At 29.2% G+C, this 60948-nt stretch overlaps 1 protein-coding gene across 2 annotated transcripts; it reads right to left on the bottom strand.

Moving 5' to 3' along the window:
* Positions 1 to 351: 351 nt before the first annotated feature.
* Positions 352 to 55237, bottom strand: LOC136978748 (kinesin-like protein KIF28). Of its 2 annotated transcripts, XM_067274554.1 has the most exons (25): positions 54984 to 55237; positions 39256 to 39465; positions 38572 to 38704; positions 38423 to 38502; positions 36790 to 36904; positions 35649 to 35760; positions 35470 to 35574; positions 29817 to 29947; positions 28827 to 28897; positions 28663 to 28723; positions 28424 to 28579; positions 26471 to 26601; positions 26207 to 26370; positions 23524 to 23658; positions 23294 to 23448; positions 23034 to 23182; positions 22329 to 22466; positions 22174 to 22257; positions 22009 to 22071; positions 20064 to 20210; positions 19738 to 19863; positions 19495 to 19665; positions 19115 to 19195; positions 18844 to 18973; positions 352 to 484 (listed from the first exon to the last, which is right to left on the bottom strand). In XM_067274554.1, the coding sequence occupies exons 1-25, from the start codon at positions 55029 to 55031 to the stop codon at positions 438 to 440; spliced, it is 2943 nt and encodes a 980-aa protein (XP_067130655.1). In that variant the 5' UTR covers positions 55032 to 55237; the 3' UTR covers positions 352 to 437. The 2 variants fall into 2 exon arrangements, with proteins under 2 accessions (XP_067130655.1, XP_067130664.1); XM_067274563.1 differs by lacking the exons at positions 352 to 484; positions 18844 to 18973 and having other exon boundaries at positions 19106 to 19191.
* Between the last annotated feature and the right edge of the window lie 5711 nt (positions 55238 to 60948).

The raw sequence follows: 60948 nt of genomic DNA, 5'->3' as shown, positions 1-60948 counted from the left end.
ATATACAATTTATATACATGTTTCATACTAATTCTTTTATATACTTTGTTTTATATTATAATAAAGTATTTTGTTCGTGAGGTTGAAAAATTTTATAAAAGAATAACAATAAAACTTTTAAATAAATACAACATTGCTAAGAATCACATTATAATAAAAATTAAAATTTTAAATTATTTTTATTAAGTAAATCTATGAAATGGCAATTACTATGAAATCCTTATAAAATTCTCATACATAAAATTTAATAATAATGTTGATTATATTAAAGATTTTCTTCTAATAGTAAAGATTTATAATTCAATGAAACTATACATATATATAAGAAGTTTTCAATTGGAAGTAACTATAGTACAAAATGCAATATAAGACACTTGTACCAGTTTATCATTATTATTATTATTATGGACAGATTTAATTGAGAATATAATTATATTCTACAGCAGTTTACACATTGAAGATCCTTCAACTTTGTTAAATTCATCTGTAAGAAAAAATTTATTTAGTTAGGTTATTTATTTATTTAGTTGCATGATGAGAGGTACAGTATATAAAATATTTAGGCTATATAAATAAAATATTAAAATGATTAGTTATTCTATATGTCATAAGTAAATTCAACATTGCACAATGTTTAACAGTAAAAATGTACCTAAAAGACAGTAATGATTTTCAATGCTATTAATTATAAACCATGATATTTGGATCCTTCAAAGAATCTAAAATTGTTTAGATAAAAACTTTCAGAACATTTCATCTTCAGTGAGATAAATTTATATTTATTCCATATTCCAAAGAACACATTATTGCTGTAGTAACATAGAAATGAAATATTGCAATCAAATTTCTAAAAAAATTATTACAGCTTCAGTTTGTTCAGTTTGTTCTGTAGAGATAAAAGAGAAAAACTGAACAATTCAAACAATTTTAAACTCCTCCACGAAGGTTTGACTTATTATCTGAAGTTTTAAAGAAATATAAAGAAAAAAAAGACATCTGATAAAACAGTTCTGAATCAAATATATAATTCAAAAATAAATAAATCAAAATGTCAATATAATGACATTTTATGTACAACGAAGGGTTAATAAAATAAATAAATCTGATAACACTTTTTAAAATTATATACTGCATTTAATAATATATTGATATTTTTACAGCTAGTTAATTAAATAAGCCAACTTTCTTGCAACATCTGTGCATGACATATTCGTGTTAAGTGAAAGTGCTATTTGCAATACTTCTATCGGAGTTAATATTTCAAGTTGCCATAGAGGTGCTCGAATCGCTTTGCTGCAAAAGGTTGATTTATCCATTCTGTTAGTAAGTAGTTTTACCGTTTTCAAGCATTTTTGTAACTTTTTCTGCTAGAAAAAGAAACAAGAGAATGCCGAATAAGTGTTTTGTGACGGATATAAGTCTGGCTACTGTAAATCTGGTGAGAAGTGGCATATTTATACAACTTTCGAACCAGTTAGATAAGTGGAAACATATAATTCCTGGTAAAGATCTATAACTCACAAGAAAATCGCAAATTGATTCTTGATGCATTTTGATGAAAGATTTCTTATAAAGAATTGTGCGTATAATTGAGGGTACAAGAGTTGAGATCCTTCGTGAAAAATGGCAACTAACACGGGCTGCTTATCCTTCGAATTTTTCCAATTGCCCGTTATATTTGTCAGTTAAAATTACAGAAAATTGAATTAAATTTGTTTGCAGAATACTAGCTTATCGACTATTATCATCAACCACTTTTCAGATGTGGATAAATTAAATTAAAATTAAAACTTTTTAATATAATATCGCAATAATTTTTAATATTTTTTTCGTTTTTATTTAGTTTTAAATTGAGATCAGTTTTTAAATATCTCAATTTAAAACTGTCATATTGCTACGTATTGTGTATTTAAGTTTTGTACATACTTTTCTCTTTCTGTATACAGTAAATCTGTTTAATTAATAAATAGGTGTATTTGCATTTTACTATATTGTATTTCATTGCATATCTGTGACAATAGAATTTGAAAAACTATAGCTTATCCTCTAATGCATTTAAGCAGCCACAGAAATTTAACACACATAGGCAAACTTTATTTTGTTAATGTTACTTTAGGTTAGGTCTAACCTAACCTAACCTATTCTAATAATTTGGTTGCTAATAATTATGGTAATTTATTAGAATAGGTTAGGTTAGGTTAGAACGTGCGTCCCACTGTTTCCTTGCTGGAATCAGAGACGAGCCGCCATCTTGGCACCTATGGTAGCATTAACCCTTTATTTTTTCTAATAATTTATTAATTTTAAAAATGTGTATTTTATGTATTATTATTTAATTCAATAATGATAAACAGTATTTGGGATGTCGCACACTTCGTATTTTTGACACATGAAATTGCAGTTCTTATGACATTCACATTGTGTCTACATATTTTAGTAGTTTATATATTCTGACCATTAAAAGTAGAATATGAATGCAGATTTATATATGTCCTGCTTATCCAGCGCGTGGACTGTACAAGGGCACACACTGATGTTTAGTCGATAGTTTTTTAAAACTATCGACTAAACATCAGTGGGTGCCCTTACATTGAGGGAAGTGCTTCCCCCTTTTCGTCTCAGTTGTCGTTTTCCTAATCCCCAAGGGGTCAAAACCACAGATCATAGAGTTCAAAGTTCCTTGCGTAATATACGATGTCCTTTTTGTACCCCCTTTTCATAGTCTGCGGGCGCCGCTGCTAAACATCAATGCCAACATTGGCGCATTGAAAATAAACTTTCCTTGTTTTATTTGAAAGATTGAAAAACCATACTTTAAAGGAATCCAACTCTGGAGAATAATACGATTTTGAAAATAATTTTTAATATAAAATTAATTATACAGTTAAATCTCGGGTTTTGAACGCCTCGCTTTTCGAACAATTCGGTTTACGAACAAAATTGGTTAAGTGTTGAGTTTGGTTTCGGTTGGCGGTAATGGAACATATTGCTTTTAATATACAATATATATAGAACAGATATAGATACAGATAATATTATATTACAGTAGAGAGTCGAAAATCGGCATCAATTGGGGACGGGTTGTTCAGATTAGGGATTTGTTCCGATTACGGTCTATGTACGAAAAAATATATTAACCTGTCCGATGTTCAAATTTTTCTTCGTTGCGTGTCGCTTCCTGTTGAATTTTTCTCCGTTGCGTGTCGCTTCGCGTTGAATTTTCGTCGATTTTAAGCCTAACGAAAATTTTTATAATAATAATCGAGGCTATCGTTCGTTAAAAATTATTTCTGCATTTTGTACAAACAAAATAAATATATTGAAGAATATAAAAACATGAAAATTATACTTTAGAAGTAAATTTAGTATCAAAAACGTTCGATTCAGCACGACACAGTCCGACTGAAAATCGTGCCGATTATCGGGCGATTCCGATTACCAGGGTGCCGATTTTCGACTCTCTACTGTACTAGCAGATAGGCCCGGCGTTGCTCGGGCAAAAGTAACGATAGCGAAGATTAAGATTATTACGTTATAGTCACAGAAGAAAAAGAGTAATTTCATCAACAAACTAAATATTTCTAAAGAAAAGTCGAATTTGAAAATCGAATATTCTAGTATTGTTCGATCTTCACGACGTGTTCTGATTATATCGTTCGATTTTCATCGAATGTTCTAAAGAAGAAAAGTCGAGAAAAACCGAACTAATCTGTTTAAATTTGAAAATCGAATATGTTCTAACATATTACTCTTTTTCTTTTTTTTCCTCCAGCGCCCTAAATCTTGCACGTCGCACAAGAGAAAGCGACGTGCAAGATTTACGGGCGTGTTAAGCCTTCCATCAACAATGGAAGTGTTAAGCCTTAATCCTGTCCCTCTCCCTGTGGGGAGGAATTTCGAAAAATCCCCTCTTAGTGAACGTTTTTGTGACGTACCGTAACTATGTACCAAATTTCAACTTTCAACTCCTGACCGTTTGGACACGTCTCGATAATGTATATAGAAGCTTTAATCCCGTCCCTCCCTCCCGTGGAGAGGAATTTCGAAAAATCCCTTCTTAGTGTGCGTTCTCGTGACGTACCCTGTGTACCAAATTTCAATCCCTTACCGTTTGGGCTCTGCACTGATTATTATTATTATTATTGTTGGGATAAGTGAGATATACTCGGTTAACACCGGTGGCTATGTACTATGCCGGACCAAAGTCAAGGCATAGTAACCAAAACAGAAATTAAAGAAGTGTATCTGTGTGTGTGTGTCTGTATTCAGGAATTTTCTCACAATATGACATGTGCTCAATATAGTGGCCTTCTGTAGTGTGATGTATGTGTTTCTATTCAATTGTAATGTGCCCAGGCTTTTGTGCAGTGTGTGTGGTATGACACCTGTAGAGGAGAGAACAACAGGTACAATAAGCACCCTATCCATCCTCCACAGATGCCTTATTTCCTGGGCAAGTTCTGTGTACTTACTAATTTTTTCAGTGAATGCGTTTTGTATATTGTGAGTGTTTGGAATAGATATGTCTATAATGTATGTGATTTTATTGTGTTTGTCAATGAGTGTGATGTCTGGTCTGTTGTGGTAAATTGTTTTATCTGTGATTATGGCTCTGTCGTAGTACAATTTGTGCGTGTTGTTTTCCAATACTGTCTGTGGAATGTATTTGTAGTATGGTTTGTGGATGTCTACTAATTTGTGTTTCTTTGCAAGCTCTTGGTGTATTATATTTGCTACTTGATTATGTCTGTGTAGATAATCTGTCTGTGCCAAGAGCTTGCAACCAGAGGTGATGTGTTGTATAGTTTCTGGTGTGATGTGACATTTTCTGCATGTGTCATTTGTGAGTGTTGCATCTTTGAGTATGTGTTTTCTGTAGTTTTTAGTATTTATGACCTGATCCTGTATGGCGATCATGAATCCTTCCGTCTCCCCAAAGAGGCATCCCCGAGCTAACCAGCTGTTTGACGCAGTTTTGTCAACAAAATCATGGGCCAGATCATAAGGATGCCTGCCATGGAGTGCCTTTCGAGCCCACGATTGCTTAATGGTGTCTATGCTTTTTATATGTTGTGTTGTGTCCATATGATGTGAGTGTAAGTTTAATGGTGTGTTATTTGAGTCTGCTAGAGTTACTGCTTTATGTAATTGTGATGTTTCTTGTTTCTTGTAGAAAAACTCTCGCAGTGACTGTATTCGTTTGTAGTGAAGGTTAACTATGTCAATCAGGCCACGTCCGCCGTCTTTACGTGGAAGGGTTAATCTTTCTGTGGCGGATTTAGGATGATGTTTGTAAAGATCCGCTTTTAGCGTCCTAAGTCGAAAAGCCACGCGACAGAGATAATTAGTCCTACCTGGGGTTTGGGGCTATAAACGGCCGGGAACAACAAAGGGAGTAGCGTCTCCGTTTATCGTACACGTCAATGTGTTTGCCACGTGTTGGCCGACTTGTAAAATGTAAACAAGGGACGGACGCGTTTGTAAGCTACGTCGTCGGGCGTAGGGCGGCCGTCTTTGGAAGCTCCCAAGGGAAAAGAAGGACCATATTGGTCGCAAGTGGTCGCCGTAGAATCCCTTAAAAGGTAAGGGTGGCGAGAGAAACGGGGAGAAGGGCGAGAGACCGAGTACGTGGTAGTCTCTGACACTAGTAAGCCTTGAGGTGTAGAGAGAGCGTTCTCCTCTTAGAAAATCCTCTGAGAAGGGTTAGTGCAGAGATAGGACGACCACGCGGTTGAGCCAGCTCCGAAAGCGACTTGAGTTCCCCGAAGTCTAACAGTCCCCAATAGACAAGCCGACGTGAGATACCACATCCTTGTTGCATAGTATATGTAATGTTGTCGACCTTGTACATCCTGTAAATATTTGTTGTGTAAATAAACTGTAAATATTCACTTGCTGAGTGTGGAGGTGTAGCTTTCCTCGAACCATCTTACGGACATTCTCGAGTCATAAAACCCAACTCGAGACGGATCATCGTAAAGATCGTAACGGATTACGTAAGGATCTTCACTATGTTGTTTATGCTTAGTAAGTGTAGTTCTTGTTTTCCTTTGGAGTTGCTCAAGATCTGTGTGAGTCCAATGTATAACTCCAAAAGAATATGCGAGTACTGGGATGACATATGTGTTTATTGCTTTAACTGTGTGTTTTGCATTTCACTCTGTTCTGAGAATAGCATTTATCCTACTTTGGTATTCTTTAATTAATCTTTGCTTTATTTGTGTATGTTCTGTTAGTTTGGCCTATTGGAATTTTAAATACTTGTAGAACTCGCCCTCTTCCATGGATTCAATAATGTCTCCATTTCCAAGTGCAAAATCTTTTTTGAGGATTCCTTTTTCTATGTGAAGTGTTTTGCATTTATCTAGGCCAAATTCCATTTGTATGTCCTTGGTGTATGAATGTGTGATTTGTAGGAGTTGATGAAGTTGTTTTTGTGTGGATGCATAAAGTTTTATGTCATCCATGTACGTGAGATGTGACAGTGTAAACTGTGTTGTTTTTTCATGTCTGTATTGTAACCATATTGCGTGTTGTTTAACATGTTGGATAATGGATTCAGGGCTAGGCAGAACCAGAGAGGACTCAAGGAATCTCCTTGAAAAATTCCTCGCCTAATAAAAATTTGGTTTGTTTGTATGGAAGTGTTATGAACCCTGAGATGTAGTGTTGTTCTCCAGTGCTGCATAGTGTTTTGAAAGAATGCAATGAGTGATGGATGTATTTTGTACGTGTAGAATATGTAGCAGCCAACTGTGTGGAACACTGTCAAATGCTTTTCTGTAGTCTATATATGCCATGTGTATGTTTCTGTGTTGTTTGTGTGCTTGCCGTAGAATCACTGAATCTATGAGTAACTGTTCTTTGCATCCCCTGTGATTTCTACGGCAACCTTTTTGTTGTTCCGTAACAATGTCGTGTTCTTCAACATGTTTGTATATTTTGTTTGCGATACAGGATGTCAATAATTTGTAGAGTGTTGGAAGACATGTAATTGGTCTGTATTGTGTGGGGTCTGTGGTATTGTTGTTTTTAGGTTTCATGTAGGTGATGCCCTGAGTAAGAAAATTTGGCATGTTTCGTGGATTGATGATGATGTGTGTTAGGTGTTTAGCTAGTTCCTGGTGCAGTGATGTAAACTTTTTGTACCAGAAATTGTGAATGTTGTCTACACCAGGTGTCTTCCAGTTGTGTGTTCTGTTAACAGTGTATTGGAAATCATGTATGTTTATTTCAACACAGAGCATAGTTGGTATGTTGTGCAAGTTTCTGTTCTCCTCCTCGATCCAGCCTGCTTCAGCATTGTGCGTGACAGCACTGGACCAAAGAGAAGACCAGTATGTTGTGAGTTCTTCTTCTGTTGGTGTGCCACTGTGCTGTGTATCAGTGTTGGCTTTGTTATTAATTTGTCTGTAAAAGAGTTTTTCATTGTTTGTAAATAATTTATTTTGTTGTTTTCGTAGTGTACATGTTTTGTAACGTTTGAGTCTACGTGCTTTGGCAGCAAGTTTTTGTTTTAGTGTATCAATGTATTCTGTAATGTGTGTGTTGTGATGTTCATGTTTTGTGTGTGTTTTTATTTTCTTGAAAATGTTTTTGAGCTGTTTCCTTAATTTGGGTGTTATGTTGCTTTTAGCATATTGTGTCAGCCTGCCTAATTGCTGTCTAATGTCATTTATTTGTATTTGTATTCTTCTCTGCCAGGCAGGCTTGTGATAGAATTTTGTTTTCTGTGTGTTTGTCTGTGATTGTACTTTCAGTCCATGGCGTGTCACTACTGTGACTGCCCCAGCGTAAACTAATGTATGAATGTCTGCGAGTGTAGAAATTGAATGAATGTAGTGTGGTAGTAAGTGAGTGTTTACATAATTTAGTGTTTTTCCTACTTCTTTTGACGTGTTGATTTTTGGAATTCGTGGTCGTTGTGTGGGATCTGTGCCTGTATATTTAGTGAGTGTTTCCTGAAATATAAGTGAGAGCATATTAACTAAATCCATGTCTATGTTATCAGTGATGGATGAGGAAGTGTCTGTAGTATCATTAGTGGTACTTGTTGTATGTGTGTTATTATCAATGCTTGTTGCTGGATTATGCTGACAGGTTACGTGATCTTCATTAATGTTAGATGTTTCTGTCTGTTGATGTATTTGATCAGCAACCTGTTGTTTGATAAGTTCAAGTGTTGTTTGTGGAATAAGGTTGTTGTGTATAATTGTTCTTTTTTGATCAACAACCCGTTGTTTGGTGACAGTGAGGTGAGGATACTGTTGTGTGAATCTATGGTGTAGTTGTCGTCTGTATGCTGTCATGTTTGTTTCAAGTTTTGTGATCGTGTAGTAAGTACGGATGATAAACTCATTCATTTCTACAGTCCATTTCATCCGTTGGCGTGGTTTTCCAGCCTTTGTGGTCTGTGGATGCATTGCCACAGAAACACGAAGGCTGGGTTGGTTCCTCACATCTGTTGAGGGCATTGCAGTAGCCATGCTTGGGCTGGTGCTGCTTTCGCCACCAGTAACCAAGGGAGACTGTGACCTATTTTTCGAACGTGAGCCTCTGCCTAACCCACGAACGCGGACTTTGTTAACCCGGGCGACGTCCGAGCCGGTATCACACTTTGATCTAGTTATTACCATAATAATAATAATAATATTATTATTATTATCAACTCGTCTCGATCATATATATAGATATGTAATATTACATTGCATTTGTAAGCATTTTTATGCATGAAATACAGCTAAAAATGTAAAAAATGTTTGTTTTGTGGGAGTAGAACGGATTAATCCATTTTATATTATTTCTCATGGGAAAATTTGTTTCGGTTTGAGAACAACTTTTAGGAACGAATTAAAATCATAAGGTCGTAAAAAAGTTGCAAATTGGGAGAAGAAGAAAATTAGTAATAATGGAACCGCTACAGTTCGAATCAAAGGCATATTGGAATTAATATGCCTTCGATTCAATGGTGCATACTTTGCGTTATGCTGACTGCATGCTGATTGATAATCCATTTTTCTAATATTGGAGGCGATGAAATCAAAATGACCATTTTAGATAATTGCAATGCCACTTCACTATAAACTAAATCGGCTAGTGTTATAAAAGGAAAAGACAAATAATACGGTACGACTTCCTTGAAAATCGTTGCATTCTTTGTACAACGAGAAAAATATTGTATTCTATTTTGAATCAAAGCTGACGAAAATCGGAGGCGATTCAAAATTGACCAATCACAATCAGTATATTCTATACAGGTACGTAATAAAATGTCTGCGCCCATATTTTAGTAAGAGCAAGTCGGCGCCAGAGAAATGACAAACAAACACCAATTTGGGATTTTTCCTCAGTCACGACTCTAACCGAGTATTATAGAGGTTAGTTTATACTACTAATAAAAATTCGTGTTGACTTTAAACATAAACATATATGAAGATTATCTCGATGTCAATAATGTAGTAATGCTCAATAGGACATGTTTACTTAGTAAATGTTTGCAAACAATTACGGGAGACTGCTAAATTAAAACAAAATAGGTCTTAAGTAAAATTAGAGCTCACAATTAGTATTGACAGATAAAGATCGTAGTAATAATTTACTCGTATGTAAATTACAATTATTTTATATTAATATTAATTTTAAAAATTCCTTATATTTTCAATACGTTTTTACATTTAAACTGATTAGTTTGGAACATAATAATTTATAAATAATCTTTTATTTTTAACAAAATTTCACCTTTCTGTCTGTTATGAAGTAATCCAAATATAAGCATTTGATATTGATATTGATTTGCAGAAGTGCAATCACTTTCAGACAAGTAAAAACATTTGATTAAAGAACCAAATTTCTTTTTCATATTTAAATTCTAAAAAATAAAAGATTTCAATTATTATTGAATTTTATATATTTATTTATATTACTATAAACAACAGTTTAATCGATTTTATCGTTTGCACCTTTAATATCAAGTTTAAAAGATGTATTTGAAAAAATATATTACCGTACAGAATGAGTCCCTTGCAACCTTCCAAAAGTACTGAAGATACATTCATTTTGTTAATGTAATTGCATAGAAAAGTAATTTTTTGTTGACCTTGAAACCATTCTCAAGGTTACTCAAGTTGCAACTTTTTAATAAACAGAAGTAACGTAAAAGTTCCAGAAACAAAGTTAAAGACCACCATTTAATTAATCCAAAACCATTTTATGAATTCAAATAAATACATTTGGGGCTACATAATTTACAACTTTATGAGGAGTAAGTGGTTTTGTTTTACGTGACTTTTCAAGGTCAATAGAAAAAAGTCTCATCCGATTCTCCATACATGACTTCCTATGTAACTGCATTAACAAAACTAAATATATCTTCAGTACTTTGAAATGAAAAGGGCGCAAGGTACTTTTGACCCACCCTGTATACACATATATATATCTTGTATTTTAAAATTATATATATATATATATATGTAATTTTAAAATACAAGATATAATTGATTTTTATTCTCTTTCATTTTTGCACTTTTAGTTTATAAAAATTAAATTTATTCTGGTACAGTTCTGTATTAAGTTGATATGTAACTAAAAATCCTGACTGGTTGGGATACTTTTGATTAGACAAAGAATCAATATATAACAAAAATAGCTGTAAAAAATTAAAAATTTAAATCATTTTTACTTTTTTTTTGTTTATGATTTACATTCCGATTTTGGTGATGTTGGTGCATAATGTTTGTTGCTTTGTTCATAATCTATCAAGGAAACATGTAAACTAATTAAAGACTCTCTTAACCCATTATTAGTACACTTAACATTAGAATATTTCTATTTTCATGAACATTTTTTGATACAAAAAACTCAATTTTCGATTAAATGACTCATTTATCATTACGAGAGTTACTTGGAAGTGATGTAATAAATCCATTAGCAGACAAAAATCAAATAATCTATATGTATATAACCGAGACGAGTTAATAATAATAATAATAAACACTCTACAAATTATTGAAATTATTGACATCCTGTATTGCAAACAAAATATACAAACATGTTGAAGAACACGACATTCTTACAGAACAACATAAAGGTTGTCGTAGAAACCACAGGGGATGCAAAGAACAGTTACTCATAGATTCACTCATTCTACGGCAAGCACACAAACAACACAGAAACATACACATGGCATATATAGACTACAGAAAAGCATTCGACAGTGTTCCACACAGTTGGCTGCTACATATTCTACACATGTACAAAATACATCCATCACTCATTGCATTCTTTCAAAACACTATGCAGCACTGGAGAACAACACTACATCTCAGGGTTCATAACACTTCCATACAAACAAACCAAATTTTTATTAGGCGAGGAATTTTTCAAGGAGATTCCTTGAGTCCTCTCTGGTTCTGCCTAGCCCTGAATCCATTATCCAACATGTTAAACAACACGCAATACGGTTACAATATCAGACACGAAAAAACAACACAGTTTACACTGTCACATCTCATGTATATGGATGACATAAAACTTTATGCATCCACACAAAAACAACTTCATCAACTCCTACAAATCACACATTCCTACACCAAGGACATACAAATGAAATTCGGCCTACATAAATGCAAAACACTTCACATAGAAAAAGGAATCCTGAAGAAAGATTTTGCGCTCGGAAATGGAGACGTTATTGAATCCATGGAAGAGGGCGAGTTCTACAAGTATTTAAAATTCCAATAGGCCAAACTAACAGAACATGCACAAATAAAGCAAAGATTAATTAAAGAATACCAAAGTAGGTTAAATGCTATTCTCAGAACAGAGTGAAATGCAAAACACACAGTTAAAGCAATAAACACATATGTCATCCCAGTACTCGCATATTCTTTTGAAGTTATACATTGGACTCACACAGATCTTGAGCAACTCCAAAGGAAAACAAGAACAACACTTACTAAGCATAAACAACATCATCCTAAATCCGCCACAGAAAGATTAACCCTTCCACGTAAAGATGGCGGACGTGGCCTGATTGACATAGTTAACCTTCACTACAAACAAATACAGTCACTGCGAGAGTTTTTCTACAAAAACAAGAAACATCACAATTACATAAAGCAGTAACTCTAGCAGACTCAAATAACACACCATTAAACTTACACTCACATCATATGGACACAACACAACATATAAAAAGCATAGACATCATGAAGCAATCGTGGGCTCAAAAGGCACTCCATGGCAGGCATCCTTATGATCTGGCCCAGGATTTTGTTGACAAAACTGCGTCAAACAGCTGGTTAGCTCGGGAATGCCTCTTTGGGGAGACGGAAGGATTCATGATTGCCATACAGGATCAGGTCATAAATACTAAAAACTACAGAAAACACATACTCAAAGATACAACACTCACAAATGACACATGCAGAAAATGTCACGTCATGCCAGAAACTATACAACACATCACTTCTGGTTGCAAGCTCTTGGCACAGACAGATTATCTACACAGACATAATCAAGTAGCAAATATAATACACCAAGAGCTTGCAAAGAAGCACAAATTAGTAGACATCCACGAGCCATACTACAAGTACATTCCACAGACAGTATTGGAAAACAACACGCACAAAATGTACTACGACAGAGCCATAATCACAGATAAAACAATTTACCACAACAGACCAGACATCACACTCATTGACAAACACAATAAAATCACATACATTATAGACATATCCATTCCAAACACTCACAACATACAAAACACATGCACTGAAAAAATTAGCAAGTACACAGAACTCGCCCAGGAAATAAGGCATCTGTGGAGGATGGATAGGGTGCTTATTGTACCTGTTGTTCTCTCCTCTACAGGTGTCATACCACACACACTGCACAAAAGCCTGGACACATTAGAATTGAATAGAAACACATACATCACACTACAGAAGGCCACTATATTGAATACATGTCATATTGTGAGAAAATTCTTGAATACAGACACACACACTGATACACTTCTTTAATTTCTGTTTTGGTTACTATGCCTTGATTTAGGTCCGGCATAGTACACAGCCACCGGTGTTAACCAAGTAAATCTCACTTAACCCGACATAATAATAATAACTCTCCCGTGGTCACTACCTGGTCATGGTGGGAGAGCCCAGTAATTTTACTGATCCATAGGGCAATGCAGGCTGGAGCACAAGCTCCTGGTAGGGACACCCATGCCAGTAAGGTCTATGGGGAGAAATGAAGCTAAGAGTGACCACACCCACATTCTGTGGTGATATTTATTATGGTAATAACTAGATCAAAGTGTGATACCGGCTCGGACGTCGCCCGGGTTAACAAGGTCCGCATTCGTGGGTTAGGCAGAGGCTCACGTTCGAAAAATAGGCCACAGTCTCCCTTGGTTACCGGGCGAAAGCAGCACTAGCCCAAGCATGGCTACTGCAATACCCTCAACAGATGTGAGGAACCAACCCAGCCTTCGTGTTTCTGTGGCAATGCATCCACAGACCACAAAGGCTGGAAAACCACGCCAACGGATGAAATGGACAGTAGAAATGAACGAGTTTATCATCCGTACTTACTACACGATCACAAAACTCGAAACAAACATGACAGCATACAGACAACCACTACACCATAGATTCAGACAACAGTATCCTCATCTCACTGTCACCGAACAAAGGGTTGTTGATCAAAAAAGAACAATTATACACAACAACCTTATTCCACAAACAACACTTGAACTTATCAAACAACAGGTTGCTGATCAAATACATCAACAGACAGAAACATCTACCATTAATGAAGATCATGTAACCTGTCAGGATAATCCAGCAACAAGCATTGATAATAACACACATACAACAATTACCACTAATGATACTACAGACACTTCCTCATCCATCACTGATAACATAGACATGGATTTAGTTAATATGCTCTCACTTATATTTCAGGAAACACTCACTAAATATACAGGCACAGATCCCACACAACGACCACGAATTCCAAAAATCAACACGTCAAAAGAAGTAGGAAAAACACTAAATTATGTAAACACTCACTTACTACCACACTACATTCATTCAATTTCTACACTCGCAGACATTCATACATTAGTTTACGCTGGGGCAGTCACAGTAGTGACACACCATGGACTGAAAGTACAATCACAGACAAACACACAGAAAACAAAATTCTATCACAAGCCTGCCTGGCAGAGAAGAATAGAAATACAAATAAATGACATTAGACAGCAATTAGGCAGGCTGACACAATACGCTAAAAGCAACATAACACCCAAATTAAGGAAACAGCTCAAAAACATTTTCAAGAAAATAAAAACACACACAAAACATGAACATCACAACACACACATTACAGAATACATTGATACACTAAAACAAAAACTTGCTGCCAAAGCACGTAGACTCAAACGATACAAAACATGTACACTACGAAAACAACAAAATAAATTATTTACAAACAATGAAAAACTCTTTTACAGACAAATTAATAACAAAGCAAACACTGATACACAGCACAGTGGCACACCAACAGAAGAAGAACTCACAACATACTGGTCTTCTCTTTGGTCCAGTGCTGTCACGCACAATGCTGAAGCAGGCTGGATCGAGGAGGAGAACAGAAACTTGCACAACATACCAACTATGCCCTGTGTTGAAATAAACATACATGATTTCCAATACACTGTTAACAGAACACACAACTGGAAGACACCTGGTGTAGACAACATTCACAATTTCTGGTACAAAAAGTTTACATCACTGCACCAGGAACTAGCTAAACATCTAACACACATCATCATCAATCCACAAGACATGCCAAATTTTCTTACTCAGGGCATCACCTACATGAAACCTAAAAACAACAATACCACAGACACCACACAATACAGACCAATTACATGTCTCCCAACACTCTACAAATTATTGACATCCTGTATCGCAAACAAAATATACAAACATATTGAAGAACACGACATTCTAACAGAACAACAAAAAGGTTGCCGTAGAAATCACAAGGGATGCAAAGAACAGTTACTCATAGATTCAGTCATTCTACGGCAAGCACACAAACAACACAGAAACATACACATGGCTTATATAGACTACAGAAAAGCATTCGACAGCGTTCCACACAGTTGGCTGCTACATATCCTACACATGTACAAAATATATCCATCACTCATTGCATTCTTTCAAAACACTATGCAGCACTGGAGAACAACACTACATCTCAGCGTTAGTAATACTTCCATACAAACAAACCAAATTTTTATTAGGCGAGGAATTTTTCAAGGAGATTCCTTGAGTTCTCTCTGGTTCTGCCTAGCCTTGAATCCATTATCCAACATGTTAAACAACACGCAATATGGTTACAATATCAGACACGAAAAAACAACACAGTTTACACTGTCACATCTCATGTACATGGATGACATAAAACTTTATGCATCCACACAAAAACAACTTCATCAACTCCTACAAATCACACATTCATACACCAAGGACATACAAATGAAATTTGGCCTAGATAAATGCAAAACACTTCACATAGAAAAAGGAATCCTGAAGAAAGATTTTGCGCTCGGAAATGGAGACGTTATTGAATCCATGGAAGAGGGCGAGTTCTACAAGTATTTAAAATTCCAATAGGCCAAACTAACAGAACATACACAAATAAAGCAAAGATTAATTAAAGAATACCAAAGTAGGTTAAATGCTATTCTCAGAACAGAGTTAAATGCAAAACACACAGTTAAAGCAATAAACACATATGTCATTCCAGTACTCACATATTCTTTTGAAATTATACATTGGACTCACACAGATCTTGAGCAACTCCAAAGGAAAACAAGAACAACACTTACTAAGCATAAACAACATCCTCCTAAATCTGCCAGAGAAAGATTAACCCTTTCACGTAAAGAAGGCGGACGTGGCCTGATTGACATAGTTAACCTTCACTACAAACAAATACAGTCACTGCGAGAGTTTTTCTACAAAAAACAAGAAACATCACAATTACATAAAGCAGTAACTCTAGCAGACTCAAATAACACACCATTAAACTTACACTCACATCATATGGACACAACACAACATATAAAAAGCATAGACACCATTAAGCAATCGTGGGCTCGAAAGGCACTCCATGGCAGGCATCCTTACGACCTGGCCCAGGATTTTGTTGACAAAACTGCGTCAAACAGCTGGTTAGCTCGGGGATGCCTCTTTGGGGAGACGGAAGGATTCATGATTGCCATACAGGATCAGGTCATAAATACTAAAAACTACAGAAAACACATACTCAAAGATGCAACACTCACAAATGACACATGCAGAAAATGTCGCATCATGCCAGAAACTATACAACACATCACTTCTGGTTGCAAGCTCTTGGCACAGACAGGTTATTTACACAGACATAATCAAGTAGCAAATATAATACACCAAGAGCTTGCAAAGAAACACAAATTAGTAGACATCTACGAACCATACTACAAATACATTCCACAGACAGTATTGGAAAACAACACGCACAAAATGTACTACGACAGAGCCATAATCACAAATAAAACAATTTACCACAACAGACCAGACATCACACTCATTGAAAAACACAAAATCACATACATTATAGACATATCTATTCCAAACACTCACAATATACAAAACGCATGCCCTGAAAAAATTAGCAAGTACACAGAACTTGCCCAGGAAATAAGGCATCTGTGGAGGATGGATAGGGTGCTTATTGTACCTGTTGTTCTCTCCTCTACAGGTGTCATACCACACACACTACACAAAAGCCTGGACACATTACAATTGAATAGAAACACATACATCACACTACAGAAGGCCACTATATTGAATACATGTCATATTGTGAGAAAATTCCTGAATACAGACACACACACTGATATACTTCTTTAATTTCTGGTTTGGTTACTATGGCTTGACTTTGGTCCGGCATAGTACACAGCCACCGGTGTTAACCGAGTATCTCTCACTTAACCCAACACAATAATAATAATAATCAGCGCAGAGCCCAAACGTTAAAAGTTGAAAGTTGAAATTTGGTACACAGTTAGGGTACGTCACAAGAACGCACACTAAGAAGGGATTTTTCGAAATTCCTCCCCACGGGGGAGAGGGACAGGATTAAGGCTTAACACTTCCATCAACAATGGAAGTGTTAAGTAACAATGGAAGTGTTAAGAGAAAGCGACGTGCAAGACGCAAGCGCAGTTTTTTTCGTATTTGCGGGAAATCGAACATATTTTTAGACCAATCTAAAAATTCTCTAATTAGTCTGGAAACAGGGGGACCCAATTTTTGCATTCTGTGAAAACAGGTAAGGTTGATTATAACGTAATAATCTTAATCTTCGCTATCGTTACTTTTGCCCGAGCAACGCGGGGCCTACCTGCTAGTTTATATCATAATCATTGCATTTTCGTTTTGTCATGTGATATTGTTTTTTCTATCACCCGATCATCCGATATGCGTTGTCCATAAATTACATAACGCAGATATGGGTGAGTGAGTACGCGGTTAATCGTTACGATGCGTTACAAGGGGGTGGGAATGTTTACACAAAGATTAAGTAATGCTTAACCTTTGGATAACAGAATGATTTTTGTTTCTGAAGTGGTGCACAGATAATCGCACTGTTTATGTCAATGCTCTGTACGTTACATGTGTAATTAATAAAATAATGTAACGTTGGGTACTCTACGCTTTCTGTTATTCTTTAGTACGATTAAGGGGTTGATCGAGGATATACTTTAAACGTAATTTTGGGAGTGGTTATATGCGAAAGCGTTACACAGGGGAGTGGAATGGTAGCTGAAAAGTATAACAATTTACGGGCGTTACGTAATTTACGAGTATGAAAGTTATCCGATTTAACGAATTTAACTTAAATGAGTGATAAATATTTTATTTAGAAAGAGAATTATTTCTTAATTATCAGACATTTTTGTATTGTTTTTATAAAATTTAAATATAATCAATTTTACGTAATTAACTCTGTTGTCGTATATTTAAGTAAGCATGGTTTTCTTGAAATTCTATTCAAAATAACGACAGTTCTGGATCAAAATTCAGAATATTAATGTTAAACTACGAATCCTCTATAATAAAAATTACTCTATAATATATTCCACTATCCTAGTGGAATATATTATAGAGCAATTTTTTTCTGTAGATATTTATCTAAATATTATATATAATTAACCACGATTAGATCTTTCTCTTTAAAAGTTCAAAACGAAAAAAAACTGCTATAAACGTCATCGCTGTACGAAGAGACTTCGTGAATTTTTTTTATCTGTTACAGATAATTTAATTGGCCATCTTCCAATGCGATTATTAATGACGAGCAAAGCTGAAACACTAAAATAATGGATACTTTATTTATCAGTGTGAAAATGAATTTAACTGGATAATGTACCATTGGGAGTAAATGCAAAGATAAATAGTCACCATTTTTGTCATGTACGGTCATTAATATAACCGCTTTTTTCCTTTTTTTCCCTTAGAAACATTTAACAACCGTTAATCTGCAGGAAAACGTTTTGTTAAGTTTTTAACTGTAAAGATTTTGTAATGTTTTATCTAAATTATAGCTACAATTTATCCTTGATAGTTCTTAACCATTTAGTTTTAACAGCTCTAGCTATTTTTAGAATCGAGAGTAGGCTACACGTTTATAAAAGAATTAATTTCATTAAAAGAAGATGAATTTGTGAAAAGAGTTTGAGGATTTAACGAATTACAAATATTCACTTTAATATTACCTTACCTGGAATATTGGCTAAAAGTTCTTCAGCGATTTCTGGAGTAGCTGTATATAAAAGCTCTTTAACTAATCCTACTGATACATATCTTCGTTTATATTTCTCAGATTCTTCTACTAATCTTCGTATATTTGCCTACAAATTCGTTTAAAATTAAATAAATATTATTTTATATGGAATAACGTTTAATTTCTTTTACTTGAAATAATACTTTGAAAATCCAAATGATCCTATTTACGAAATATATAAATTAGGGAGATTAAAATGGATTTATACCAATCGTTGATGAAGTCTGGATTGTTGTTTCTTCATCAATAATAATTCAACTATTATGCTTTGTTTATTTGGATCGACTGTCTGAAAATAAGCGATATTTTAGCAAAATTTTACTCAAAATTAGGTTAATGTTACCCTTGGTGCCAATATGGCGGATCGTCTCTGATTCCAGCAAGGAAACAGTGGGACGCACGTTCTAACCTAACCTAACCTATTCTAATAAATTACCATAATTATTAGCAACCAAATTATTAGAATAGGTTAGGTTAGGTTAGAACGTGTGTCCCACTGTTTCCTTGCTGGAATTAGAGACGAGCCATCTTGGTACCTAGGGTAACATTAACCAAAAATTAATACAAAAATTTGGGTGTATTACGTACCCTTCCATTTATCCTAAATCCGTTCATTAGATTGTTAGCTTGGTTCATTAAATCAGCTTGAAACATTTGCTTTGTACTTTTTCCTTTTGCCTTAGCTATGGCCGATTTTCTTGGTTTCTGTTTACCCCAAACCTGTACCGTAATGTATCCATCTTGAATATAATCTATCATCTGCAAATAAAGAAAAAATAATAGATAAAATATATGAGATTTTATATCAGAAATTTTAAATTGATATCGTACTTGAGGCGTGACTGGATGAAAGGAAAATAATTTTTTATGATTAAAATCCGGGTTGGAAGTATCGCTGATGACTTCGGTGACTGTATCTTCTTTATCTAAATATACTCTATATCGGCAGTGTATATCCTAAATTAGAAAATTAATAAGCTTGAAAAATGTTTAATTAGTTGCCTAATTAGTTATTAAAAAAATATAATAATTTTTATTTTGTCAATTAGTCTCAATTCACTACTATTAAAATCATTAATTAAGAAAAAATTAGCGTATTTTAGTAAATAAAATTATCAAATTATTAAAAGTGATTTTAAAAAAAGTGTGAATCTTACTGTGAATCTCGTTGGCAAACCTCTACATCCGTGAATTTTAAAAATAAAATGTAAATCTCTTTCGATTAATTCCAATGGATTATCTATGAACATATCGTCGTTTTCCGTATATTCTAGTCCTTCTGGGGAACAAGGTACTATTTCGACCTGTAAATGTATTATTACACATATTTTATTATCCATTATATGCCGAAAAAAGTCTTAAAATCACCGATTAAAATTTTCACACCATATCAGGTATCATATATTTTAATTTCCCTTTTTTTTTTTTTTTCATCTGACATCCATGTCACTCGATTGTGTTTCAGGACAAATCTGCAATAACGGCATTTAGAATACTTTGTTGCTTTTTCTAATTTTCTTCTCATAATTGCCAGCCATAACCAAATTCTGATTTTGTTACATGAAGCTCTTCATATCCGCCAAGTATTAATACTTATATTTATTGAAATTATGTTCGGATATTTTAGTGGAAAAATAATGAACTGTGAAAAATTTCAGTTAGATTTTTGAAAAAGTTGCAATAATTTTGTTCGCTGTAGGAATTAGAGAAGAACTAGCTAGACAGCAAAGGATAATAAAGAGGTAACTTTGTACAAGGACTTTAATGGCATGGCTGAAAGTTGCTAAAATGATAATCATAGTTGCCAAAATTAGAGCTAATTCTTACTTTGCCTAATAAGCGATCGTAACAAAGGCTAAAAGTAGTTTTCTGTGGTAATTTCTAATCCTAAATAATATGAATTGATTAACATTGGCAAAGTGGTTCCACGGATAATCAAAATATTGATAATGTTACTGTTACTTAAGCTACAATGCAAAGCAGAAACTTTTAGACTAGTCTTGAATATGGTTCTTTAAATTATTATTTTAAAGTATTTTAGCTGCAATTTGAAAAAAATTATAGACCTATACATTCTCAATGTCTGTCTTTCCTTAATCTCGAGAATAGCGTTAGATAAATTAAATTCGAGACCAGATATGGAAATCTTAAAAGCGAGAGGCTCCGATTAACTATATATAAAGTTCCGGTATAAACTGAAAGTCACGTTATTTCAGTTTGAAGTTTTTTCCCTGAAAAGAGTTAGATAGATGATCGGCACGACTCTATTGCTAAAGGAAAAGTATGATGTACAGGGGCAAAGCATTACTAATTTGGGGTGGAGAGCATATAACTTACAATAAATAAATTAAAAATATGGTTAAAAATTGTAGCCCGGCATTATGACAATTTCACAATAAATAATTGCTCGTTTATAATTATTTATGTATCAAAACGGATTAATTCTTTAGTTGGATAAATATACGTTACTTCATTCTTCACATTTAGTGCTTCCTTCAATATAAAAATGATTTTTAACAAAAAAAATTGCAAGAATATATTTTATAATACCATTTACTGTAGTTATACAGAAACAAAAATTTCACATTTTGAAATTAAGCATTTTAAATGCTTAATTTGAATGGTTTGTAGCTATAGAAGTATCAAAAGGATGCGCTAAAGCTAAACATTTTTAAAACAGAATAATTGCTTTAGAACTAGAGTCTCAAACTCAAACGCAGCAAAGGGCCAGTCAAATAAATGTATATCATATGCGTATTCAATATTATTCGGTAAACCAAATCCTACTGTAAACTAAAAAAATGGCTTTAACAAAGACCCTTTTTTTGCCAGGCCTTTACGACTTATTTAAACAGTTATAAGTTTGCATTTTTTCTGGTTTAATCTCCGAAATATATTACAAACATTGATTTTTAGAAAAGAAATCAAGGCCACGGGCCGGATAAGAAACCTTAACGGGCCACCAGTTTGCAACCCCTGCTTTAGAACAAAACACTATCAAAATTTACATAATGGTACAAGCAAAGTAATGAAGTTCGATTACAGAATATACGTAATTTGTCTCATAGACAGATTAATATTATTTTCAGGGCTATAACTTACATTCATCATTCCAACTTCAGATCCTTTATAATCTATTATCTCTAATTGTTCTTTTAATTCTACCTGTAATATTAAGAAATGCATAATTTTAATAAAAATAAATTTAAATGCGCTTAATATAATTTAATAAATAAGATAGTATGTAATGTAATGTACAGTACAAACCAAATAGGCTAAAGGTTGTAGATAAACTTGTACATTGCCAATGCGTACATCAGTTTCTGGATCTTCTAGAAATGGATCACGTTCCTAAAGCAGAATATAGATTATTAATAAAAGTGATAGAACTATTTTTCAAAACATTTTATTTTACAGCTTACGGGAGGTAAATCCCATTCTTCTTCACCCATTTCGTAATTCTGATACATTTCTTTCATCACATAGAGACGATTCAAGAATTTTTCTTTTGGCCATTCGAATTCTTGCGAAGTCTCTAAATTTCGCATTTTTACATATACCTTTAAGAGTTAAAACCAATATTAATCGAATTATTACGAAATTTACCTAAAGACAAAGCACAGTAAACAAAGAAAAAAAACATGGTTTCTTCTAATCTGAGAATATATTTGTTATGACTGTTAATCAATTAACACGAAAAATGACAGCTATTGTAAGCTATATGGTCATATCTCGTTGTAGGTCAGGTCCACCGTAATGAGCACAATTTCGTCCATTATGGGCGTACCTGACCTGTAACGGCATCGATTAATGTAGGTGACGGATGGAGAATAATGTCTAATTTGTGCTGACCGTTATAAATTATAAGGTCTAGAGTGGATTCGGATCCGCAGTGATAGTTAACGTCGTTATATGCGACCTTCTGGCCGACGAATATTTCTTATTGATAATAATAATGGCAATTTTCAACGTAAAAATTCATTAAAATCATAGAAACGATTTTCTTACTGCTTGAGATTCTGTTTATTAATTTTACGCTCGCTTTTATTTCATGCATAAACTTCAATTATGCCTATATATTGACATGTAATTTATGTTTAAATTTTAAACCTATAAGAGAAACTAACCTCCGTTCTTCCCGTTAGTTTACCAAGTAGTTGAGGAGCTATTAGCAAAATTTCAAATTTAACTCTTTTGTCTAATTCTTCACTTATGGCATTAGCTTCTTCGACACCAGGAAGCACTTCTAACAAATCTTTGTTTAGCAGGGCAGTTTCTGTAAAGAAAATAAGTCGAAGCCATTTTATTATTCAAAAATTAATTGTATACAAGAATATATTAAAAAAAAAAAAAATGGTAAATCGAGACATTGAAAACAATAACAGACCACGAGAATTATCTTCCGAAGCCATATTGATTCCGGCTTTGATGGCGATTTCTTCTTGCGCCATTTCGTAAGTTATTTCGGGATATTTTTTATTTGATTTGTTTCTTTCTTCCGGGTTTATAAATATGTACAACTGGGTAGTGCCAAACATTATCCTAATAAAAAGGACATTTTTAAAAATTCTAATTCGATAAAAACAAACAATAAAAATCGGTATAAAAGTGTAATACCTATCATTATGTTGTAAAGAAATTTTGTTAGAAACGGAATCGCCATTTATTAACACCCTAGCATCATTGGTACACTTTTCTAAAGTTACACCCCCATACGTTTGTACTCTTATTAGTGCGTGCTCTGGCTGAATGCTGAAAAAAAAAACAAATTAAAAAAAATTAATATTTATAAACTTCAGTCAATATACAAACGAAGAATATACAAATCTAAATAAAGAAGTTATAAAACTTCTTTATTTAGATTTTATTTTAATTAGTTTTATTACTTTTTAACGCCTTTTATAAATAATAATAATAGCTTATAAGATAAGAATAAACTCATATAGCTTTCAGTAAAGCCTTTGTTTATATTTTATAGCATATGTAATAAAGAGAATAAATAATTTCTGCTCACAAGAAATCATTTCAGATAACGATACTCAGTTTACAAAGTAAATTATTAAGCAAATATTACTATGATATGTTGTTAAAGTAAAATAAATTTATGTTACTAAAGTGAAATGACGCTATATGATATAATGTATAACCCTTTCTTTTAAAAAATATTTCTAATTAATCTGTTGATAAGTCAAAATACATTACGAAAGTAAATAACGAGTATTATTTCAAACAGGAAAATTTAAATATATTTTAAAATAGAATTTAATGTTATAAAATGTCTTTTAAAAAGGTATCGTATGACAAAAACAGAATGAATTATTTTAAAAGTCGTGTGATATTGTTTCATGCATAAGATCTGAAATGGGAATAAACTGAATATTATTTAATTTAGAACAAATAAAACCAAATTGAAATTTTCCAGATATTTATCCTTTAATATATTTTTTTCAATAGATAGAGGATATATTTGGTATTAGAAAGGAGTTTCATTCGAACGAAAATAATCAATCAGATTATCGAAATTATTCGAAATTTTTGGAATGATTAATTCGTATTTTGGCTTTAAATACCATGAAAACGTTGTCAAAAAAGTTACAAAGTCTTAGATTACAATCGAAATTTTGCAACAGAAAATTATTTTAAACCACAAGGGTATGATTTTACTCCATTGAGAAGCACTACACACCCAGTATGACAGTTGTATATCAAGTATCGTAAAACCAGTAATAAATTAAATGAGTTATTTTAATTATGTACTTTGATATGTTCTTATTTGATGGACAATTAAAATAGTTTCAGTTTTTAAGAATATGTTACTTATTTAAAATAGAAACACTTTAAAAAAGTATGAAGTAATATTTAAGTATAATTAAAATAACTTTATTAATAACTCAATTTTAAAATATAGCAATAGTTTTTATGCATAATGTACAAAATATGAAGTGATTATAACGTCCTTTGAACGCTAAATATTTGAAAAATTGCAGGAATTGAGACAAAAGAAGGAATTTTACAATCTGGATGATCATTCGATTATAAAAATCATTCAAACGAATGCATTACTATTAGCATTTAATCGCGAGTCTAGATAAATAATGAAGTAGAAAGTATGAATTGGTAGTGATATTTGAGAAGAGAAGAATTACATGTACGAGTATAAAGTAATTATAACAAGTAAGGACCGAGGAATATAAATTTTTAATATGTTAAAACGATTATAAGTTTATCTAAAATTATTATTACTCGAGTGATACTTTAAAGCGATATGTCAGATTAAAGAGAAATTTTAGAGTAGAGTTATTACAGTACTTTTTCAAGAGAGGAGTGAAATTAATCCGAAATGCACATTATTTGTCAATGATGTAACAAATAAAAACACAAAAGTCATAAAATAATTGCTGCATTAGTTTCATGTCTGTGATTGGCTTAAGTTAGATAAAAGAATGATTTACTCATTATTAAGAAACAAAAATATATAGAAGCCTGCGTACATTAAATAAACGTAAAAAAAGTCATTATTCGAAACAGAGTTTTTGGGCTGCAATTTGAAAAAATGTAGACTTATAAATTCCCACTGTCGTCTGTCTATCTGTCCATCCTTAATCTCGAGAACGGATTTAGATACACAAAAGACGAGACCGTATATGGAAACCTTATATGCGAACTTCCAATGCAAATCAGAAGTCATGTTATTTCAATTCAAAAATTTCCCTGAAAGGCGTTAGATAGATGATCGGCACGACTTTATTGTTAAAGGAAAAGTATGATGTAGCAGGGGCAAGACCTACTACTAATTTGAGGTGGAGAGCATATATTTTAAATGAAATAAATTAAAAATATGATTAAAAATTGCAGCCTGGCATTGTGACGATATCACAATGAAATAATTGCTCGTGTTGTTGAAAGAATTGATTTCATAAATTTATATTTTAAGAAACTGATAGGCCTACTGCAATAAATTGCTTACAGTTCATTCAGATTTAGTTCAACCTATGCCAAACAATAAACAAAAGAGAACTACGATAAAAAATTATTTTAAAAGAATAATTTCCTTTTTCAATTATATTTTTTCATATATTTATCAAATAATTTAGATTTTAAGAAAATAAATCCGTGAAATAATTTTCGATATATGAATGCTTGATAATGGTTATTTTTAAAGCGATTTAATGATTTTATGGAGAGATTGTCTAATCTTTCAGACAGGTTATGTAAAACTAACCAAATTTGAAATCAGTGTTATACTTATTTCTAGATTAATATAGACATTTAATTAAAAAGGAGAGAACATAATAACAACCTGGGTCCAAGTAAAACGATATCCACATCTCCTTTTCCAACCACATTATCTCCGAATTTTAATATGTGAACAATTTTACCCGAAAGTTGAGGATCAAAATTAAGATTAGCGAGATGAGGATATTTCTTCTTTTCTTCTTCCAACTTCAGCTTTTCTTCTTCTTGCTGCAAAAAATATAAGCATAAGTCATTTAGCTGTTTTCAAATATATATATATATATATATATATATATATATATATTTTATATGAAAAGAAGAAACTTACTACTTCTTGATGTCGTTTAGCAGCATCTAACTTTTCACCGTAACTCTGTTTAATTTCTTTGATTTCTCGATTATTTTCGGCCATAGCTGCCTTCATCTCTTCTTCCCATTTCTTTTTTAATCTCTCGATTTCTATTATAAAAAGTACAGAGTTTCAAAATAAGTGTTTTTCATACATTACTAAGTAAGACCCTTACTGCATACTAAAGTATCGATTATCAGTTAAAGATACCGATATTCTAGAAGTCAATTAAAGTATCGAATGGTCACGAAACAGATTAAAAAAGTTATCGCACGTCGCAGTTTTACTTTTCCGATTTGATATTCTTTTTTAAAGTTTTGATTTATGAGATTTATAGATAATCTATATTATTGAAACAACTCAATTAAAAACTATGGGCACTTAATATTTATAAATTAATACTACTAAGAATATAAACTGATTTTCATTATTAAAAATATTTTATAATGTATACAAGACTTTTTATAATATATCAATTTTGGATGAGATGAGTTTCTTCTTGCCCTAATTTTTAAAAAATTTTTCCGCCCTGTGGGCACTACGAGGACCTTGTAATCAAGTCCATTATGGATTCGGCCAGGCCCACAATGGGATTATCGTGTGATGTGGGACGGGATCCGACATATACGGGACAGTAGGATAGGATCATCCATGAAATATTCCTGAGGGTTTTCGACCGTTCGAATTCGATCTCAGGTCCCCAGAGCAGTAGCTGAGGCCTTAATCTCCTCTCTCATTCGGTCTTCCTAAAATCCTCTTAGCTTGAGTGAAATGCACTTCAAAATTCGAAATATAGCCAATTAATGGTTTAAATTAAATAGTAATAGTCTCGAATGGCTTAGCATTTTCGTCGAATACAGAATGAAGTTAATTACACACAAAGCAATTCTTGTTTTTTAAATTCAAAAAAAAAAAACAAAAAAAGGTGCAAGAAATGACAATATATTTTATTCGAGAATGTATTTAATTGTTATATTATAAATTTAGAAAATGAACGTCATGTAAATGAAGTAGAGACAATGAAAATTTTATCACAAATACACGTTTCTATCTACAATAGTGAAAGATCTCAAAGATAAACTGTGAGTTGAAGTGTGGATTTTTTAACAGCGCACTTTAAACACTCAATAATGTTTAATAACAAAACAATTCAATAATGTAAGATCCTGCAATTTAATTAGATGAATTGCAGGATCTTACATTAAATAATGAAATTTAAATTTGACAAAAAATAGTATAGCCAATGATGAGAAAATAAACTTATAAACATTCGTAATAAGTAATTCATTCCTTTTCATCATTTCATTATAATTTTTTAATATAGATTTATTTGACACTGATATAAAATATTTTTATAATTATAATTTTAATAGATTTTTAAGTTAAAAATAATTTTCGCAATGTATATATATTTTGTAGTGGCCTCTATTTTAATTTTAATTGTATATCTGTGTAAAATTATTTTTATATTGATACAAAATTTAATTCAAAGACTTGCATATATAAAATTTAATTTAGTGGCATTACTTATTAACGGAAAACAATTTTATATATCTATCTTCGAGCGAACGATTTTCAATTTTAAGAAAAATAATTAATTGTTTATATATGTACTATATATACCTATATAAAATAATAAATATGCTGTCATTCTGTACAATTTGTGTGTTTAATTTTGTAGAATTTTTTCAAGAATTAAAGAACGATGATACAAAAATAAGAATGTAATAAAATAACAAACTTAGACTAGTTTTTTTTATCCTTTCTTCTCATTGAGAAACAACAAGATGTCTGTTTATCGTTATCGATGTTTCTATACGTAATATTAAAGTAACTTATATAAGGTAATGGTTTGTGTTATTCGCGTATATTTATTTATTTATATATAAAAAATTAATTACGATCATATTACTTTTGACGAAAATTCTTTACCTTCTTTTGTCATTCCTGGACCAACCGGTATATCTACAGCTCCTTTCTCTAACATCCTTTTCAACTTCTCATTTTCCTCTCGAAGTTCTCTTATGAGTTTTTCTGTAGGATCTTCGTTAATAATGGCAACCGTTTTAATTTGTTTGGCACGATCGGCTAAATAATCATTTTAAATAATTGTTATACTGTATATATATATATATATATATAAACACAATAAAAAGTAAGAAAGAATTTACCGTATCGAAGAGTAGAAAAGGTTTCTTCGTAGTTAATATCGGCTGGACTGATGGCGGCTATCTAAAATAATTATTTGGTTCATTATGTTTATTGGCGATAAATAGAAAGTTTTCAAATTAAAAAAAAAATATATATATATATGTATATAAAGTATTTAACTAACCATAATTGTTTTACTGTTTCCACCCAGAGCATTCATCAAAAGTCTGGTTAACACAGATTCTCGGTAAGGCACTACATAATCAAATTAATTTAAATTATGTATAATTTTCTTATGATTTGTAAGTAATAATTATCATCATCATTATTTTTTGGATTTAAGAATTAAATTTAAATAATAAAATTTTTATATTTTAATCAAACAATTCGAATGAAATTCGGAATACAAAACGAATTAATTAAATATTAATTTTTTAAAATTGTTTTGTAAGATATTTTAAAACAATTCACATTTTATTTGTGATTTTTTAATATATTCTAGCGAATAAACGAATAGATATTTGTTAATAATAAAATGATATAAATTCGTCAGCGAGAATAATTTATTTTTATATTTTTATGCACAGTACAAACATATTTTTAGAACACATTGTCACGCAGCTTAACAGAGTTCAATATGTCATTAAATAAATAACGATGGGATATCCCATTTTTACCAAATTATAGGTTACACTCTACAATCATAAAATATTCATAGAACTTCAGAGAAAATATAATCGTATATCGCTTTAATGCGCTCTCAATTTTTTCTTTAATCTATTATCGGAAAAATATGATACTTTAAGCCAACATAAATTTTCATATATATTCCTATTAAAGATTGAAAGCATTTTAAATCATTATTAAGACCAATATTTTATATAAAACTAACTCATATATAGGAATTTAAGCAATTAACTAGTCAAAATTATTGTAACATTGCAATTTTTAATCATATTTTTAATTTATTTAATTTAAAATATATGCTCTCCACCTCAAATTAGTAGCGTTTAACCCCTGTACATCATACTTTTCCTGAAAACAAGAGAGTCATGCCGGTCATCTATGTACTAATTGCAACTCATTAAGCACTATAAATAATATTAAAGCAAAGTAATAATATTTCGCTTAATAAAACTAAAAATTTTAACGAAAGAAGTCATCATTTACCTACCTCTAACATTTTTACCGCCCGCTCTCTCGGCCAATGCGTGTATGCATTTTCCTAAACAAGATAGCGATTGGTTAATGGCTGCACTTTCTTTAAGTCTATCTCCAGTAGCTCCCGTCGTTGCTACTCTTTCACTGTAATAAATAAATAAATAAATAAATATATATATATATATATATATAAAGTTTTTACTTATATCCTATAATAGCTTACTTGAATGATATAATAAAAACATTTATGGCAAATTTAGGCGTCATCAATAATATAAGCACGTTTCTTACCTACTTAATTTCTAATTAAAATTATTTTCTATTTATTTACAACGTATAATTTATATAAAGTTTACTACATACTTTAGCACACAATTAATAGAAAAATCCAAATTTTTTATGTTAAAGCGCTTAAAATGTTAGGATATTTGGATTTTTCTAGTTTTATTTCACTCATAGAAAAAACGAGGAAAACATGAGAAATTCAGTCAAGATTTCGGTTAAGATATACATTTGGGGACCGAAAAATGAGTTTTTTCTTTGTTTTCAGATAAAGTTTGTGTGTCTGTGACCGATTTAATATACCCATAATAAGTGAGAAACGGCGTAACGTGGGGAGACAATACTGGCATCAAAAATTCTTTATTTTCACGCGATGCAAATATTGATTTTTGCAACCATTTCATACCGGAAACGGAAGTTATTAACATTTATTGTTGCCGAGCGCATCGTTCGCATCGCATCCGCATTTATGATGGATCGCATCGCATCTATAAACATTTAAATACATTATGGAGAAGGTGTATGACATTTACATCTGACTTTATCTTTTCAAAATCTTGATTTTCTATTTCGCTTATAATTCAAAAACCATTTATTCCAGCATTTTTAAGAACAAAAGTTCCAAAAATTCTCCTTCGTCGAGTGTCTTTACAATCAGAACTTGAGAAAAAGAATGGGGAAAGAAGTTAACAGTTTAAACATAAATTTCTTCCTAGGTGCCAACCAATAATGATTTTAAAAAATTGATGAAATTGAAAATTCAAGAAAAAATAAATAAATGTGTTGTATAGCCGATATATTAGTTAAAATAACCTTAGGCAGTAAGAAAGTTGAGTTTAATTGATGAGTTTTCTATATAACCGAAGGCAAAGACAATACTCATCAGCCTTAACACTCAAACGATTATTTAGTTTAAGAGTAGGAATTATATTCTTAGAATATAAATTAAGTTCTATAAATTGTATGAATATGCCAAACGACGAGTCAGTTAATAAAAAAATAAATAAATTTAAATTGTAAAATCTGTTAACAATTAATTATAAGTAAAATTGTAGAATTCGTCAACAAGTTAAGTATTGTTTAAATTAGGAATGTTTATTATGTCAACTCTTCAATTCTAATAGTGAGTTTGAGTAGAAGAAAAATACTAGACACGCAATAAAATCTCGATTATTCCAAATTTCTGTGATATAAGAATATAATTCTTCTAAAGGAAAAGCATTCTAAAGTTTTAATTCCCTTCACGGTTTACGGTTTACAATAAACTTTATTATTATTTATTTATTTACTAATACTTTTATATTTTTATCATCATCTGTTTCTACAGAAATCCTTTGGAGAAATTTGATGACAAGAAGAGGAAGTTGCATTAAGATGTAATATTGAGAAATGTTTTATCATCTTCCGGATAACAAAAGTTGTCAATGTTTTTATCGTTAAATATTTTACTTTTAATTATTCTTTTATATTGTTTAGATTTAATTTTAAAAATATTACATTAATCACAGTTATAATAAAAATTTGTCGTTTAAAGTAAGCATTGAGAAGTGATCAATAAGACAATTTACTATTATTTATATTAAATTAATTATTTAAAACAAAACTTTTTCTGGCAGCCTTCAAACCCTTTATTAATAGATTTGAAATTATATTTACTTTTAGAGATGTTAAATGATGTTAATAACGACGTTGTTCAATTAAAATAATCTAAATTTGATTTGCGGATAATATCTTTGATGACATTTAGAATGTATTTTAAAGTTTCAAAAATTTATTGCTTATGCCTATACACTCATAGCATTTGATATATCTTCATGTAATGTTACAAGCCGCATAAGTGTACAACTTAATATTATTATTATTATATTAATGTAACATTAAATGTTGACAATATGAAATATAAATTAAGGCACAAATGTTTCATACTATCATCTGCGATTAGGCTAGAGTACTAAGTTAAGATAATCACATAAGCTTAAGTTTAGTAATATTCGATTATCTAATCTAACTTATCCTTCGATAACTTAGACTTGATTCGATTTGACCCGACAAATATCACTATGCATCCATATAGAAACGTAATAATTACTAATAAATTATTAAATTTAGTCCAGTAATTAATTATTTTAATAATTATTATTTAAATTTTATATTAAATGAAAGACATTTGGGAAGAAGAGACCCGTAAAATGCGTTGTTTTTTTTTGTCATAATCCTTAACAGAGTAGCAATGAGTATAATGGAAGTTTATAAGCATTAGAACATTAACATTGTAAATTATTTTAGAAAAGTAATTTTAAGTTTTTATGTATCGAAAATTTTAAAAGTGTGAAGATTGATAAAGGTTGAAAATTTTCATATTTAGGAAAGAGTTTACTAATTCGTTACGTTCTTTAAGATAAAAGTTTGTGGTTTATAACGCTAATTTTATTTCTTTTAACTCCTTACCTAACGAATATCTTTTTATAATATTGTTAAACGTTCATTTACTTATCTTTTTACTGTTTTCGCCTAATGGGCGCTACAAAGGCCTTTTTAAAAATCATTTCCATTGTGGGTTCGACTAGGCCTACAATGGGGTCGTTCGAGTGGAGACCACAGAAAAATTCGTGAAGATTTTTGACCCCTCGGATTTGCCTACAGATCTTCCCAGATCGAAACCGTCTCGTTTACTCAGCCATCTTGTTAAACGTTAAACGAATGGATATTTATCTATCATATTCACAATACATGTCTATTATTAATTATAGGCTATAATAATAATCAAAATACAATTCGATAACTACTGTTTAAGGAAGAATATTTATCACAGATTCTATCCCAATCAAAAACTAACGTTACTTAAATATAATAATAATAATAATTGTTCTATCTGTCCTCTATGTAGATTCCCTATTATAAAATTTGAATAAATCCATTTTTAGTTAATAGAGTAAAGGAAAAAATAAAGATCAATTTAATGTTATTTCTCACTAAATATAGATTAGATCAGATCATTAGAATCAGAAATCAATAAATATATATAATTTTTTTTTTTTTTGCCTAAATCGATTTTCTCTGTCATTTCTTTGGAAAATTGAATCACGATAAAAACCATTTTTGATTTTCTCTAAGGAATAATAACGTTTTCTAAGTGAAAATAAAAAAAAAGGAAAAATGTAAAAATTGACTTATTAACTAGAGAATAAGGGGGAAAATGTGAGAAGAATAATTACTATCCGAAATGAAACGATTTTGATTAGAACAACAACAAAGAAAACGTTAAAATAAAAATAATTACTTTTATAACAGGAAAGAAAAAATCGAATAACTTTATTTTTTATATTGACTTTAGCTTTTATTTTCTCATTTCGATATAAACTAATTAACCTTATTTGTACGAGATTGAAGCGAGACAGAAAAGTTACGAGGCGACACGTTTATGAAACGATATATTTTTATTTTAGTACGGGAAAATAATTGCAGGAAGTGTTGCAGATATTTTACGATGATTTACTGGAAATGATTCACCTATTGAATTATTCTTTTATAGCAATTATAATAAGAGAAAATAATATATAATTTTTATTTTGAATGCAATCATAAAACATCTTTTCAATTCGTTTAAGTAATAAAGATTTTATTTCAATTTATATTAATATATTTAGAGTTCATAACTATAATAATCAAATTTAATCATAAATTAAATTCTTAAATTCTATTAAATAATTTAAAAAAGGATTTATTTGTGAACATGAAAACGATAAAAGTACAGAAATCTGTCAACTTTCTTTTTCAAAATTTTAAAGAATTTTCCTTTTAATAAGCCTAATAACTAATTTATAAATAAGTAAATAAAAGCAAAAACATTAATTAAATAAGAACAATAAACACTATTTTTAAATAAAAGAAATCAATAATTTTTATTACAATCATATTCACAATTTAATGAGTAATGTTTATATTTGATAATTATGCTTGAGTAATTTGTATTGTACTACTAAATTCCAAAATAGAATTATTGATGCTTGAATACTGAATAGATTATTAGACAATAAAATTAAAAAAACTACTTTTTTAAATTGGCTTTTACATTATAAAATTAAAATCAAATTTTAGTGATAATTGCTAAAGAATGAAATACAAGAGTCGAAATCTCTGTAATGGACAAATTACGATCCTTGGAGAATAATTTTAGCTAAATCTTTATGTTTATATATTGTCAGTTCTATAGTTTAAAAGCCGTTAAGTATATCCTTTTTAAGAAATTAATTGTAAACTTTAATGAACTCTGACAATCTTCCGATTTCTTAACGAATTATTTAAAACTAAAATGAGAGTATCTGTAATAAACCTGATTAAAAAAACAAAGAAAATAGTAGGCATAATATTCCTGTAGTTTTAAAACCCTCAAAATAAAATACAGGAGTATTCAATTTCGAAAATACGTAAAGATATAAGAATACGTTCCAACTGAATGTGAACCCAGTTTTATAAACATCATATGTGAGGCCTGCACTGGCCTAACCAAATTATAATTATTGTAGCCGTAAATGTGGACATAATTGTTTTTGCTTATTGGAAAAAATGCATAATTATTAATTGTTTAAATCATAAACATAAAAAAACATAATTATTAATGCTTTATAATGCAAATTATATTTTATTCGTTGTAATAACATTTAAGCTCACGTTTGGGATTTGTTTCCATAATAAAATGTGATTTATTGCATAAAAAGTTAATCTCATATTGAAGATTATGAATACGATTTGCATGTTGACACTATTTTATTTTTTATTTTTTGTTTCTTAAGGCCTTTTGTAGTAAAAATATAAATTGTGGCAGTAAAGCTGTCAACGACGAAACAAAAGTAAAACCCAAATGGGAGAAAGCTAGCAGCACGGCAATAAAAGAAAGAGATTCGAATTCTAAAGAAACAATATGCTTTGTTTTAATGAAATCTATGTAGACTCGCTTGATACTGATAATACATTTTTTCTTCGAATTTTTTTCCACACACCATCTAGGTCTTGTCCCAAGTGGGATTTAAATTCGGGTTTTTTTCTAAAGGAAGCGCAATATTTTCATCTGGTCGCTTGTTACATTGATTGAATATATTTTCTTCTATTCTTTGATTCATCAAAAAACTAAATATTCTATAAAAGAAGCTATATAATTATTTTTATTTTTACATTGTTCAACTATTGTTTCTCGTATGTATCAATAATATAAAAACTTTAATTCTTATATTTCATTACGAAGTTTAAATGTTTATAGTTTAAAGATCAATAACTTTTATATCATTATCATTAAGTATTTATATTTACAAATTAATTAAAATTAAAAGATAATATTTTGATTAAAAATATTCTACTAATTGTTTAAACATTTCCGATTTACTTACCTTCCTGCCAAATCAACTAAGTTAACTACTGAAGTTTTTGAAGTTTCAAATTCGTTTCTTTTTGTTTTTTGTATCAGGGTAATTCCAACAATAGTATGAGCTCGACTATAAGAAAAATTTTAAAATAAACTCTTCATTAAATATTAAAAAGTATTTTTGTTTTTTATAGTATTACTAACCTGCTGGTGGCATTCATATTAGTGGAAGCTATACTCCTATTTGTGGTCCCTTCGTCGATTCTGCTCTCTATGTCTTTATGTTGTGTCACCAAAAATGTCTTCAAACCTTCCGCTACATAATTCAAATATATGAAATTTTGTTTAATATAAATTAATATTTGCCATTCTCAGCATATTATAATAATATAACACTATATTTTATGTACAGAATAATTTCTTTTTTCGGTTAGATTTACCTTAGGTAGCCAAAATGGCGGCTGGTCTCTGATTCCAGCATACAGAAGAAAGGAAACAGTGGAGACACACGTTCTAACCTAACCTATTCTAATAAATTACCATAATTATTATCAACCAATTATAATAGGTTAGGTTAGGTTAGGTTAGAACGTGCGTCCCCACCAGCGCCGGATTAAGCCTCTAGCGGGCCCTAGACAAAATTTAAATTGGGGCCCCATTTAAATAAGTTGCATCTAAACAAATCTTATATAATGTGACATTAGCGTAGCTAGCATGGGTGACACCCGGTGCGGATATTGTGGTGTCACCCATAACTTTTTAACTCTTATAAAACACTATTGAATTGTAATATCTTCGCACTCGAGCAACTTGAACGCTATATCGAATATGCGATGTCGCGACATATAAGTGTAGATTTAGAAAATAAATTATAACCATCCATACATCAGTACTACCACGAGACGCGGCCCTAGGAATATTTCTAGATGGCGCGAGAGATCCCGTGGCGTACATTACTTCTGACGCACGGGTAGCTGTTGACCTTTTTTTTTTTTAGGTAATGGCTAGTCGAGCGGAGCTTAGTAAGAATTGTTAAATACAGCCTTTTCTGTCCTATCGAACTTCGATTCGAGTTTCGAAATCGAACCAGAGAAATCTTCTGCACTGAAGCCGGGCCCCTCCGGATTACGGGCCCTAGACATTTGTCTACTTTGCCTATTCGATAATCCGGCCCTGGTCCCCACTGTTTCCTTTCTTCTGTATGCTGGAATCAGAGACCAGCCGCCATTTTGGCTACCTAAGGTAAATCTAACCCTTTTTTCATACGGAATTTCGAACTTTTTTATAATTAAAAGTATATCATATTTTAATTAACTTTATAACTTTTTTAATGCTAATATTTTACCATAAAATCCTTTCTTTGGATGTTCTCGAACTTTTAAACCTCTTTTCCGATCTTGTGTGGGATTGAGCAGGTCGCGAACAATTTCATTATAAATTTCCAGCATACTGAATCGTACCTGTCAATATAAAGTAAAAAGATGAATTTAAAAAAAGCATTGTAAATTTTTATAAGAAAATCGATTTATTATTGATGTAATAAATCAGCATTCAGGCAGAATTCAAAAGAAATCGAAATAAAATATTGAGATTAAGAACTTGTTGATTGATATGAGATTAATATAATAAAGTATTTATTTAATATGAATTATTTAATGCAAATACAGTTGAGCCACCAAGAACGGAGGTTCAATTAAACTTCTAATCAATTGTAACCATTGATTAATATTTTCTAATGTGTGTATTTGCATTCTGAAAAAATGGTCGCAGTTTAGAGAGGTTCGACTTTATAAAGTTAAGCCAATTAGAAATTAGAAAAATTAAAGGTGGCAACAAAAGAATTTTAGAGGTTAGAGTACTGTACTGTGTAAATGTACAGTAGACCTACTGGATTTGTATCTGTAACTGCAAAGTCTATAGGCTATTATAAAGGCTAATAGCTTTGAGAAAACAATCAAAGATTAGTAGCCTATGTAATATTTGATTTTTTATAAAAGTTTATCAAAATTCCCTAAAATTATACTTCTTTTTGACTAGTTACAATTTTTAGAATTACCCTTAAGACATGATTAAATAAGACATTATAAACTTAGGTATAACATAAAAACATTACGTGATGTACTGTACGTAAAGTTACAAAGATAATTTATAGAGAAGATAATAAGTAAGAAATTGGTGTGAGGATTTAAATTTATAGTTTAAATACGTAATTCAAGAGGAATTATTTATATATTAAATAATATAGAAAAATAATAATTTGTTTATTAAAATACTAAGAGAAATAACTATAAAAATCACGAATAAAAATATTTTAGGTTAAAATTAATAAATTTAGATTAAAAATATTATTCTTAAACAGCTTGTTCAGTGTTGTTAGATCATAAGAAGAACATCGTAAGTAAATAATAAAAAATGATTTTATTATGGTTTTTTAAAACGTTGTTAATGTTTACTTTTCACGTTTCATTATTTTTACATTAAAATTAAATTATGAAAATTATAACCCTTCAAATTAATTTCATTAAAATTTTATTTTAAAAGATAGCCGAAGAGTCTTTGTTTTTTTGGTTAACCCATCAATGTTGATCAAACAACTTTAATCAGTTTATAAGTGTAATTATGTCTTCTAGCTATAAACCGAAAAAATTTATTTAAAAAATTCGTACACTGTATATAATTCTCTATAATATTATAAGATTATGATTAAATTTAATTAAAGTTTCAATTTCTAAATTGGATTGAAAATATACTTAATGACAGATCTTTAAATGTCATACTCTATTTATGCCTATCAAATTAAATATGACATAATAAATTAAATTGTAATTTGGGATCGTGTTTAAAATGTAATAATAGATTAATTAATGTATAAAAGCACTTATATGAACAGTAATACGATTTAAATTATAATTTAAATTAATTATATGAATAGTAAAATGATATTAATTAATATCTATATCAAATTCTTCGTCACTAACTTCGAATTCTGTATTATCTCCAGATTTCTTTTGATCCTCAATACCGTTAAACATGTCTTCACAAAATCTTGGTACAATTCCTGAAATTATATTTACATAAGTTCTATGCATTGTATTTTATACAGCTTAGAAGTAGCCTTCGGTTTTACCTTTATTGATTCCATATCCGACAACTGACCAGGATTTCCCAGAACCTGTTTGTCCGTACGCAAAAAGTGTAGAGTTATATCCTTCCCATGCGTTATGAAGAATACCTTTACCTAATTCGTTGTATATCTTTTCCTATAATTAGTGTACTTTAAGTTAATATAACAAACTATAAAATACTTAAATAATAAATCATTGATTATATTATAGTAAATTAAGTATTTAAAATTATTAATATTAATATATATATAATTATAAATAATATAATTAATTAATATCAACACAACAAACTAGAATAGTATGTTTAATTTAATTTTATTAAAAAATCTTCATTTATACCAGGGTTTTTTTCTATCTTCACTATATTAAATTGTTTAAAAGTTATAAAAGAAAAGAGCAATTATTTATTGTGACATTATTATAATTCCGGTCTGCAATTTTTAATCGTATTTTTAATTTATTTAATTTAAAATATATGCCCTCCATCTCAAATTAGTGGTGCTTTGCGCCTGTACATCATACTTTTCCTGTTAACAACAGAGTCGTTCCAGTCTCGATAACTATGTCGATTAAGAAAGGACAGACAAAAATGGGAATTTATAGGTCCACAATTTTTTCAAATTGCAGCCCAATTATTGCAAACAATTACAGTTGTATACAATTTTTAAAATAAAATTCTTACTTACTTGATCACAGAAAATGGAACCGTTACGATGATCGGGATCCGGAGTACAGTATCCATTTTCTAATTCTCTATAACCGTCGTGGGACCAATAACTATAATCATACGTGAATTTTTTTGGTTGTTCTTTAGGTGCATCGGGATTATACAGAAGAGTAATCTTTCCTCTCATCGTTACGATATTTTTCGCATTTCTCTGCTTTTCACGTTGATTGTATAATAGGTTAAGGTCTAAAATAACTTAATAATTTGGCACTTATTTATTTAAACTGACCAATATACTGATATATTGTATTACATAAGTAAAGAGCCGTAAATAAACAGTACAAATGCTCTATCACTATTAGAGAAACATTTTTCTTACATAACTTATTTAAGGCAGACAATTATTATAATCATTATAAAGCTATCAATTTATTTTCGCGTTATATAATTTTCTGTAATATATTTTTGATTTTAAATAGTAAAATTATTCCTCTTAACGTTGTTTGTTATAAAACCAGCGTTTTTGTAAAGTCAACTTAATAGAAAGTAAACACATTTATTGGAGAAAAGAGAGATAATTAGGCTAATGTGTTCCATTTCCGTGGCCATTAATTCAATAAAGGTAAATATTTGTTCAAAGGGAAAAAGTATTGTTCGATCTGCCAAACATAACTTAAGTAGAAGAAGGACTAGGGGAGAAAAAATTCAGAACGGGAAAATATTATCTGTCACACAGATAAATAAATCTTGTACATTCCATTAGATGCGATAAAGTCTTATAACATAAAAAAGATTTCGGAAGTACGACCGTAAATCTATCCAAAAACTTTTTATTCGATTGACGATTCTGCTCTTGTTAAATTTTTTTCTATATTTTTCTTCGTGACGACAATAGCTTTAAAATTATGGTATCCATTTTCTAATAGTAAATTCGATTTTAACGTTTAAAAATACTTTCGATACGCTTATGGTTTAAAACGTATTGAATTTCGACAATTCTTGAAATATAAAATCGAATATATATCTTTATATACAATTATTTTTCAAAGTATTGTAGTTTAAATCTGATTTGTTTCATGTATATCTCACTTTTCAAAAATCTCAATAATATTTGAACAGTTTTAAAGCAATTCTAAGTTCAAATTGGTAATAAAGAATATATAGGCCTATATATTTATCGTTTTTTTAAGAAAATAAGCTGCAATATAAAATTGATTTAAAGTAATTATTATAATAATTTAATCTTGATTTCAGTCTACAAAATAGCATTTAATATAATAGCAATATATATTAAAACAATATTTTTAGTTTATTCTTTACATTTTTAACCTTACTAGGTGTGCTCCTAGTAATGTTTTAGTACTAAGACCGATACAACTAAACCCTCCTCACAAAAACACTTTACAGAAGCTATACATTTACTGCCAAGTATCACCTTATCTATCATGTAACTAATATACAATACATATAATGGACATTTTAACTACAAACAAATTCTATTTCAACAAATAGATCAATATTTCATGCAAAAAGTAAAGTAAAAATAACATTAATAAATTTTAAAAAATAATTAGAAAACATATTTTTGCTTTATACGCCGTAATTCATGTTTAGTGTCATAATTTGCGACATATTTGTCTCGTTAATTTCTTCTGATTCAAAGAAACATTTCATATAAAACCGTTTCTATCAAGAAAAAACTAAGTGGCATCGAGAAACAAAAATATTTCTCTGTATTTACGGTTGTAAAAGCAAATTTACTTTGCTTCGGTATGTAATTGGCACTCGTCAAATTGTTGATGCTGAATAGAAAGAGAAAATCTTTATCAATTTTTCAAAATAAAGGAAATAAATCACATCTTCAGCGAATAGATAGTCTCTGGTGATGTGATCTTTATTTTAATTTTTACTATATTTTGACACCGAGAAAAGTAGCCGGATAAATAATATATAAAGATAAGTAAGTCTATCCCATGGATTGCTATTAAACGACAATAAAATTCGTAAGTGAATTTAGTTAATTTATTAAACACAAATCTCCCTGTAATATATGATGAAATTTTTAACTTTTAGTTATAAATTTACAAATAATTTTTTAGATATTCAGAAAATAAGTATCATTTTTTTATTGTGTTTTTAAAATATTATATATTAACGAATGAATGACACAAAAGTCAGTTAATCAAAATTAATTTTTTTTTTAAATAAGCTTTATTTCGTGAAACAAATTTCATTTGTTTGTAGAAATTACAGAACTATTTGTACAGTTCTCGATTCGTTTATATATTTTAATGACCTCTCACACGCACTTAACATCTTTTTCAATCTTTACTTTACTCTTCAGATGCATAAAAATTACATTATATATATATATATATATAAACAAATTCTTAAAATATTTAATAAAAAATAAATTGGCTCGATAACGTTTAAAAATGAAGAAAAATACAGATTATTATTCTGTGGAAATGATAATGGCGTCATTAGATTTAATTTATTCGCTTAATAGGTTAAAAATGTCTTTTTGGACTCCCGGTTATGAAGAAAAGTCGCGTAATGTTTGCTGTAAACTGTCATTTACCCCATGTTGTAATTTAATGTAAGTCTTGTTAAATCATCATCATTATTCTGCATGAAATTTTAAATCGACGTTAACGAAATCATCGTATATTTTAAGAAAATGTATTAATGTATTAATTTTGTATTAATATTTCTAAGCTTTTACTGCTATTACTGATATCGATGATAACAATAAGCACATAATTATAACAAGTAGGTTACGTGGGGTCTATCCATAAATGATATTATGCAGGAAATCGTTACAAAGGGGAGAAGTGTTTACAAAAATGTTACGTGATATTAGAATTTCACTCCTTGAATAACCGAATGATTCACTTTTGTTACTAAAGTATTGCGTAGAGAACCAAATTGTTTACGTCACCGTTTTGTACGTTACGCGTGTAATTAATTAAATGATATTAACGTTCGATACTCCTTGTTGTATGTCACTCCTTAGTACAATTAAGCGGAAGAGTTGGTTATCCAAGATATGCATTAGGTAATTTTCGGGGCAGGTATACGTTGCAGCGTTACAGGGGGGTAGGATGATAGTTAGAAAGTATGAGAATATCGTTACGTAATTTATGGACGACCCTTAATAATAAATTTGATGATTTTCAAATAGTTTGATAGAATTACATTTTATAAACTATTTCTTCAAATACTATTCTGTCAAATTTTTAAATTTTATTTTCCATGAATAAAACTAACTCATTAGTATCAAATTTTGAATATTAGACTATAAAAAGCTAGGATTTTTAATTAATAAATTAAATTAGGAATTAAATAGAATTAAATTAAAATAGATTAAAAAGGAATCAACTAGAAATTATTAAGATATAACCAAATTAAGTTTCTTTGGATCAAACTTTATGTAAGTATAGCCTAAATATTTAAATGATACATTATACGTTTTATGAATAAATCGTATACCAGTTCCATTTTTAATTCTCCTACGTTTCGATAGATTTTTAGAAACAGATCGAATACATCGATTAAAAAAAAATAGTGTTGAATACGGAATATAATTATAGAGTTTTGGAGAATTTAAGACGTAAAATTCTTCAATTTTTCAGAAAATTTTGGATATTTTTACGATAATTTATTCACTCCGAGTAAGCTAACAACTATTACTCGTATCTAAGAACATTTGGATCTAAACAGACTGACGTATTTGATACAAATATATACGAATCTAAGCAGATTAACATACTTGAGTCCAAGTATATCTAAATATACGATTCAAGTTTATTTTCTTAATACAATCCAAAACTTGTTAACTTATATATACAATCGAGTATTTGACAAATAAATTTAAGATTCAATACAATAAAATTAATGTCACTCTCTCTTCAAGTTAACATAACCTTACCATTTAGTTAAATAAAGAATGTAATAAGGTCTACGGATAATAAACTCACAAAATGTCCTTAAGATATTCTTCTTCATTTAAATTACATAAAAATGAATTTCTAATAAAAAAAATATTCAAATCTAATTTATTAATATCAAAGAAAATTGAAGTTTCTATTTCATTTATTTAATATAATTCAAGTTAGATTAAATTTTTTTTTTAATATTTATTTAAAATTAATAAATTAAATATCACGAGTCTGTTTTATTTGACAATTCTTAATATTTAATTTTGTAAAATGACATTTTATATAAATGAAAAAAATTCTTTTGAGTCTCTCCTGCTTAAATTCAATATGGAATGAAAAATAACAAATGCGACATGGACTTTCAGGAAATTTTTAGAGTAGTTTATAAAATCGAAAAGATCATATTATATATTATTTATTCACTTATACTGCTTCTTTAATAATTATTTACAATGTAATAATATCTATTTCTAAAAGTTTCAACTCAAAAGAAAAAGCTTCTTACATTTTGCCTTGTTCATAAAATAGAGTGAATAAACAAGTATGATTTAATTTAACAGAATTTTTTTCAATATGGAACAAAATTAAATAACATTACTCCAGTTATTTGTAATGAATATAAATAAGAATTTAAAAATTATGTTAAGAAAAAAATTTATTATAAAATTAATATAACCAATATAATATTGTTTATGAGTAAAGCTAGGACATGTAAGCACTAAAAATCATATAAATAGTCATAAAAATTATAACTTATATGAATTTTGTAACTATTTATATGACTTTTAGTGTCTAGGTGACCTATCTCTATACTGTATATACAATCTTTAACATCGACCAATTATTTTAATTATCTCTTAATCGTCGAATGACAAGGAATAATATCTATATTAAGTTATCGTACATATCAGATATCTTAACTATTTTGCAACAGAATCATTTAATATGAGATTTAAATATGTAAAACTATAACTAAATTAGTAGAAAGGTACAGAATCGAATTTTATGTTATATATACCAGGGGTGGCCAACAAGTCGATCGCGATGCCAATTTTGGTCGATCGCTCGCGATGTCTTGACTTAATGTGTTACACTTGTAACTGAACGCAACTTGTAAACGTAACGTGCAAAAGCAACAATATGCATGCAGTTATGACTGGACTCGTAGAAAACACAGCCATTTAGCTTGAATATTTGATACTGTCATGCGGTAGCTTCTTTTCTTTAGTATTAACAATATTAATATTATTAATCAATATTATTTATCCACGGTGACAACGTTGAGTTTCAATTTTTCATTTGTTTAAAATGTAAGTACCTGTTCTTTATGTTTTAAATTAAATTATGGCTTTTCTTACCTATCTATTTACTTGATAAGTGAGCGTTTTCGGCAACAGACCTCTATATTTTTGGATTTTTGGAAATACGTCAATTGAGAAAAATATCCCAGTATCACCAAATGTAGCGAATATATTTATTCCTGTTTCGGAACTACATACCTGTGTGAATCGGCATTTTCATACGTAAAGTTAACGAATACTAAACAACATTCTGTCCTGACTGATTCCCATACTGAAGAATCATTATTATTATCTTTGTCAGGATATACAGTACACCTAATTATGTTTTCTTGGTAAGAGACGTGCAAACTCAGCCCTCCCATTAATGTAACGTAATAAAATAAATTCTAAATCTGTCTTTATCAGTAGCTAATTTGAATTAATAACATGCGTAATTATTAACAATATTTGTTTTAATTCCCCCGGAAGTGAGTATTTTGGCCCGTTAAATAATTACGTTGTTTTTTACGTAGGTAGATATACAGGGTGTTTTAGTACAAAGAGCACTCCCGCGAGCTATTGATAGATTAGCAAAAAATAAGTCTAAAAATCTTATATCATTCTTCCGTGATAAATTTTCTTCGCCAAAAAAAAATTGCGAAAGTAAAATCTTATAATCAAATTATCAGCCGTACTGTGCAGTTTTATAACAACTTTTTCAAGTTTACGAACAAATAGTACCACAATTTATACATTGTAATTGATTCAAAAAATTATATTATATTTTAAGTTAATAAAAATCTATCTTGAAAGTGTCGAAAAATCGAATTTTTTTAGGTGCCGCCTGTACGGAATGAACTCGTAACTGCAAATATCAAAAGTTGGGTCTGGAAATTTATTTTCTTTATGAGCCTATATCTTGAAAACTTAATAAGTGACTTAAAAAATAAAAAATAGTTTTGAACATATATTTTCCTTATCTACCCATAGCTCGCGGGAGTGCACCTCGTACTGAAGCACAGTGTATAAATATAGTATGTATTTCACACCCCCCTCGCCACTTAGACTATGCCTACGACAACAAGTCGATCGCGACACATTTTTACGATAAAAAGTAGATCTTATGTACACAAAAGTTGGCCACCCCTGATATATACAATATAGAATAATGTCGTCACATGTTAAACAATCTATTCTAAACGGTTTAAATTTATTCAATCCAATTTTTAAAAAAAATATTTTACAACATTTAATCTCTGTATATTTAATTATAATAATGTAATAAGCTATAATATAGATTAAATGGAGTATTTAACCTCTTTGTAAATTTCTTTCTATAATAAAGAATTCTAAAAACATTTGCCAAGTATTTTTAGTATATTTTATTAAAATGTAAAAGTAATATGCAAGAAAGCATTTCATTTGTTAACTGAACTTATAAACTTTTAAACAAAGTTTGAAAGTTTATAAGTTCAGATAAAATCCAATATTACATGAAGAAACAGTTCTTAAAAACCTTTCTAAGTGATAGAAATATATATATAGAAGTATATTTTATAAAATAAAAGAATAATTGCGATGTAATACATCTTCGAGTCAAATGATATATTTTATATATTTTTGATTTTAGAATATATCACGCTCAAATTTTATATAGTCAGCGTCGACATATTCAGCAAAATTTTCTTCATAAGTTATTTATATATTCCTTTTCGTGTCTCACTTACATCAAACGGAAAGATCAGATTTTTTATTATTGACTGAATCAAATTAGGAGTAAATTTATAATTTAACATAGCACTTTAAAATAATGTAATATATATAACTTTATTGAAGTCGTCATCTTTTTATTTATAAACTATTAATTGAATTTAAAAAATAATGTTAGTACTTAGAGAATTGTTCGGATTAGAAATAGATATAACTCACTGCAATTATAACTTTTTAATGTAATATTTTTTTCCAATTTTTAATATTATGTCGTCTATAAAATTCTAAATTTATTAGAGCGTAGCTTATAATCATGGAAATTATAACGTTACCCTAGTGACCGTCTATAAACTGTCGTACACATTCAAAATGTTGTTCAACATGACGTAATGATTTATCGATTCTTGTTAAAGGGGATAAGGTAATGTCACTAATACAAAAGTCGTTATTGTTCGCAATTAATGCATGCATTACAATTCTCATATAAATAATCATTTCTATTTTTCGAATTTAAATATTTAATTGAAAATAAATGTGAGAAATCTCAATTATCCAGTATTAATGACATTTACGAATTTCTATCTAAAAAACACGATATATTTATACCTAACTTTATGCCTTTTTTTAAAAAATACATTACTAATAATTACTACTATATGAAAGTAATTCCTTACGGTTATATAAGTAAATGAAACGATAAGAATTTAGGCATTAAAGAGTTAAACTAAGATTATTGTAATATTCTATTACTTATATTCATGACAAAACGAAACCTGAAGTGGATGGCATGCTCTCTGGAATAACAATATAGGAATAAACGAGCAATTATTTATTGTGACATGCAATTTTTACTCATACTTTTAATTTATTTAATTTAAAACATATGCTCGCCACCTCAAATCAGTAGTGGCTTGCCCCTGTACATCATACTTTTCCTTTAACAGCAGAGTCGTGCCGGTCATCTAACTAACACCTTTCAGGGGAAATTTTTGGATTGAAATAACATGGCTTCCAGTTTGCATCAGAAGTTCATATACAGTTAATCGGGCTTACTCCTATTACAGTTTCCATATCTGGTCTTGTCTTTCATGTATCTAACTCCTTTCACGAGATTAAGGAAAGACAGACAGACGACAGTGGGAATTTATAGGTAACAATTTTTTCAAATTGCAGCCCAACAATCTTGACTGTGGTGATATCAAACAGTTGTCAGCAATTTACCCATATATCAGAATAAGCATATGATGACTATTAGTCTTTTTCTCATTTTACATATATTATCTTTACTATTTCACAGAATAAGGATGGAATAGATAGGCTGGATCTTGAATGTGTATCATTCGTTACCGTAACTAAGCAACCAAGCTATTTTGGACAGCAAAGTTTACAAAATATAGGATTATAAATATAATTGTATTGTATTGTACTGGATTATAATTCTAGGAAAATAACAACGGTCTTAGACTTGTTATTTTCTAAGATTTTATAATTATTTCTGACAAGTAGCTGTTTTATAATGAAATGTATGAATTATTAAATTATTTGTTATTGAGATTGTATTTTCCAAATAATATAAGCGGTTTATCTTTTATACTATAAATATGTAAGTTAAAAACAATTAATTAACGTTTATAATACCTAAAACTTCGTTTTATTTGACAACACTTTAACAAAGGATTTTGCTTATCATTAATAATTAAATAGCCTCTTCCAGTCCTGTTCCGAGAGTTGAAGTGTCCATATCAATGATCAATGGATGCACAACGATGTCTTCAGAAGAAAAATCCAATTTTCTAAAACTTTCTTCCTTTCTCTCAACATGCTTGACAAATGAAGCTGGCGTGGATCGGTCGACAGCATTTATAACTTCTTCAAATAAAATTCTGGCGTCATAGTTTCAATGTGATGAGTAACGAAACCTTAAATATCAGGATAACTCAACCAAGTTAAATTCCGCATAATATGGTAATAAACAATACAGTGTGGCCTGCTGCTTTAGCCAAAACTAAAAGCAGAAGTATTTAACATCGACACGATAACTCAAATACTTCTGCTTCTCTATTGTCACTATCTCTACTAATTTCTGTTTTAATTATTTAGGCTAATATGATACTTCATTTTCAGTTAACTAGTCACTAATTTTGTCTTTTCTCCACGAATCTGTGGACAAATTTTCAGAAAACCACTATGATAGCTTGCATTATTCATAACAATAGTAGAACCACATAAGTATATTAAATGCTTTGAACCATTCATCGAAGCAGGAACAATTCATTTCCTGATAAATAATCATGATCATTATTTGATGCACAAAGTAGGAGAATTGTTTTCGAAATGCACGAAGCCATTTTTGTTGCCTGCACGGACGTAGATTAAATGTAAGTTTATGACCATTTGATCCGAAGAAATGCATCTTGATAAGATTTCACAGAACAGTACCAATCTCGGTATCCCGGCCGTTTGCTCGTTCGACACGTCTAGTCGGCTATCGAGCATTACCGGCACTGTTGCAAGTCGTTGACATGTTTCCCACTAGTTCAAACTCCAGTTACCACTAAATTTGAACATCCTACTAAATGTGTCATGATAATGAACCAGAGCTTGAACATTCGAGCTTGAGCATAATATTATATATTATCAGGCTAGTCGTTTTAGGCTGTACAAGAAAGGTACAGTGTCTTATAATAATCTATAAATATAAAAATCAGTCTCTCGAAATTTCCCATCAAAAATAGCTTACTGTACTGTAACTCTCACTAAATTTTCTACGATCGCTTCAATTTACCACTAAATTTAGTGGGAATCCACCAATTTAGCAACATGATTACCGCCGATGGCAGCGAGTAGTCCAACTCGTGTTTTATTGCATCACGAGTCAAAACCACAAACAGTTAAATCTACGCTGTGAAATTCGTTTATGCATTCAATTGTATTCATATTTAATCACATTTTTATTGTGTTTAAATCGTTAATTTATTAATATGTGGGCATTTCCAATAATCCGGTGCCTTCTTAATCCGAGACTTTACTGTCCCGTGTGTGTTGGATTACAGAGATTGTAATTAAAAACTGTGTGACGAGAGTTAATAAATGTTTATTCCAGAATGTTTAATTCGGATAGTAAATATTCTTTTCTTGATGATATTGGCGTATTGTTATCAAGTAACGATGTTATCCATCCGATCAGTTTGGTTAATTCTTGCAATTCTGAATTCTGAATTTTACGATCAAACAAAATCCAATTTTCTTTAATACACGATGCAAAGTTGATTTACTTAAATATCAGGATCATCGGTCATTTCACGAAGAACAGATTTAATCGTGAGAGTCTTATTTCTAAGGAAAAATTGATGAGTTATGTTCCTAATGGCCGTGCAGACAAACGAAATCATATTTCACGTTTCGTATTTTCTTCAGGCGAAATCTCTTTTTAACCGGCGACTCCATTTTTCCGCCTGCCAATCGCTGTATATATTATTTTTCACGGTAAAAATGCTCGGAACTAACTGACACACTACTCAGAATAGAAGTTTTGTGTGACACTTCTTCTTCACGGAGAAAAATGAAATTTGTTGACGTAACTGAGCATATACATTAAGAAGTTGAAGCGAACTTTCTACTTTTCTAATACATATTCTAAATTACTTATGTTCTACTTCACAATGAACAGGAAACTGTTTTCCCCCCGTATGTAGAATAACGTACTGTACGTCGACTATAAAACGATTTTGAAGATATTTGTTAAAATTCTATTTTATTCTAAAATGGAATATTAAAAGTCAAAATTTTACAGCAAAGAATATAAAACTATTGGAAAAAGATAAAATTTGTAAGACTTTACATAGATTTATTGAGCTTCAATTTTCAAATTGCAGACCTATAGATTCATACTATCATCCGTCTGCGTGTCTGTTTTTCCTTAACTTCGGAAACGGAGTTATATAATAATACAATGTATCAACAGAATATACAATGAACTTTCAATATTCTGTACTGTACTCATTGATATTTTGAGCTCGTGTGAAACGAAAATGTAGGAAAAACATAAAAAAGTTTAAATATTTTATAAATGACCTACTAAATATGCTCGATGTTTTAAAAACTCTTCATTTTTGTATTGTTTTCTTTACTTGGTTGGTATATCAAGAACGTTATCAAGATGACATATTTTTTTACAGTTCTATATAACCTGAAAGAATGATTTATTTTTAAAACTATTATTTATTTATTTATAATAAAATGCTTTCGAGTTTTTCTTCCTTTGAAAATATCTTCCGAAACTTCTTTAAAAAGCATTAAGTAGGGAAAAGGTTATCAAACAAAATTGAATTATTTATAAATAAATCTACTTATGGGTAGTCAATGATACATACCATACGAATAAAATATTTTTAACATCAAGGCAATTATTTTATATTTACATAAACGTAGTTTTCAACGTTATTTACTTAATGCTGAAAATGTTAATGCAATATTGTTAATCAATAACTGTTTTGCTTTATGAATAATTTATAAATAATTTGTACAGTAAAATAGATTTCTCTCTAGTTTTGTCTATTGTGTGGAAACTTTAAAACAACATCAAATGTTTATTTTATACAGAAGTATTGGATAGAAAGTATACTATATCGCTTTAGAACTTAAAACAATGCTTATTAGCAATTGACAAATATTGTATTATAAATTAGTAAAACTATAGTTAGGCTACCTAACAGATAATCAAATCGACAAAGCTAATTTAAATTTATTAATTTAAAACTTTATAAATGCTCACTTTATTTACCCTGTGGGCACTAAGAGGGCCTTTTTCCTATAAATATTGTGGATTGGCAAGGTCCACAATGGGTGCAACCGGGTAGGTGAGAGACCAGGAATATATCCGGGACAGACAAGAGATTTATAAATTATTTAAAGTAAATAATAAAAACATTTTAATCATATTTTGCTATTTCGAAATTATATTCGCTTTCAAATGTCAATAAAAACGATACAGAGATATCGATTTTATTATTTAATTTCGGTCGAATGAAGAAGTCAGTTTCCTCTTTGAGAATCAAAATTTATTTTCTATAATTAAAGGTAAATATAAAAACAAAAATTATATACTTAAATTGAATTTAATTACTCTGTATAACAAATCGTTTTACGTTTAAATATTCTTAATTTGTTCAGAAAGATTCAAAACACTTAAACGATGTTTATCACTGGCGAAATATTTATAAAACAAATTAAAATATTTTATAAAATAAATATATTTGTACTCGCTCTAAAAATTTAAACACGAAGACTACATCTTCGAATAAAGATTATTTTATCAATTAATATCGTACTTTCAAACATCACCCATTTTTAGTAACCTTAAAGATACAAAAGACAGATTAAAATCGATAAAGTCTAACCGTAAAAATCAATATCAAATTATGACGAATGACTTTTAAATATTTAAATTTCTGATTTCACCTTTTCAAAAAATAGGGAAAAGAAATCTATAAAATTGGTAAATAATAAAGAATAGCCACAACGAAGCACGTTCATCGTTGTCATCACTTTTCACCACCATCATCATCTATTACAACCATCCTGATTGACGACCAGAATTTTCCAATTCATATTTTCTATTTTCATAATTTATATAATTAATCATTATAAATGATTATAGATTAAAATATATATATATAAACATACGAAAGAATGTAAAATACTGGACTTATAAATCACGAGATGTATCCAGTAAAGTATCAAATTAACATAAATTTAATTTATCTAAGTTTCTTATTACTGTTATTTTAGCGAATTCTTAAAAAAATAATAGTAATTTCATTACGTAAACATTTTCAGACCTATTAAAAATGCTTCGATAACTTAAATAATAATAATAATAATAATAAGTAATGAATGTATTCAAGATGTAAGTAAAAGAATAAGAAGTGTATAAGATGAAGTTACCGTAAAACAATACAATGTATGATTTAAATCGTAAGAGATCGTCAACGTTTAGGTTAAATTAAACATTTTATAAACGAAAAAAAAAATGAGTAAGGGCTGTTTACTGTAAGGAATTTTATAAATTCTATTATCCTTATTGAAGCGAAACGTGAATGTTGTATGTATGAATTAACTAGAATTCGCAATTTTCTTCTAACTGATAGAAATCGAAAATTCCATCTAAAATTTATGATTTATTTATGTTTGCTTGAATGAAATTCTATTTGGATAAATATTCAAAGTAAATGCATAGTTACTTTTTAAAAATTTATTTATCTTTAAAGGAATTTTATTTTAAAAAGATAAATTATTTAGTCAGTAGTTATCCTTCCGAAAATATACGTATTTTATATTTTCAATTTTGAAACTTTCGAGTTGTAATTATTATAATAACTGTAAAGTATAATTAGGTCGATGATAATCTCTTTCTATTATCACGAATTATTCGACCTTGAAGCAAACCTATTGGTGTCTTTTCAAGGTTTGGATCGATAATAAACAGAAATTCCCAGAATAGAATGTTTGTAACACATCTAGACTTTATAAAATTTGACGTCAACGGTGATTGAACGCGTAACGCTGTAAATTACAACAGTGATATCAAATTATACATAGTTATATATACTATATATGTATATATCTACGTACAGTACATGTATAAGTACGTAGATATGAAAACTAATTTAAGAATTCGTGTTTTATCAAAATCATTTTTAATGATAAAAATTAATTATTTTAGTTCTTGGTACAGTACGTATGAATCGTATATGATAATCACTACTTATTATCTATTATAAATGTATTCTTCCAAGAAATTCAAGCGTTACTGATTTTTTTATTATAGGTAAATGCGTTTGATTTATACTTCATAAGTTTACAGTTCTAGGAATTTTAACGGTTTTTGTCACGTAAACACATTTACTCTGTGTTTTTTTTTTTTAAAGTAAAGAAAGTAAGTAAACAAACACAACATTTAAATAGTAGTAGTTTTGATAAATATTCATTAAACGAAATTTTTAAAAAGCGCAGGACTATATTATAATTATTATAAAGATGTATTTAAGCAATTAAAAAAATTAATTAATATATCAATTAATTCAATTTACATTTCGATAGGCAAACGAGTAGATTTTTATTCGTTTCGTTTGAAGGATAACATTATTAGAAATGTATAACTTATAATAATAATGATAATTTCTAATTAAAATAAATCAATTAGCTTTTTTCATTCCTTATTAAAACTTAGAAAAATGCGTTTGAAGATAAGCTTTATTCTGTGTGTTTTTTCTTAATGAAATTTATGGAATAAATTTATTCACATTTTGAAATTTCTAATATAAATCTGTTATTTTCAATACAAATTTTATTACCAGAAGCTCTAAGTAATGTAAAAATAATTGTTGCAATATTAGTCCCATTTCATTATAATATTATCACAATTTTATTTTAATCATAGAGATAGTTACTGCGTTAAGAATATATATTCAACAAAATGGTAACATGTAGTAAAAGACATTAATTGTTAAGCAACTCAGGAATTCTAAACAGGAGTGATCTAAATTGATATATTACAATATTAATCTGTTTTTTTCCCCTCTTCGTATATAATGCATTTTTTATGAGGAAAAAAATGAGATTTCTAGTCAAGAAATACAGAGATTTATTAATTATTTAAAAGTTCTCTTTAAAAAAGTATAATATAAAATTTAAAATATTATGAAAAGTTTGAATATCCAATATAGACTAATCAATTATTTATAAATGTTTATGAAAGAAATTTAAAATAATAAAATTCGAATATTTAAAATTTTATAATTTATTTATATTTAATGTTTTTTTTAAATATTATTTTAAACGTTTTACTGAATTAAAAATATTTTTTTATTATATTTTAACTTTTGATTTTAAAAAATGATAGTAAAATCCCAATAAAAATTATTCTGTGTAATTATTTGTGTGTAAAATTTAACAGAAAACAACCAAATCATTATATTGAATAAAATAATTTTAATTATTTATATTTTTTTAAAACTTTTTCATTTAAATAGTTGTTAACTTAAAGATATTATTATAGAAATTTTCTCAGATGATTTATTTATTTTTTTTTATTTATCTTATGTAATGATATATTCATGAAAATTATAATCGCATATAATATGTTTTTGTTTACGAACTTTTACATAAAGAATTCATAAAATACAAAATACAGGCAGCTTACGTAAGTATTAATATAGACCAAGCTATATATATATTACGGAAAGATTTATATGCAAAGCATTATTAATTAAAAAAAACAAATTTAACATTAGTTTAAATGAAATTTATTTAGAAAATATGAACTGGAATTATAATTTACAATTATAATTAATTTCTATATAACTTACATAACGTAGTTTAATGTAACTTATTGTTAATTAAATAACTTGTTTAAAGTATTTTAAAAGTATACGTAATCATTTCTCATTAAATTAAGTTCATTGTTAATTATCATAGAATCTTATTTCGATAGTTAATTTTAATTTAAAAATAACTAAAATTAAAATACTAAATTATATTTAAAGAATAATTATTAAACTATTTCTGAACGTTTCTTTAAATACTTTACACAATTAAAATAAATTATCAGCGAATATTTTTTATATGCCAAAAAGATTTAGACCGAATTATTAATTAAAGTTATTAACGAAACTTTTAAAAACTCGTATAATAATTTTTAAAATGGAATGAAAGAAACATTCAACAGTGTTTTATTTAACTGTCCCATATTTATTAAGTACAACTCCTACCTGTAAACTTTGACAAAAAAAACAAAAACAATAGAAAAAGGATATAAATGGCCTAACTCGAACGGCCACTTTAACATTTTCGACCTCGGGCATGGCGACGTATTAATCCGGAATAAATATTATAAAATGTTCTATCCAACAGCGAACCATACCTGCAACCATGACACCAAATCAAGCCAAGAATGAATGGATCTCTTTCAGGGTTTGTTTCGCCACTGTTATATTGGTCGCCTTGACAACGCTCATGCCAATCAATGACTTGTAGGTCTAACGCTAATGGAAGAGCTGGAGGAACTTACCTATCGTCGACACCCACTACTATCCTATTCGGAACATGTTAAGTATGCTAAACATGTTTAACTACAGCCGAGGTGAAAATTGAATTTTAATTTTACCTCATCAATTATATTATTTTTCTGAATATAGAATACTTTTTAAATAGTAAAACCAGGAAAACTTTATATTAAAAATAATAATAATAATAATAATAATAATACGAAACTTTAAAAGTGTAAAAAATTCTAGTGTATTTTATTATTTTATAAATCTCTTTAATGATTTACATCTATAAATTGTGCTGAAATTACTGGTATTAAAATTAATTTGTTAATTAATTGTTTATATCAAATTAACTGATATATCGTATTATTTGTTGAATATTTAATTACATTAATATTTTATTACTTAATAAAGAGGAGAATTTGTAAGAAATATTGATAAACAAATTACTATTATTAATACATTTTTAACGAATAAACATTTGAAATTTTAGTTATTGAACTATTAATATTTTATAATACTTTTTTGCATCTTACAATTAAATATTCTATCTTCTAAATATGTAAATAATGTATAGCTTAATCTAGAATGTAGTATATTTTAAAGTAAATAAATATAGACCTATATAAAGTGAACCTCTGAACAATAACTAGTGACAGAAACCTAAAAAATGGCTGTTGTTTGGAGTCTATTTTGTGGGCATTTCAAAAAGAAATGTTTCTGAAAAAATGGCTGCCGTTTACAGGTGGCCTTTTAGAAGGTTTCTGCATCTCATCTCTGATAATATTGTGATAATTTCTTCGGATTACACTGATTTTTAAGCATTATAAAATAAAATAATGATCAAATTTTCGAGTTTACTATTCCTCTTCGCAGTAGTTCTCCCTCCTCTTTTTCCTGCACGATCGTCGAGAGGTTGGCTGGAGGATTTTTCAACGGGTATAGAGAAAACTTGGATTAAAAAAAATAAACAAGGCAAAATGGCACTCTACCTCTGAGTGTCATTACAAACTCTCGACGGTCCTGTACGTACTGTACGTATACAATATTCCTGAGGTTATAACATATGAACAAGCAAAACAAGTTGGGTTTAATGTGTTGGAATTTGTTATATTATTATTACTGCCATTACAGCTAGCGAGTATTGAATAGTTTAAATTCGTGTTATGGATACGTTCTTAAGCTTTAATTCATTTCTGCATTGAAACAGAAGAGTATGCAAGTGGCATAAAAGATTGCTATACCTTTTAAACTGTAGAATAATAAAACCGTAGACAGGAAGGGGACTTTTATTGTCTGCATCCGGGTCGACCTTTGCTCCTATATTCGGACTAACCTAACCTTAGAGGAGAATGCTGATAGTCATGTGACTAATATAACGCGGCTATGGTCACATGACGATTAGAAAGCAAGAGATGACGTAAATCCTTCCCTTCGGGTTTATAAAGCTTCAGGGGGTGTCAAGTGTCACTCTACTATATATATATATATATTATATATATAACAATAGCACTTAAATGACATATTTCACATTAAATTTTTATTTATTTAAAAATATTTATGATTAAAATTAAATAATTAAAACTGATAATAAAATGGATGCGTCGAATTTCTAATTAAAAAAAGAGAGTTTGTGTTTGAATACGATAAACGTATACGATATTTCGCGTAATTGAACAATAATTATTCTTGATATTTACTTAGAATTATTTACTTAGAATTATTTATTTAAGATCATATTTTAGTTTCGAAATATATTACAAAGAATTCCTTATTAATATATAAATTATTTATATATAAGGAGATTCTTTAAAAAAAAGTTATAAATATATCTCTTAAATAAATATTGTAACTGTTTGCTGTAATGTTATGGAATAGACCAAACTGACTGTAGTAGAATTATCTGAGAGTAGAATATTACAGAATTTATTATGATCTACTGGAAATATTAATACTTAATTGTGCTTCAATCATTTCTTGACTCATCTGTACGTCATTTATTTTTCTAGTTCTGGAATTTCCGATTTGTAATAAATGATTTAATTCAATATATCTGTCTACATAGATAATTTTCTCTGAACTTATTGGATGTATAAATTTTATTGTGTTTTATTTTTTTTTTCAAGATTATAAATTGTATATAATGTAGCTAGACATGTGGGCCTATGGGGAATGAGAACACTTTCGTAAAAGGGCAGAAGGGGTTGATTTTTTTCTACATTTTACATAATTTTAACTTGTTTAATTTTTTTCGTTCTTGCTTTGTCCAAATTTTCCTCAATGTTTTACCAAAATTTCTGAGGACAGTTGCCCCTACTCTCCCGACTCGTACGCCTGTGACTAGAAATGCGGTATTTTATGCTCATTCTCCATATTGTTAATAGAATGAATATCATTCTATATTTAAGTAATGATTCTGAATGGATTTAAATAAAATTGTGCATTTATTTCCTTACTCTACGGGCCATACGTTGTGAACGGTTGTCAAACATCTCGACCGTAAATTCTATCCATTTAAATTTTTCCTATTTGCATAAATTCGGCTGTTTGAATAAATTTGAACAAAATTTCAATTGCACCATTTATTATATATTTAAATCATAAATTTCATATTTTATTATACGAAATATATATAAATTAAAATCCATTAACATAATAAAAATTTATTTCTATAGAATAATTAGATTAAATAATATTTTAAAATTAAGTATCCTTTTCCTAATTATAAATGAAATAATCGAAATTAGTTATTTAAATCTTTATTTCATTTGTTTTAGTTTACTTTTTACACATTTTAACGAGAATAATTACCTTGAATGAAATGTATTTTCAGGAGTATCTCCAATGTAAAATTCAATATAATTTGGTGATAAATTTTGATGTAATGTAGAACGTTATAAAAATAATAATGCTTTTTAATTTATTGGTAGATGAAACATTTCATTCTTAAATCCGCAAAATCATAAAATTAAAATTTACGATTCCACTTACTGTGGCTCTTATATCATTTTTATATAGGTCTAATATATTAATCGATAATGCACAAATATAAAATTAAGTTAAATTAATATACATATATATAAGAAATTTTTAAATATAAGATTGTGAAAGTTGAATAAAACTTTGAAAAATTTATAATTACTTCTTGGGAAAATAATATTTAAATGCCTTTACAAAATTCTGCGAAAGTAGAACAGAAAATGACAAGTGTAATTAAAATGTCACAATTCACTCCAATCGTGTAATTTGTTTAAGAGCATTCGTAGAAATTATAACAGAAAATAATTTACGTCAATTTTTTCCCTATTTTTGCTTATGAAATGGTTTATAACAATTGAAACAATATATATTAATAACGTAATTCGACTGTGATGTCATTATTCGTATCTTTGTTTAGTTTTGTATTTACTTTAATAAATTGTATCGATTTTTTTAATATGTTATTGATGTCTACTGGATTATAACTTTTACATTAAAAATTATGAAATTTTTATTAGAAAGTACTTTCTCTATTTATTTTTAACTACAGTGAAGCCTCAAAAATCTGATCTAATTGGAGCCGGATTCCCATCAGGCTTCAATATACGTGTAAATTAGCATTTTAAGTACTGTAAACTCAAAATACACTATAAATCAAATTTACACGTCCTAAGTTGAAGCCTGTATTTTACAATGAATACAGGAATACTTATAAAAATTCAAAATATAATTTATATAATCAATTATACTGTATTGGGCTGCAATTTTCAAAATTCCAGATCTATAAATTCCCACTGGCATCGGTCTGTCTGTCTGTATCTCGAGAACGGAGTTATATACATGAAAGTCGAGACCAGATATGGAAAGCATGGAGCTGGAGGCCCGACTTCCGGTCATACTATTTTCCGGAAGTTTCGTGATTTTTTAAATTTAAATTCGATTAAAAATTGCGTCATGATGATGCCCAATAAATAATTGCTCGCTATTATTATGATTTATTGAAAATTGTATTTATGTTGTGTCACGAAAACTTTATTATCTAATAAAATAAGTTTTTTTCACATCTTTCTGTTAAATATGACTGTTATTTTATTACAAAATTCTCAACAAAAAATCCAATAGCAGTCTTTAAAATTCGATCATTTTGACATGAGTTATCGTGCATTCTTAAGATGTCGGAAGTAGCGAAAGACCAATGCATTATTTTCTTATAACTGATTGAAAAATATTCATAAGATACTTCGACTAAGTAATTTTTTAAGCTGAATAATTTAATTTTACTTTTATTAAGACGGGTAATATTTTACAGATAATTGAAGTAACTATTACTTCAGTCAATTTTTCATAGTCAACGCTTATCGTTACAATGCCCACAGCGAATAGCTCGATTTGGGATTTAATTATAGTTGATGCTGCTTATTCATATACGTATTAAGTTTTTAAATTGTTTTCATTCTTAGATTTTTTTTAGAATTAAATTAATTAAATATTTCTTTTAGATATAATTCTTAAGAAATTCGAGTTATATAAAAAGTTATTGTCGCAATTTATTGTCTTCACCTTAGGTAACAAACACAATGTTATGATCATTAATCTTGAATTTACGTTTCTTTTACTACAGAAATAAATCAAAATGATAAAATATACTCTGTAATTTCCGTTAATAAAGTTAATAAATGACATTATTACTATTTAATCCATTGTCACATCAATAAAAATAATTACACAAATAAATAGCTGATTAGTTTTTTTTAATTATATCAATTTAAGGAAGAAAATTAAAACTAGAAATACATTATTAGTAACAAAATAACAGAATAAACTCGTAAAATTTAGTACATAGAAAAATATCGATTATCTTATTAGTTCTTATTTAAATAATTAATGGATTAATTAATCAATCATAAATTTATATTGTATGTTGTAAAAATTAATTTCTCAAATAAATCAAAAGTATTCAATAAATAATTACATTATCTATAAAAATACAAAAAGAAATGATTAAAAAAACTATATAAATTTAATTGTATAATATGAAACTAAAATAAGAATAATTATTTATGTAAACCTTGTGTAAGATTTATATTTTGAAAGTCTTATAGCATTAAAATATATCTAAATAACAATACTTTAATGCTATATTAAAGTATATGCAATGCAATATATAATGTATATATTGCAACATTGCAATTTGGAAATTATATATATGTTATATGTATGTATGTATGTTTATAAATAAAAATTTATTATTATTATTATTATTATAAGTTCCAATTGCCATTTATTAATTATTTTATAAATTATTAACCGTTTATAGAAGTAATAATAAATTTAAACTTTAATAGGCAGTCACTGACAAAGGTGAGAATTTACAAATGGTTAACATGATTTTACTTATCTTAATTTGTAAACAGTTATATTTCTAATATTAAGTATAAAATATTAAATATATACACTACTGAATTATAGATACTACGTATTAAAATTAATATATTTAGTCTGACTAAATGAATCATTTGAATAAACAGATATTACATTTTAGATCTTGTGAATGGGATCTTTCTACAGATAAATTGTATTGAAACAGAGAATGATAGATATTATACATTTAAATTTCCATATATTCTTTATAATTTAAAATGTAAAATATACAAAAATTTTATTTTTGTTTGTAAATTAAATTTAATTATTCTATAATATTAAAATTTGCGCTTAATGGCTCTTCTCTAACTATATAATTGCGGGAAAAGGA

The sequence above is a fragment of the Centruroides vittatus genome, unplaced genomic scaffold (genome assembly GCF_030686945.1).
Source record: "Centruroides vittatus isolate TY-2023 unplaced genomic scaffold, ASM3068694v2 contig_1154, whole genome shotgun sequence".
NCBI classification, from domain to species: domain Eukaryota; kingdom Metazoa; phylum Arthropoda; class Arachnida; order Scorpiones; family Buthidae; genus Centruroides; species Centruroides vittatus.
Note: the sequence above shows the minus strand (reverse complement) of the source record. Positions and strands in the feature narration are given on the sequence as shown.

What these genes read in the sequence shown, in the direction of transcription:
- LOC136978748 (XM_067274554.1), bottom strand. Translation starts at nt 55,031, where the DNA reads ATGCCCGAGGTCGAAAATGTTAAAGTGGCCGTTCGAGTTAGGCCATTT. An exon ending in TCCAAAGAAAGGATTTTATG is followed by an intron (nt 35,761 to 36,789) that starts GTAAAATATTAG and finishes TGAATTATGTAG; the next exon opens with CGGAAGGTTTGAAGACATTT. An exon ending in GAAACAGTAAAACAATTATG is followed by an intron (nt 28,724 to 28,826) that starts GTTAGTTAAATA and finishes TAATTATTTTAG; the next exon opens with ATAGCCGCCATCAGTCCAGC.